Raw genomic sequence first — 72,089 nt, forward strand, 5'->3', positions numbered from 1 at the left:
TTTTTGATATTTTAAGTACAGTGTGTAATATATATTTATTGTACTTTTTGATTTTTTTACAGTATATAAAATGTAGTTGGTGTACTTTTAGTTAATATTATATGTACAATATATGAAATATATTTGCTGTACCTTTTGATATCTTATGTATAGTATATAATATATAGTTGGTGCACTTTTGATATATTATGTAAATTATATAATATATAATTGGTGTAGTTTTTGATATTTTACGTAGAGTGTGTAATATACATGTACTATCCTTTTTGATATTTTATTTACAGTATATAATATACATTTGGTGTAATTTTTGATATTTTATGTACAGTATATTAAATATAATTACTGTAGTTTTTGACAGTTTATTTACAGTATATATAACACATATTTGGTGTACTTTTTGATATTTTAAGTACAGTGTGTAATATATATTAACTGTACTTTTTGATTTTTTTACAGTATATAAAATGTATTTGGTGTACTTTTAGTTAATATTATATGTACAATATATGAAATATATTTGCTGTACTTTTTGATATCTTATGTTTAGTATATAATATATATTTGGTGTACTTTTGATATATTATGTAAATTATATAATATATAATTGGTGTAGTTTTTGATATTTTACATAGAGTGTGTAATATACATGTACTATCCTTTTTGATATTTTATTTACAGTATATAATATACATTTGGTGTAATTTTTGATATTTTATGTACAGTATATTAAATATAATTACTGTAGTTTTTGATAGTTTATTTACAGTATATATAACACATATTTGGTGTACTTTTTGATATTTTAAGTACAGTGTGTAATATATATTTAGTGTACTTTTTGATTTTTTTTACAGTATATAAAATGTATTTGGTGCACTTTTAGTTAATATTATATGTACAATATATGAAATATATTTGCTGTACTTTTTGTTATTTTATGTACAGTATATAATATATATTTGGTGTACTTTTGATATATTATGTAAATTATATAATATATAATTGGTGTAGTTTTTCATATTTTACATAGTGTGTGTAATATATATCTACTATCCTTTTTGATATTTTATTTACAGTATATAATATACATTTGGTGTAATTTTTGATATTTTATGTACAGTATATTAAATATAATTACTGTAGTTTTTGACAGTTTATTTACAGTATATATAACACATATTTGGTGTACTTTTTGATATTTTAAGTACAGTGTGTAATATATATTTACTGTACTTTTTGATTTTATTTACAGTATATAAAATGTATTTGGTGTACTTTTAGTTAATATTATATGTACAATATATGAAATGTATTTGCTGTACTTTTTGACATTTTTTGTACAGTATATAATATATATTTGGTGTACTTTCGATATATTATGTAAATTATATAATATATAATTGGTGTAGTTTTTGATATTTTACATAGAGTGTGTAATATGTATGTACTATCCTTTTTGATATTTTATTTACAGTATATAATATACATTTGGTGTAATTTTTGATATTTTATGTACAGTATATTAAATATAATTACTGAAGTTTTTAACAGTTTATTTACAGTATATATAACACATATTTGGTGTACTTTTTGATATTTTAAGTACAGTGTGTAATATATATTTACTGTACTTTTTGATGTTTTTACAGTATATAAAATGTATTTGGTGTACTTTTAGTTAATATTATATGTACAATATATGAAATATATTTGCTGTACTTTTTGATATCTTATGTATAGTATATAATATATATTTGGTGTACTTTTGATATATTATGTAAATTATATAATATATAATTGGTGTAGTTTTTGATATTTTACATAGAGTGTGTAATATACATGTACTATCCTTTTTGATATTTTATTTACAGTATATAATATACATTTGGTGTAATTTTTGATATTTTATGTACAGTATATTAAATATAATTACTGTAGTTTTTGATAGTTTATTTACAGTATATATAACACATATTTGGTGTACTTTTTGATATTTTAAGTACAGTGTGTAATATATATTTAGTGTACTTTTTGATTTTTTTTTACAGTATATAAAATGTATTTGGTGTACTTTTAGTTAATATTATATGTACAATACATGAAATATATTTGCTGTACTTTTTGTTATTTTATGTACAGTATATAATATATATTTGGTGTACTTTTGATATATTATGTAAATTATATAATATATAATTGGTGTAGTTTTTCATATTTTACATAGTGTGTGTAATATATATCTACTATACTTTTTGATATTTTATTTACAGTATATAATATACATTTGGTGTAATTTTTGATATTTTATGTACAGTATATTAAATATAATTACTGTAGTTTTTGACAGTTTATTTACAGTATATATAACACATATTTGGTGTACTTTTTGATATTTTAAGTACAGTGTGTAATATATATTTAGTGTATTTTTGATGTTTTTACAGTATATAAAATGTATTTGGTGTACTTTTAGTTAATATTATAAGTACAATATATGAAATATATTTGCTGTACTTTTTGATATCTTATGTATAGTATATAATATATATTTGGTGTACTTTTGATATATTATGTAAATTATATAATATATAATCGGTGTAGTTTTTGATATTTTACAGAGTGTGAAATATACATGTACTATCCTTTTTGATATTTTATTTACAGTATATAATATACATTTGGTGTAATTTTTGATATTTTATGTACAGTATATTAAATATAATTACTGTAGTTTTTGATAGTTTATTTACAGTATATATAACACATATTTGGTGTACTTTTTGATATTTTAAGTACAGTGTGTAATATATATTTAGTGTACTTTTTGATTTTTTTTTACAGTATATAAAATGTATTTGGTGCACTTTTAGTTAATATTATATGTACAATACATGAAATATATTTGCTGTACTTTTTGTTATTTTATGTACAGTTTATAATATATATTTGGTGTAATTTTGATATATTATGTAAATTATATAATATATAATTGGTGTAGTTTTTCATATTTTACATAGTGTGTGTAATATATATCTACTATCCTTTTTGATATTTTATTTACAGTATATAATATACATTTGGTGTAATTTTTGATATTTTATGTACAGTATATTAAATATAATTACTGTAGTTTTTGACAGTTTATTTACAGTATATATAACACATATTTGGTGTACTTTTTGATATTTTAAGTACAGTGTGTAATATAATTTACTGTACTTTTTGAATTTATTTACAGTATATAAAATGTATTTGGTGTACTTTTAGTTAATATTATATGTACAATATATGAAATGTATTTGCTGTACTTTTTGACATTTTTTGTACAGTATATAATATATATTTGGTGTACTTTTGATATATTATGTAAATTATATAATATATAATTGGTGTAGTTTTTGATATTTTACATAGAGTGTGTAATATGTATGTACTATCCTTTTTGATATTTTATTAACAGTATATAATATACATTTGGTGTAATTTTTGATATTTTATGTACAGTATATTAAATATAATTACTGTAGTTTTTGACAGTTTATTTACAGTATATATAACACATATTTGGTGTACTTTTTGATATTTTAAGTACAGTGTGTAATATATATTTACTGTACTTTTTGATTTTTTTACAGTATATAAAATGTATTTGGTGTACTTTTAGTTAATATTATATGTACAATATATGAAACATATTTGCTGTACTTTTTGATATCTTATGTATAGTATATAATATATATTTGGTGTACTTTTGATATATTATGTAAATTATATAATATATAATTGGTGTAGTTTTTGATATTTTACATAGAGTGTGTAATATACATGTACTATCCTTTTTGATATTTTATATACAGTATATAATATACATTTGGTGTAATTTTTGATATTTTATGTACAGTATATTAAATATAATTACTGTAGTTTTTGATAGTTTATTTACAGTATATATAACACATATTTGGTGTACTTTTTGATATTTTAAGTACAGTGTGTAATATATATTTAGTGTACTTTTTGATTTTTTTTTACAGTATATAAAATGTATTTGGTGCACTTTTAGTTAATATTATATGTACAATACATGAAATATATTTGCTGTACTTTTTGTTATTTTATGTACAGTATATAATATATATTTGGTGTACTTTTGATATATTATGTAAATTATATAATATATAATTGGTGTAGTTTTTCATATTTTACATAGTGTGTGTAATATATATCTACTATCCTTTTTGATATTTTATTTACAGTATATAATATACATTTGGTGTAATTTTTGATATTTTATGTACAGTATATTAAATATAATTACTGTAGTTTTTGATAGTTTATTTACAGTATATATAACACATATTTGGTGTACTTTTTGATATTTTAAGTACAGTGTGTAATATATATTTAGTGTACTTTTTGATTTTTTTTACAGTATATAAAATGTATTTGGTGCACTTTTAGTTAATATTATATGTACAATACATGAAATATATTTGCTGTACTTTTTGTTATTTTATGTACAGTTTATAATATATATTTGGTGTAATTTTGATATATTATGTAAATTATATAATATATAATTGGTGTAGTTTTTCATATTTTACATAGTGTGTGTAATATATATCTACTATCCTTTTTGATATTTTATTTACACTATATAATAAACATTTGGTGTAATTTTTGATATTTTATGTACAGTATATTAAATATAATTACTGTAGTTTTTGACAGTTTATTTACAGTATATATAACACATATTTGGTGTACTTTTTGATATTTTAAGTACAGTGTGTAATATAATTTACTGTACTTTTTGATTTTATTTACAGTATATAAAATGTATTTGGTGTACTTTTAGTTAATATTATATGTACAATATATGAAATGTATTTGCTGTACTTTTTGACATTTTTTGTACAGTATATAATATATATTTGGTGTACTTTTGATATATTATGTAAATTATATAATATATAATTGGTGTAGTTTTTGATATTTTACATAGAGTGTGTAATATGTATGTACTATCCTTTTTGATATTTTATTTACAGTATATAATATACATTTGGTGTAATTTTTGATATTTTATGTACAGTATATTAAATATAATTACTGTAGTTTTTGACAGTTTATTTACAGTATATATAACACATATTTGGTGTACTTTTTGATATTTTAAGTACAGTGTGTAATATATATTTACTGTACTTTTTGATGTTTTTACAGTATATAAAATGTATTTGGTGTACTTTTAGTTAATATTATATGTACAGTATATGAAATATATTTGCTGTACTTTTTGATATCTTATGTATAGTATATATTATATAGTTGGTGTACTTTTGATATATTATGTAAATTATATAATATATAATTGGTGTAGTTTTTGATATTTTACATAGAGTGTGTTATATACATGTACTGTCCTTTTTGATATTTTATTTACAGTATATAATATACATTTGGTGTAATTTTTGATATTTTATGTACAGTATATTAAATATAATTACTGTAGTTTTTGACAGTTTATTTACAGTATATATAACACATATTTGGTGTACTTTTTGATATTTTAAGTACAGTGTGTAATATATATTTAGTGTCCTTTTTGATTTTTTTTTACAGTATGTATAATGTATTTGGTGCACTTTTAGTTAATATTATATGTACAATACATGAAATATATTTGCTGTACTTTTTGTTATTTTATGTACAGTTTATAATATATATTTGGTGTAATTTTGATATATTATGTAAATTATATAATATATAATTGGTGTAGTTTTTCATATTTTACATAGTGTGTGTAATATATATCTACTATCCTTTTTGATATTTTATTTACAGTATATAATATACATTTGGTGTAATTTTTGATATTTTATGTACAGTATATTAAATATAATTACTGTAGTTTTTGACAGTTTACTTACAGTATATATAACACATATTTGGTGTACTTTTTGATATTTTAAGTACAGTGTGTAATATAATTTACTGTACTTTTTGATTTTATTTACAGTATATAAAATGTATTTGGTGCACTTTTAGTTAATACTATATGTACAATATATGAAATGTATTTGCTGTACTTTTTGACATTTTTTGTACAGTATATAATATATATTTGGTGTACTTTTGATATATTATGTAAATTATTTAATATATAATTGGTGTAGTTTTTGATATTTTACATAGTGTGTGTAATATACATGTACTATCCTTTTTGATATTTTATTTACAGTATATAATATACATTTGGTGTAATTTTTGATATTTTATGTACAGTATATTAAATATAATTACTGTAGTTTTTGATAGATTATTTACAGTATATATAACACATATTTGGTGTACTTTTTGATATTTTAAGTACAGTGTGTAATATATATTTACTGTACTTTTTGATTTTATTTACAGTATATAAAATGTATTTGGTGTACTTTTAGTTAATATTATATGTACAATATATGAAATGTATTTGCTGTACTTTTTGACATTTTTTGTACAGTATATAATATATATTTGGTGTACTTTTGATATATTATGTAAATTATATAATATATAATTGGTGTAGTTTTTGATATTTTACATAGAGTGTGTAATATGTATGTACTATCCTTTTTGATATTTTATTTACAGTATATAATATACATTTGGTGTAATTTTTGATATTTTATGTACAGTATATTAAATATAATTACTGTAGTTTTTGACAGTTTATTTACAGTATATATAACACATATTTGGTGTACTTTTTGACATTTTAAGTACAGTGTGTAATATATATTTACTGTACTTTTTGAGGTTTTTACAGTATATAAAATGTATTTGGTGTACTTTTAGTTAATATTATATGTACAATATATGAAATATATTTGCTGTACTTTTTGATATCTTATGTATAGTATATATTATATAGTTGGTGTACTTTTGATATATTATGTAAATTATATAATATATAATTGGTGTAGTTTTTGATATTTTACATAGAGTGTGTAATATACATGTACTATCCTTTTTGATATTTTATTTACAGTATATAATATACATTTGGTGTAATTTTTGATATTTTATGTACAGTATATTAAATATAATTACTGTAGTTTTTGACAGTTTATTTACAGTATATATAACACATATTTGGTGTACTTTTTGATATTTTAAGTACAGTGTGTAATATATATTTAGTGTCCTTTTTGATTTTTTTTTACAGTATGTATAATGTATTTGGTGCACTTTTAGTTAATATTATATGTACAATACATGAAATATATTTGCTGTACTTTTTGTTATTTTATGTACAGTTTATAATATATATTTGGTGTAATTTTGATATATTATGTAAATTATATAATATATAATTGGTGTAGTTTTTCATATTTTACATAGTGTGTGTAATATATATCTACTATCCTTTTTGATATTTTATTTACAGTATATAATATACATTTGGTGTAATTTTTGATATTTTATGTACAGTATATTAAATATAATTACTGTAGTTTTTGACAGTTTACTTACAGTATATATAACACATATTTGGTGTACTTTTTGATATTTTAAGTACAGTGTGTAATATAATTTACTGTACTTTTTGATTTTATTTACAGTATATAAAATGTATTTGGTGCACTTTTAGTTAATACTATATGTACAATATATGAAATGTATTTGCTGTACTTTTTGACATTTTTTGTACAGTATATAATATATATTTGGTGTACTTTTGATATATTATGTAAATTATTTAATATATAATTGGTGTAGTTTTTGATATTTTACATAGTGTGTGTAATATACATGTACTATTCTTTTTGATATTTTATTTACAGTATATAATATACATTTGGTGTAATTTTTGATATTTTATGTACAGTATATTAAATATAATTACTGTAGTTTTTGATAGTTTATTTACAGTATATATAACACATATTTGGTGTACTTTTTGATATTTTAAGTACAGTGTGTAATATATATTTACTGTACTTTTTGATTTTATTTACAGTATATAAAATGTATTTGGTGTACTTTTAGTTAATATTATATGTACAATATATGAAATGTATTTGCTGTACTTTTTGACATTTTTTGTACAGTATATAATATATATTTGGTGTACTTTTGATATATTATGTAAATTATATAATATATAATTGGTGTAGTTTTTGATATTTTACATAGAGTGTGTAATATGTATGTACTATCCTTTTTGATATTTTATTTACAGTATATAATATACATTTGGTGTAATTTTTGATATTTTATGTACAGTATATTAAATATAATTACTGTAGTTTTTGACAGTTTATTTACAGTATATATAACACATATTTGGTGTACTTTTTGATATTTTAAGTACAGTGTGTAATATATATTTAGTGTACTTTTTGATTTTTTTACAGTATATAAAATGTATTTGGTGTACTTTTAGTTAATATTATATGTACAATATATGAAATATATTTGCTGTACTTTTTGATATCTTATGTATAGTATATAATATATATTTGGTGTACTTTTGATATATTATGTAAATTATATAATATATAATTTGTGTAGTTTTTGATATTTTACATAGAGTGTGTAATATACATGTACTATACTTTTTGATATTTTATTTACAGTATATAATATACATTTGGTGTAATTTTTGATATTTTATGTACAGTATATTAAATATAATTACTGTAGTTTTTGACAGTTTATTTACAGTATATATAACACATATTTGGTGTACTTTTTGATATTTTAAGTACAGTGTGTAATCTATATTTAGTGTCCTTTTTGATTTTTTTTACAGTATATAAAATGTATTTGGTGCACTTTTAGTTAATATTATATGTACAATACATGAAATATATTTGCTGTACTTTTTGTTATTTTATGTACAGTATATAATATATATTTGGTGTACTTTTGATATATTATGTAAATTATATAATATATAATTGGTGTAGTTTTTCATATTTTACATAGTGTGTGTAATATATATCTACTATCGTTTTTGATATTTTATTTACAGTATATAATATACATTTGGTGTAATTTTTGATATTTTATGTACAGTATATTAAATATAATTACTGTAGTTTTTGACAGTTTATTTACAGTATATATAACACATATTTGGTGTACTTTTTGATATTTTAAGTACAGTGTGTAATATATATTTACTGTATTTTTGACGTTTTTACAGTATATAAAATGTATTTGGTGTACTTTTAGTTAATATTATAAGTACAATATATGAAATATATTTGCTGTACTTTTTGATATCTTATGTATAGTATATAATATACATTTGGTGTACTTTTGATATATTATGTAAATTATATAATATATAATTGGTGTAGTTTTTGATATTTTACATAGAGTGTGGAATATACATGTACTATCCTTTTTGATATTTTATTTACAGTATATAATATACATTTGGTGTAATTTTTGATATTTTATGTACAGTATATTAAATATAATTACTGTAGTTTTTGATAGTTCATTTACAGTATATATAACACATATTTGGTGTACTTTTTGATATTTTAAGTACAGTGTGTAATATATATTTAGTGTCCTTTTTGATTTTTTTTTACAGTATATAAAATGTATTTGGTGCACTTTTAGTTAATATTATATGTACAATACATGAAATATATTTGCTGTACTTTTTGTTATTTTATGTACAGTATATAATATATATTTGGTGTACTTTTGATATATTATGTAAATTATATAATATATAATTGGTGTAGTTTTTCATATTTTACATAGTGTGTGTAATATATATCTACTATCGTTTTTGATATTTTATTTACAGTATATAATATACATTTGGTGTAATTTTTGATATTTTATGTACAGTATATTAAATATAATTACTGTAGTTTTTGACAGTTTATTTACAGTATATATAACACATACTTGGTGTACTTTTTGATATTTTAAGTACAGTGTGTAATATATATTTAGTGTACTTTTTGATTTTTTTTTACAGTATATAAAATGTATTTGGTGCACTTTTAGTTAATATTATATGTACAATACATGAAATATATTTGCTGTACTTTTTGTTATTTTATGTACAGTATATAATATATATTTGGTGTACTTTTGATGTATTATGTAAATTATATAATATATAATTGGTGTAGTTTTTCATATTTTACATAGTGTGTGTAATATATATCTACTATCCTTTTTGATATTTTATTTACAGTATATAATATACATTTGGTGTAATTTTTGATATTTTATGTACAGTATATTAAATATAATTACTGTAGTTTTTGACAGTTTATTTACAGTATATATAACACATATTTGGTGTACTTTTTGATATTTTAAGTACAGTGTGTAATATATATTTACTGTACTTTTTGATTTTATTTACAGTATATAAAATGTATTTGGCGTACTTTTAGTTAATATTATATGTACAATATATGAAATGTATTTGCTGTACTTTTTGACATTTTTTGTACAGTATATAATATATATTTGGTGTACTTTTGGTATATTATGTAAATTATATAATATATAATTGGTGTAGTTTTTGATATTTTACATAGAGTGTGTAATATGTATGTACTATCCTTTTTGATATTTTATTTACAGTATGTAATATACATTTGGTGTAATTTTTGATATTTTATGCACAGTATATTAAATATAATTACTGTAGTTTTTGACAGTTTATTTTCAGTATACATAACACATATTTGGTGTACTTTTTGATATTTTAAGTACAGTGTGTAATATATATTTACTGTACTTTTTGATTTTTTTACAGTATATAAAATGTATTTGGTGTACTTTTAGTTAATATTATATGTACAATATATGAAATATATTTGCTGTACTTTTTGATATCTTATGTATAGTATATAATATATATTTGGTGTACTTTTGATATATTATGTAAATTATATAATATATAATTGGTGTAGTTTTTGATATTTTACATAGAGTGTGTAATATACATGTACTATCCTTTTTGATATTTTATTTACAGTATATAATATACATTTGGTGTAGTTTTTGATATTTTATGTACAGTATATTAAATATAATTACTGTAGTTTTTGATAGTTTATTTACAGTATATATAACACATATTTGGTGTACTTTTTGATATTTTAAGTACAGTGTGTAATATATATTTACTGTACTTTTTGATTTTTTTACAGTATATAAAATGTATTTGGTACACTTTTAGTTAATATTATATGTACAATACATGAAATATATTTGCTGTACTTTTTGTTATTTTATGTACAGTATATAATATATATTTGGTGTATTTTTGATATATTATGTAAATTATATAATATATAATTGGTGTAGTTTTTCATATTTTACATAGTGTGTGTAATATAAATCTACTATCCTTTTTGATATTTTATTTACAGTATATAATATGCATTTGGTGTAATTTTTGATATTTTATGTACAGTATATTAAATATAATTACTGTAGTTTTTGACAGTTTATTTACAGTATATATAACACATATTTGGTGTACTTTTTGATATTTTAAGTACAGTGTGTAATATATATTTAGTGTACTTTTTGATTTTTTTTACAGTATATAAAATGTATTTGGTGCACTTTTAGTTAATATTATATGTACAATACATGAAATATATTTGCTGCACTTTTTGTTATTTTCTGTACAGTATATAATATATATTTGGTGTACTTTTGATATATTATGTAAATTATATAATATATAATTTGTGTAGTTTTACATATTTTACATAGTGTGTGTAATATATATCTACTATCCTTTTTGATATTTTATTTACAGTATATAATATACATTTGGTGTAATTTTTGATATTTTATGTACAGTATATTAAATATAATTACTGTAGTTTTTGACAGTTTATTTACAGTATATATAACACATATTTGGTGTACTTTTTGATATTTTAAGTAAGTGTGTAATATATATTTACTGTACTTTTTGATTTTATTTACTGTATATAAAATGTATTTCGTGTACTTTTAGTTAATATTATATATACAATATATGAAATGTATTTGCTGTACTTTTTGACATTTTTTGTACTGTATATAATATATATTTGGTGTACTTTTGATATATTATGTAAATTATATAATATATAATTGGTGTAGTTTTTGATATTTTACATAGAGTGTGTAATATACATGTACTATCCTTTTTGATATTTTATTTACAGTATATAATATACATTTGGTGTAATTTTTGATATTTTATATACAGTATATTAAATATAATTACTGTAGTTTTTGATAGTTTATTTACAGTATATATAACACATATTTGGTGTACTTTTTGATATTTTAAGTACAGTGTGTAATATATATTTACTGTACTTTTTGATTTTTTTTTACAGTATATAAAATGTATTTGGTGCACTTTTAGTTAATATTATATGTACAATACATGAAATATATTTGCTGTACTTTTTGTTATTTTATGTACAGTATATAATATATATTTGGTGTACTTTTGATATATTATGTAAATTATATAATATATAATTGGTGTAGTTTTTCATATTTTACATAGTGTGTGTAATATATATCTACTATCCTTTTTGATATTTTATTTACAGTATATAATATACATTTGGTGTAATTTTTGATATTTTATGTACAGTATATTAAATATAATTACTGTAGTTTTTGATAGTTTATTTACAGTATATATAACACATATTTGGTGTACTTTTTGATATTTTAAGTACAGTGTGTAATATATATTTAGTGTACTTTTTGATTTTTTTTACAGTATATAAAATGTATTTGGTGCACTTTTAGTTAATATTATATGTACAATACATGAAATATATTTGCTGTACTTTTTGTTATTTTATGTACAGTTTATAATATATATTTGGTGTAATTTTGATATATTATGTAAATTATATAATATATAATTGGTGTAGTTTTTCATATTTTACATAGTGTGTGTAATATATATCTACTATCCTTTTTGATATTTTATTTACAGTATATAATATACATTTGGTGTAATTTTTGATATTTTATGTACAGTATATTAAATATAATTACTGTAGTTTTTGACAGTTTATTTACAGTATATATAACACATATTTGGTGTACTTTTTGATATTTTAAGTACAGTGTGTAATATAATTTACTGTACTTTTTGATTTTATTTACAGTATATAAAATGTATTTGGTGTACTTTTAGTTAATATTATATGTACAATATATGAAATGTATTTGCTGTACTTTTTGACATTTTTTGTACAGTATATAATATATATTTGGTGTACTTTTGATATATTATGTAAATTATATAATATATAATTGGTGTAGTTTTTGATATTTTACATAGAGTGTGTAATATGTATGTACTATCCTTTTTGATATTTTATTTACAGTATATAATATACATTTGGTGTAATTTTTGATATTTTATGTACAGTATATTAAATATAATTACTGTAGTTTTTGACAGTTTATTTACAGTATATATAACACATATTTGGTGTACTTTTTGATATTTTAAGTACAGTGTGTAATATATATTTACTGTACTTTTTGATGTTTTTACAGTATATAAAATGTATTTGGTGTACTTTTAGTTAATATTATATGTACAGTATATGAAATATATTTGCTGTACTTTTTGATATCTTATGTATAGTATATATTATATAGTTGGTGTACTTTTGATATATTATGTAAATTATATAATATATAATTGGTGTAGTTTTTGATATTTTACATAGAGTGTGTTATATACATGTACTATCCTTTTTGATATTTTATTTACAGTATATAATATACATTTGGTGTAATTTTTGATATTTTATGTACAGTATATTAAATATAATTACTGTAGTTTTTGACAGTTTATTTACAGTATATATAACACATATTTGGTGTACTTTTTGATATTTTAAGTACAGTGTGTAATATATATTTAGTGTCCTTTTTGATTTTTTTTTACAGTATGTATAATGTATTTGGTGCACTTTTAGTTAATATTATATGTACAATACATGAAATATATTTGCTGTACTTTTTGTTATTTTATGTACAGTTTATAATATATATTTGGTGTAATTTTGATATATTATGTAAATTATATAATATATAATTGGTGTAGTTTTTCATATTTTACATAGTGTGTGTAATATATATCTACTATCCTTTTTGATATTTTATTTACAGTATATAATATACATTTGGTGTAATTTTTGATATTTTATGTACAGTATATTAAATATAATTACTGTAGTTTTTGACAGTTTACTTACAGTATATATAACACATATTTGGTGTACTTTTTGATATTTTAAGTACAGTGTGTAATATAATTTACTGTACTTTTTGATTTTATTTACAGTATATAAAATGTATTTGGTGCACTTTTAGTTAATACTATATGTACAATATATGAAATGTATTTGCTGTACTTTTTGACATTTTTTGTACAGTATATAATATATATTTGGTGTACTTTTGATATATTATGTAAATTATTTAATATATAATTGGTGTAGTTTTTGATATTTTACATAGTGTGTGTAATATACATGTACTATCCTTTTTGATATTTTATTTACAGTATATAATATACATTTGGTGTAATTTTTGATATTTTATGTACAGTATATTAAATATAATTACTGTAGTTTTTGATAGTTTATTTACAGTATATATAACACATATTTGGTGTACTTTTTGATATTTTAAGTACAGTGTGTAATATATATTTACTGTATTTTTGATTTTATTTACAGTATATAAAATGTATTTGGTGTACTTTTAGTTAATATTATATGTACAATATATGAAATGTATTTGCTGTACTTTTTGACATTTTTTGTACAGTATATAATATATATTTGGTGTACTTTTGATATATTATGTAAATTATATAATATATAATTGGTGTAGTTTTTGATATTTTACATAGAGTGTGTAATATGTATGTACTATCCTTTTTGATATTTTATTTACAGTATATAATATACATTTGGTGTAATTTTTGATATTTTATGTACAGTATATTAAATATAATTACTGTAGTTTTTGACAGTTTATTTACAGTATATATAACACATATTTGGTGTACTTTTTGACATTTTAAGTACAGTGTGTAATATATATTTACTGTACTTTTTGATGTTTTTACAGTATATAAAATGTATTTGGTGTACTTTTAGTTAATATTATATGTACAGTATATGAAATATATTTGCTGTACTTTTTGATATCTTATGTATAGTATATATTATATAGTTGGTGTACTTTTGATATATTATGTAAATTATATAATATATAATTGGTGTATTTTTTGATATTTTACATAGAGTGTGTTATATACATGTACTATCCTTTTTGATATTTTATTTACAGTATATAATATACATTTGGTGTAATTTTTGATATTTTATGTACAGTATATTAAATATAATTACTGTAGTTTTTGACAGTTTATTTACAGGATATATAACACATATTTGGTGTACTTTTTGATATTTTAAGTACAGTGTGTAATATATATTTAGTGTCCTTTTTGATTTTTTTTTACAGTATGTATAATGTATTTGGTGCACTTTTAGTTAATATTATATGTACAATACATGAAATATATTTGCTGTACTTTTTGTTATTTTATGTACAGTTTATAATATATATTTGGTGTAATTTTGATATATTATGTAAATTATATAATATATAATTGGTGTAGTTTTTCATATTTTACATAGTGTGTGTAATATATATCTACTATCCTTTTTGATATTTTATTTACAGTATATAATATACATTTGGTGTAATTTTTGATATTTTATGTACAGTATATTAAATATAATTACTGTAGTTTTTGACAGTTTACTTACAGTATATATAACACATATTTGGTGTACTTTTTGATATTTTAAGTACAGTGTGTAATATAATTTACTGTACTTTTTGATTTTATTTACAGTATATAAAATGTATTTGGTGCACTTTTAGTTAATACTATATGTACAATATATGAAATGTATTTGCTGTACTTTTTGACATTTTTTGTACAGTATATAATATATATTTGGTGTACTTTTGATATATTATGTAAATTATTTAATATATAATTGGTGTAGTTTTTGATATTTTACATAGTGTGTGTAATATACATGTACTATCCTTTTTGATATTTTATTTACAGTATATAATATACATTTGGTGTAATTTTTGATATTTTATGTACAGTATATTAAATATAATTACTGTAGTTTTTGATAGATTATTTACAGTATATATAACACATATTTGGTGTACTTTTTGATATTTTAAGTACAGTGTGTAATATATATTTACTGTACTTTTTGATTTTATTTACAGTATATAAAATGTATTTGGTGTACTTTTAGTTAATATTATATGTACAATATATGAAATGTATTTGCTGTACTTTTTGACATTTTTTGTACAGTATATAATATATATTTGGTGTACTTTTGATATATTATGTAAATTATATAATATATAATTGGTGTAGTTTTTGGTATTTTACATAGAGTGTGTAATATGTATGTACTATCCTTTTTGATATTTTATTTACAGTATATAATATACATTTGGTGTAATTTTTGATATTTTATGTACAGTATATTAAATATAATTACTGTAGTTTTTGACAGTTTATTTACAGTATATATAACACATATTTGGTGTACTTTTTGACATTTTAAGTACAGTGTGTAATATATATTTACTGTAATTTTTGAGGTTTTTACAGTATATAAAATGTATTTGGTGTACTTTTAGTTAATATTATATGTACAATATATGAAATATATTTGCTGTACTTTTTGATATCTTATGTATAGTATATATTATATAGTTGGTGTACTTTTGATATATTATGTAAATTATATAATATATAATTGGTGTAGTTTTTGATATTTTACATAGAGTGTGTAATATACATGTACTATCCTTTTTGATATTTTATTTACAGTATATAATATACATTTGGTGTAATTTTTGATATTTTATGTACAGTATATTAAATATAATTACTGTAGTTTTTGACAGTTTATTTACAGTATATATAACACCTATTTGGTGTACTTTTTGATATTTTAAGTACAGTGTGTAATATATATTTAGTGTCGTTTTTGATTTTTTTTTACACTATGTATAATGTATTTGGTGCACTTTTAGTTAATATTATATGTACAATACATGAAATATATTTGCTGTACTTTTTGTTATTTTATGTACAGTTTATAATATATATTTGGTGTAATTTTGATATATTATGTAAATTATATAATATATAATTGGTGTAGTTTTTCATATTTTACATAGTGTGTGTAATATATATCTACTATCCTTTTTGATATTTTATTTACAGTATATAATATACATTTGGTGTAATTTTTGATATTTTATGTACAGTATATTAAATATAATTACTGTAGTTTTTGACAGTTTACTTACAGTATATATAACACATATTTGGTGTACTTTTTGATATTTTAAGTACAGTGTGTAATATAATTTACTGTACTTTTTGATTTTATTTACAGTATATAAAATGTATTTGGTGCACTTTTAGTTAATACTATATGTACAATATATGAAATGTATTTGCTGTACTTTTTGACATTTTTTGTACAGTATATAATATATATTTGGTGTACTTTTGATATATTATGTAAATTATTTAATATATAATTGGTGTAGTTTTTGATATTTTACATAGTGTGTGTAATATACATGTACTATTCTTTTTGATATTTTATTTACAGTATATAATATACATTTGGTGTAATTTTTGATATTTTATGTACAGTATATTAAATATAATTACTGTAGTTTTTGATAGTTTATTTACAGTATATATAACACATATTTGGTGTACTTTTTGATATTTTAAGTACAGTGTGTAATATATATTTACTGTACTTTTTGATTTTATTTACAGTATATAAAATGTATTTGGTGTACTTTTAGTTAATATTATATGTACAATATATGAAATGTATTTGCTGTACTTTTTGACATTTTTTGTACAGTATATAATATATATTTGGTGTACTTTTGATATATTATGTAAATTATATAATATATAATTGGTGTAGTTTTTGGTATTTTACATAGAGTGTGTAATATGTATGTACTATCCTTTTTGATATTTTATTTACAGTATATAATATACATTTGGTGTAATTTTTGATATTTTATGTACAGTATATTAAATATAATTACTGTAGTTTTTGACAGTTTATTTACAGTATATATAACACATATTTGGTGTACTTTTTGATATTTTAAGTACAGTGTGTAATATATATTTACTGTATTTTTGAAGTTTTTACAGTATATAAAATGTATTTGGTGTACTTTTAGTTAATATTATAAGTAGAATATATGAAATATATTTGCTGTACTTTTTGATATCTTATGTATAGTATATAATATATATTTGGTGTACTTTTGATATATTATGTAAATTATATAATATATAATTGGTTTATTTTTTGATATTTTACATAGAGTGTGTAATATACATGTACTATCCTTTTTGATATTTTATTTACAGTATATAATATACATTTGGTGTAATTTTTGATATTTTATGTACAGTATATTAAATATAATTACTGTAGTTTTTGATAGTTTATTTACAGTATATATAACACCTATTTGGTGTACTTTTTGATATTTTAAGTACAGTGTGTAATATATATTTAGTGTACTTTTTGATTTTTTTTTACAGTATATAAAATGTATTTGGTGCACTTTTAGTTAATATTATATGTACAATACATGAAATATATTTGCTGTACTTTTTGTTATTTTATGTACAGTATATAATATATATTTGGTGTACTTTTGATATATTATGTAAATTATATAATATATAATTGGTGTAGTTTTTCATATTTTACATAGTGTGTGTAATATATATCTACTATCCTTTTTGATATTTTATTCACAGTATATAATATACTTTTGGTGTAATTTTTGATATTTTATGTACAGTATATTAAATATAATTACTGTAGTTTTTGATAGTTTATTTACAGTTTATATAACACATATTTGGTGTACTTTTTGATATTTTATGTACAGTGTGTAATATATATTTAGTGTACTTTTTGATTTTTTTTACAGTATATAAAATGTATTTGGTGCACTTTTAGTTAATATTATATGTACAATACATGAAATATATTTGCTGTACTTTTTGTTATTTTATGTACAGTTTATAATATATATTTGGTGTAATTTTGATATATTATGTAAATTATATAATATATAATTGGTGTAGTTTTTCATATTTTACATAGTGTGTGTAATATATATCTACTATCCTTTTTGATATTTTATTTACAGTATATAATATACATTTGGTGTAATTTTTGATATTTTATGTACAGTATATTAAATATAATTACTGTAGTTTTTGACAGTTTATTTACAGTATATATAACACATATTTGGTGTACTTTTTGATATTTTAAGTACAGTGTGTAATATATATTTACTGTACTTTTTGAGGTTTTTACAGTATATAAAATGTATTTGGTGTACTTTTAGTTAATATTATATGTACAATATATGAAATATATTTGCTGTACTTTTTGATATCTTATGTATATTATATAATATATATTTGGTGTACTTTTTGATATTTTAAGTACAGTGTGTAATATATATTTACTGTACTTTTTGATTTTATTTACAGTATATAAAATGTATTTGGTGTACTTTTAGTTAATATTATATGTACAATATATGAAATGTATTTGCTGTACTTTTTGACGTTTTTTGTACAGTATATAGTATATATTTGGTGTACTTTTGATATATTATGTAAATTATATAATATATAATTGGTGTAGTTTTTGATATTTTACATAGAGTGTGTAATATGTATGTACTATCCTTTTTGATATTTTATTTGCAGTATATAATATACATTTGGTGTAATTTTTGATATTTTATGTACAGTATATTAAATATAATTACTGTAGTTTTTGACAGTTTATTTACAGTATATATAACACATATTTGGTGTACTTTTTGATATTTTAAGTACAGTGTGTAATATATATTTACTGTACTTTTTGATTTTTTTACAGTATATAAAATGTATTTGGTGTACTTTTAGTTAATATTATATGTACAATAAATGAAATATATTTGCTGTACTTTTTGATATCTTATGTATAGTATATAATATATATTTGGTGTACTTTTGATATATTATGTAAATTATATAATATATAATTGGTGTAGTTTTTGATATTTTACATAGAGTGTGTAATATACATGTACTATCCTTTTTGATATTTTATTTACAGTATATAATATACATTTGGTGTAGTTTTTGATATTTTATGTACAGTATATTAAATATAATTACTGTAGTTTCTGATAGTTTATTTACAGTATATATAACACATATTTGGTGTACTTTTTGATATTTTAAGCACAGTGTGTAATATATATTTAGTGTACTTTTTGATTTTTTTTTACAGTATATAAAATGTATTTGGTGCACTTTTAGTTAATATTATATGTACAATACATGAAATATATTTGCTGTACTTTTTGTTATTTTATGTACAGTATATAATATATATTTGGTGTACTTTTGATATATTATGTAAATTATATAATATATAATTGGTGTAGTTTTTCATATTTTACATAGTGCGTGTAATATATATCTACTATGCTTTTTGATATTTTATTTACAGTATATAATATACATTTGGTGTAATTTTTGATATTTTATGTACAGTATATTAAATATAATTACTGTAGTTTTTGACAGTTTATTTTCAGTATATATAACACATATTTGGTGTACTTTTTGATATTTTAAGTACAGTGTGTAATATATATTTACTGTACTTTTTGATTTCTTTACAGTATAAAATGTATTTGGTGTACTTTTAGTTAATATTATATGTACAATATATGAAATGTATTTGCTGCACTTTTTGACATTTTTTGTACAGTATATAATATATATTTGGTGTACTTTTGATATATTATGTAAATTATATAATATATAATTGGTGTAGTTTTTGATATTTTACGTAGAGTGTGTAATATGTATGTACTATCCTTTTTGATATTTTATTTACAGTATATAATATACATTTGGTGTAATTTTTGATATTGTATGTACAGTATATTAAATATAATTACTGTAGATTTGGTAGTTTATTTACAGTATATATAACACATATTTGGTGTACTTTTTGATATTTTAAGTACAGTGTGTAATATATATTTAGTGTACTTTTTGATTTTTTTTTACAGTATATAAAATGTATTTGGTGCACTTTTAGTTAATATTATATGTACAATACATGAAATATATTTGCTGTACTTTTTGTTATTTTATGTACAGTATATAATATATATTTGGTGTACTTTTGATATATTATGTAAATTATATAATATATAATTGGTGTAGTTTTTCATATTTTACATAGTGTGTGTAATATATATCTACTATCCTTTTTGATATTTTATTTACAGTATATAATATACATTTGGTGTAATTTTTGATATTTTATGTACAGTATATTAAATATTATTACTGTAGTTTTTGACAGTTTATTTACAGTATATATAACACATATTTGCTGTACTTTTTGATATTTTAAGTACAGTGTGTAATATATATTTACTGTACTTTTTGATTTTATTTACAGTATATAAAATGTATTTGGTGTACTTTTAGTTAATATTATATGTACAATATATGAAATGTATTTGCTGTACTTTTTGACATTTTTTGTACAGTATATAATATATATTTGGTGTACTTTCGATATATTATGTAAATTATATAATATATAATTGGTGTAGTTTTTGATATTTTACATAGAGTGTGTAATATGTATGTACTATCCTTTTTGATGTTTTATTTACAGTATATAATATACATTTGGTGTAATTTTTGATATTTTATGTACAGTATATTAAATATAATTACTGTAGTTTTTGACAGTTTATTTACAGTATATATAACACATATTTGGTGTACTTTTTGATATTTTAAGTACAGTGTGTAATATATATTTACTGTACTTTTTGATTTTTTTACAGTATATAAAATGTATTTGGTGTACTTTTAGTTAATATTATATGTACAATATATGAAATATATTTGCTGTACTTTTTGATATCTTATGTATAGTATATAATATATATTTGGTGTACTTTTGATATATTATGTAAATTATATAATATATAATTGGTGTAGTTTTTGATATTTTACATAGAGTGTGTAATATACATGTACTATCCTTTTTGATATTTTATTTACAGTATATAATATACATTTGGTGTAATTTTTGATATTTTATGTACAGTATATTAAATATAATTACTGTAGTTTTTGATAGTTTATTTACAGTATATATAACACATATTTGGTGTACTTTTTGATATTTTAAGTACAGTGTGTAATATATATTTAGTGTACTTTTTGATTTTTTTTTACAGTATATAAAATGTATTTGGTGCACTTTTAGTTAATATTATATGTACAATACATGAAATATATTTGCTGTACTTTTTGTTATTTTATGTACAGTATATAATATATATTTGGTGTACTTTTGATATATTATGTAAATTATATAATATATAATTGGTGTAGTTTTTCATATTTTACATAGTGTGTGTAATATATATCTACTATCCTTTTTGATATTTTATTTACAGTATATAATATACATTTGGTGTAATTTTTGATATTTTATGTACAGTATATTAAATATAATTACTGTAGTTTTTGACAGTTTATTTACAGTATATATAACACATATTTGGTGTACTTTTTGATATTTTAAGTACAGTGTGTAATATATATTTAGTGTACTTTTTGATTTTTTTTACAGTATATAAAATGTATTTGGTGCTCTTTTAGTTAATATTATATGTACAATACATGAAATATATTTGCTGTACTTTTTGTTATTTTATGTACAGTTTATAATATATATTTGGTGTAATTTTGATATATTATGTAAATTATATAATATATAATTGGTGTAGTTTTTCATATTTTACATAGTGTGTGTAATATATATCTACTATCCTTTTTGATATTTTATTTACAGTATATAATAAACATTTGGTGTAATTTTTGATATTTTATGTACAGTATATTAAATATAATTACTGTAGTTTTTGACAGTTTATTTACAGTATATATAACACATATTTGGTGTACTTTTTGATATTTTAAGTACAGTGTGTAATATAATTTACTGTACTTTTTGATTTTATTTACAGTATATAAAATGTATTTGGTGTACTTTTAGTTAATATTATATGTACAATATATGAAATGTATTTGCTGTACATTTTGACATTTTTTGTACAGTATATAATATATATTTGGTGTACTTTTGATATATTATGTAAATTATATAATATATAATTGGTGTAGTTTTTGATATTTTACATAGAGTGTGTAATATGTATGTACTATCCTTTTTGATATTTTATTTACAGTATATAATATACATTTGGTGTAATTTTTGATATTTTATGTACAGTATATTAAATATAATTACTGTAGTTTTTGACAGTTTATTTACAGTATATATAACACATATTTGGTGTACTTTTTGATATTTTAAGTACAGTGTGTAATATATATTTACTGTACTTTTTGATGTTTTTACAGTATATAAAATGTATTTGGTGTACTTTTAGTTAATATTATATGTACAGTATATGAAATATATTTGCTGTACTTTTTGATATCTTATGTATAGTATATATTATATAGTTGGTGTACTTTTGATATATTATGTAAATTATATAATATATAATTGGTGTAGTTTTTGATATTTTACATAGAGTGTGTTATATACATGTACTATCCTTTTTGATATTTTATTTACAGTATATAATATACATTTGGTGTAATTTTTGATATTTTATGTACAGTATATTAAATATAATTACTGTAGTTTTTGACAGTTTATTTACAGTATATATAACACATATTTGGTGTACTTTTTGATATTTTAAGTACAGTGTGTAATATATATTTAGTGTCCTTTTTGATTTTTTTTTACAGTATGTATAATGTATTTGGTGCACTTTTAGTTAATATTATATGTACAATACATGAAATATATTTGCTGTACTTTTTGTTATTTTATGTACAGTTTATAATATATATTTGGTGTAATTTTGATATATTATGTAAATTATATAATATATAATTGGTGTAGTTTTTCATATTTTACATAGTGTGTGTAATATATATCTACTATCCTTTTTGATATTTTATTTACAGTATATAATATACATTTGGTGTAATTTTTGATATTTTATGTACAGTATATTAAATATAATTACTGTAGTTTTTGACAGTTTATTTACAGTATATATAACACATATTTGGTGTACTTTTTGATATTTTAAGTACAGTGTGTAATATATATTTACTGTACTTTTTGATGTTTTTACAGTATATAAAATGTATTTGGTGTACTTTTAGTTAATATTATATGTACAATATATGAAATATATTTGCTGTACTTTTTGATATCTTATGTATAGTATATAATATATATTTGGTGTACTTTTGATATCTTATGTAAATTATATAATATATAATTGGTGTAGTTTTTGATATTTTACATAGAGTGTGTAATATACATGTACTATCCTTTTTGATATTTTATTTACAGTATATAATATACATTTGGTGTAATTTTTGATATTTTATGTACAGTATATTAAATATAATTACTGTAGTTTTGGATAGTTTATTTACAGTATATATAACACATATTTGGTGTACTTTTTGATATTTTAAGTACAGTGTGTAATATATATTTAGTGTACTTTTTGATTTTTTTTTACAGTATATAAAATGTATTTGGTGTACTTTTAGTTAATATTATATGTACAATACATGAAATATATTTGCTGTACTTTTTGTTATTTTATGTACAGTATATAATATATATTTGGTGTACTTTTGATATATTATGTAAATTATATAATATATAATTGGTGTAGTTTTTCATATTTTACATAGTGTGTGTAATATATATCTACTATCCTTTTTGATATTTTATTTACAGTATATAATATACATTTGGTGTAATTTTTGATATTTTATGTACAGTTTATTAAATATAATTACTGTAGTTTTTGACAGTTTATTTACAGTATATATAACACATATTTGGTGTACTTTTTGATATTTTAAGTACAGTGTGTAATATATATTTAGTGTATTTTTGATGTTTTTACAGTATATAAAATGTATTTGGTGTACTTTTAGTTAATATTATAAGTACAATATATGAAATATATTTGCTGTACTTTTTGATATCTTATGTATAGTATATAATATATATTTGGTGTACTTTTGATATATTATGTAAATTATATAATATATAATCGGTGTAGTTTTTGATATTTTACAGAGTGTGAAATATACATGTACTATCCTTTTTGATATTTTATTTACAGTATATAATATACATTTGGTGTAATTTTTGATATTTTATGTACAGTATATTAAATATAATTACTGTAGTTTTTGATAGTTTATTTACAGTATATATAACACATATTTGGTGTACTTTTTGATATTTTAAGTACAGTGTGTAATATATATTTAGTGTACTTTTTGATTTTTTTTTACAGTATATAAAATGTATTTGGTGCACTTTTAGTTAATATTATATGTACAATACATGAAATATATTTGCTGTACTTTTTGTTATTTTATGTACAGTTTATAATATATATTTGGTGTAATTTTGATATATTATGTAAATTATATAATATATAATTGGTGTAGTTTTTCATATTTTACATAGTGTGTGTAATATATATCTACTATCCTTTTTGATATTTTATTTACAGTATATAATATACATTTGGTGTAATTTTTGATATTTTATGTACAGTATATTAAATATAATTACTGTAGTTTTTGACAGTTTATTTACAGTATATATAACACATATTTGGTGTACTTTTTGATATTTTAAGTACAGTGTGTAATATAATTTACTGTACTTTTTGAATTTATTTACAGTATATAAAATGTATTTGGTGTACTTTTAGTTAATATTATATGTACAATATATGAAATGTATTTGCTGTACTTTTTGACATTTTTTGTACAGTATATAATATATATTTGGTGTACTTTTGATATATTATGTAAATTATATAATATATAATTGGTGTAGTTTTTGATATTTTACATAGAGTGTGTAATATGTATGTACTATCCTTTTTGATATTTTATTAACAGTATATAATATACATTTGGTGTAATTTTTGATATTTTATGTACAGTATATTAAATATAATTACTGTAGTTTTTGACAGTTTATTTACAGTATATATAACACATATTTGGTGTACTTTTTGATATTTTAAGTACAGTGTGTAATATATATTTAGTGTACTTTTTGATTTTTTTTTACAGTATATAAAATGTATTTGGTGCACTTTTAGTTAATATTATATGTACAATACATGAAATATATTTGCTGTACTTTTTGTTATTTTATGTACAGTATATAATATATATTTGGTGTACTTTTGATATATTATGTAAATTATATAATATATAATTGGTGTAGTTTTTCATATTTTACATAGTGTGTGTAATATATATCTACTATCCTTTTTGATATTTTATTTACAGTACATAATATACATTTGGTGTAATTTTTGATATTTTATGTACAGTATATTAAATATAATTACTGTAGTTTTTGATAGTTTATTTACAGTATATATAACACATATTTGGTGTACTTTTTGATATTTTAAGTACAGTGTGTCATATATATTTAGTGTACTTTTTGATTTTTTTTTACAGTATATAAAATGTATTTGGTGCACTTTTAGTTAATATTATATGTACAATACATGAAATATATTTGCTGTACTTTTTGTTATTTTATGTACAGTATATAATATATATTTGGTGTACTTTTGATATATGATGTAAATTATATAATATATAATTTGTGTAGTTTTTCATATTTTACATAGTGTGTGTAACATATATCTACTATCCTTTTTGATATTTTATTTACAGTATATAATATACATTTGGTGTAATTTTTGATATTTTATGTACAGTATATTAAATATAATTACTGTAGTTTTTGACAGTTTATTTACAGTATATATAACACATATTTGGTGTCCTTTTTGATATTTTAAGTACAGTGTGTAATATATTTACTGTACTTTTTGATTTTATTTACAGTATATAAAATGTATTTGGTGTATTTTTAGTTAATATCATATGTACAATATATGAAATGTATTTGCTGTACTTTTTGACATTTTTTGTACAGTATATAATATATATTTGGTGTACTTTTGATATATTATGTAAGTTATATAATATATAATTGGTTTAGTTTTTGATATTTTACATAGAGTGTGTAATATGTATGTACTATCCTTTTTGATATTTTATTTACAGTATATAATATACATTTGGTGTAATTTTTGATATTTTATGTACAGTATATTAAATATAATTACTGTAGTTTTTGACAGTTTATTTACAGTATATATAACACATATTTGGTGTACTTTTTGATATTTTAAGTACAGTGTGTAATATATATTTACTGTACTTTTTGATGTTTTTACAGTATATAAAATGTATTTGGTGTACTTTTAGTTAATATTATATGTACAATATATGAAATATATTTGCTGTACTTTTTGATATCTTATGTATAGTATATAATATATATTTGGTGTACTTTTGATATATTATGTAAATTATATAATATATAATTGGTGTAGTTTTTGATATTTTACATAGAGTGTGTAATATACATGTACTATCCTTTTTGATATATTATTTACAGTATATAATATACATTTGGTGTAATTTTTGATATTTTATGTACAGTATATTAAATATAATTACTGTAGTTTTTGATAGTTTATTTACAGTATATATAACACATATTTGGTGTACTTTTTGATATTTTAAGTACAGTGTGTAATATATATTTAGTGTACTTTTTGATTTTTTTTACAGTATATAAAATGTATTTGGTGCACTTTTAGTTAATATTATATGTACAATACATGAAATATATTTGCTGTACTTTTTGTTATTTTATGTACACTATATAATATATATTTGGTGTACTTTTGATATATTATGTAAATTATATAATATATAATAGGTGTAGTTTTTCATATTTTACATAGTGTGTGTAATATATATCTACTATCCTTTTTGATATTTTATTTACAGTATATAATATACATTTGGTGTAATTTTTGATATTTTATGTACAGTATATTAAATATAATTACTGTAGTTTTTGACAGTTTGTTTACAGTATATATAACACATATTTGGTGTACTTTTTGATATTTTAAGTACAGTGTGTAATATATATTTACTGTACTTTTTGATTTTTTTACAGTATATAAAATGTATTTGCTGTACTTTTAGTTAATATTATATGTACAATATATGAAATGTATTGCTGTACGTTTTGACATTTTTTGTACAGTATATAATATATATTTGGTGTACTTTTGATATATTATGTAAATTATATAATATATAATTGGTGTAGTTTTTGATATTTTACATAGAGTGTGTAATATACATGTACTATCCTTTTTGATATTTTATTTACAGTATATAATATACATTTGGTGTAATTTTTGATATTTTATGTACAGTATATTAAATATAATTACTGTAGTTTTTGATAGTTTATTTACAGTATATATAACACATATTTGGTGTACTTTTTGATATTTTATGTACAGTGTGTAATATATATTTAGTGTACTTTTTGATTTTTTTTTACAGTATATAAAATGTATTTGGTGCACTTTTAGTTAATATTATATGTACAATACATGAAATATATTTGCTGTACTTTTTGTTATTTTATGTACAGTATATAATATATATTTGGTGTACTTTTGATATATTATGTAAATTATATAATATATAATTGGTGTAGTTTTTCATATTTTACATAGTGTGTGTAATATATATCTACTATACTTTTTGATATTTTATTTACAGTACATAATATACATTTGGTGTAATTTTTGATATTTTAGGTACAGTATATTAAATATAATTACTGTAGTTTTTGATAGTTTATTTACAGTATATATAACACATATTTGGTGTACTTTTTGATATTTTAAGTACAGTGTGTCATATATATTTAGTGTACTTTTTGATTTTTTTTTACAGTATATAAAATGTATTTGGGGCACTTTTAGTTAATATTATATGTACAATACATGAAATATATTTGCTGTACTTTTTGTTATTTTATGTACAGTATATAATATATATTTGGTGTACTTTTGATATATGATGTAAATTATATAATATATAATTGGTGTAGTTTTTCATATTTTACATAGTGTGTGTAATATATATCTACTATCCTTTTTGATATTTTATTTACAGTATATAATATACATTTGGTGTAATTTTTGATATTTTATGTACAGTATATTAAATATAATTACTGTAGTTTTTGACAGTTTATTTACAGTATATATAACACATATTTGGTGTACTTTTTGATATTTTAAGTACAGTGTGTAATATATATTTACTGTACTTTTTGATGTTTTTACAGTATATAAAATGTATTTGGTGTACTTTTAGTTAATATTATATGTACAATATATGAAATATATTTGCTGTACTTTTTGATATCTTATGTATAGCATATAATATATATTTGGTGTACTTTTGATATATTATGTAAATTATATAATATATAATTGGTGTAGTTTTTGATATTTTACATAGAGTGTGTAATATACATGTACTATCCTTTTTGATATTTTATTTACAGTATATAATATACATTTGGTGTAATTTTTGATATTTTATGTACAGTATATTAAATATAATTACTGTAGTTTTTGATAGTTTATTTACAATATATATAACACATATTTGGTGTACTTTTTGATATTTTAAGTACAGTGTGTAATATATATTTAGTGTACATTTTGATTTTTTTTACAGTATATAAAATGTATTTGGTGCACTTTTAGTTAATATTATATGTACAATACATGAAATATATTTGCTGTACTTTTTGTTATTTTATGTACACTATATAATATATATTTGGTGTACTTTTGATATATTATGTAAATTATATAATATATAATTGGTGTAGTTTTCGATATTTTACATAGGGTGTGTAACATACATGTACTATCCTTTTTGATATTTTATTTACAGTATATAATATACATTTGGTGTAATTTTTGATATTTTATGTACAGTATATTAAATATAATTACTGTAGTTTTTGATAGTTTATTTACAGTATATATAACACATATTTGGTGTACTTTTTGATATTTTAATTACAGTGTGTAATATATATTTAGTGTACATTTTGATTTTTTTTACAGTATATAAAATGTATTTGGTGCACTTTTAGTTAATATTATATGTACAATACATGAAATATATTTGCTGTACTTTTTGTTATTTTATGTACAGTATATAATATATATTTGGTGTACTTTTGATATATTATGTAAATTATATAATATATAATTGGTGTAGTTTTTCATATTTTACATAGGGTGTGTAACATACATGTACTATCCTTTTTGATATTTTATTTACAGTATATAATATACATTTGGTGTAATTTTTGATATTTTATGTACAGTATATTAAATATAATTACTGTAGTTTTTGATAGTTTATTTACAGTATATATAACACATATTTGGTGTACTTTTTGATATTTTAAGTACAGTGTGTAATATATATTTAGTGTCCTTTTTGATTTTTTTTACAGTATATAAAATGTATTTGGTGCACTTTTAGTTAATATTATATGTACAATACATGAAATATATTTGCTGTACTTTTTGTTATTTTATGTACAGTATATAATATATATTTGGTGTACTTTTGCTATATTATGTAAATTATATAATATATAATTGGTGTAGTTTTTCATATTTTACATAGTGTGTATAATATATATCTACTATCCTTTTTGATATTTTATTTACAGTATATAATATACATTTGGTGTAAATTTTGATATTTTATGTACAGTATATTAAATATAATTACTGTAGTTTTTGATAGTTTATTTACAGTATATATAACACATATTTGTTGTACTTTTTGATATTTTAAGTACAGTGTGTAATATATATTTAGTGACTTTTTGATTTTTTTTTACACTATATAAAATGTATTTGGTGCACTTTTAGTTAATATTATATGTACAATACATGAAATATATTTGCTGTACTTTTTGTTATTTTATGTACACTATATAATATATATTTGGTGTACTTTTGATATATTATGTAAATTATATGATATATAATAGGTGTAGTTTTTCATATTTTACATAGTGTGTGTAATATATATCTACAATCCTTTTTGATATTTTATTTGCAGTATATAATATACATTTGGTGTAATTTTTGATATTTTATATACAGTATATTAAATATAATTACTGTAGTTTTTGACAGTTTGTTTACAGTATATATAACACATATTTGGTGTACTTTTTGATATTTTAAGTACAGTGTGTAATATATATTTACTGTACTTTTTGATTTTTTTACAGTATATAAAATGTATTTGGTGTACTTTTAGTTAATATTATATATACAATATATGAAATGTATTTGCTGTACGTTTTGACATTTTTTGTACAGTATATAATATATATTTGGTGTACTTTTGATATATTATGTAAATTATATAATATATAATTGGTGTAGTTTTTGATATTTTACATAGAGTGTGTAATATACATGTACTATCCTTTTTGATATTTTATTTACAGTATATAATATACATTTGGTGTAATTTTTGATATTTTATGTACAGTATATTAAATATAATTACTGTAGTTTTTGATAGTTTATTTACAGTATATATAACACATATTTGGTGTACTTTTTGATATTTTAAGTACAGTGTGTAATATATATTTAGTGTACTTTTTGATTTTTTTTTACAGTATATAAAATGTATTTGGTGCACTTTTAGTTAATATTATATGTACAATACATGAAATATATTTGCTGTACTTTTTGTTATTTTATGTACAGTATATAATATATATTTGGTGTACTTTTGATATATTATGTAAATTATATAATATATAATTGGTGTAGTTTTTCATATTTTACATAGTGTGTGTAATATATATCTACTATCCTTTTTGATATTTTATTTACAGTACATAATATACATTTGGTGTAATTTTTGATATTTTATGTACAGTATATTAAATATAATTACTGTAGTTTTTGATAGTTTATTTACAGTATATATAACACATATTTGGTGTACTTTTTGATATTTTAAGTACAGTGTGTCATATATATTTAGTGTACTTTTTGATTTTTTTTTACAGTATATAAAATGTATTTGGTGCACTTTTAGTTAATATTATATGTACAATACATGAAATATATTTGCTGTACTTTTTGTTATTTTATGTACAGTATATAATATATATTTGGTGTACTTTTGATATATGATGTAAATTATATAATATATAATTTGTGTAGTTTTTCATATTTTACATAGTGTGTGTAACATATATCTACTATCCTTTTTGATATTTTATTTACAGTATATAATATACATTTGGTGTAATTTTTGATATTTTATGTACAGTATATTAAATATAATTACTGTAGTTTTTGACAGTTTATTTACAGTATATATAACACATATTTGGTGTCCTTTTTGATATTTTAAGTACAGTGTGTAATATATTTACTGTACTTTTTGATTTTATTTACAGTATATAAAATGTATTTGGTGTATTTTTAGTTAATATCATATGTACAATATATGAAATGTATTTGCTGTACTTTTTGACATTTTTTGTACAGTATATAATATATATTTGGTGTACTTTTGATATATTATGTAAGTTATATAATATATAATTGGTTTAGTTTTTGATATTTTACATAGAGTGTGTAATATGTATGTACTATCCTTTTTGATATTTTATTTACAGTATATAATATACATTTGGTGTAATTTTTGATATTTTATGTACAGTATATTAAATATAATTACTGTAGTTTTTGACAGTTTATTTACAGTATATATAACACATATTTGGTGTACTTTTTGATATTTTAAGTACAGTGTGTAATATATATTTACTGTACTTTTTGATGTTTTTACAGTATATAAAATGTATTTGGTGTACTTTTAGTTAATATTATATGTACAATATATGAAATATATTTGCTGTACTTTTTGATATCTTATGTATAGTATATAATATATATTTGGTGTACTTTTGATATATTATGTAAATTATATAATATATAATTGGTGTAGTTTTTGATATTTTACATAGAATGTGTAATATACATGTACTATCCTTTTTGATATTTTATTTACAGTATATAATATACATTTGGTGTAATTTTTGATATTTTATGTACAGTATATTAAATATAATTACTGTAGTTTTTGATAGTTTATTTACAGTATATATAACACATATTTGGTGTACTTTTTGATATTTTAAGTACAGTGTGTAATATATATTTAGTGTAATTTTTGATATTTTTTTACAGTATATAAAATGTATATGGTGCACTTTTAGTTAATATTATATGTACAATACATGAAATATATTTGCTGTACTTTTTGTTATTTTATGTACAGTATATAATATATATTTGGTGTACTTTTCATATATTATGTAAATTATATAATATATAATTGGTGTAGTTTTTCATATTTTACATAGTGTGTGTAATATATATCTACTATCCTTTTTGATATTTTATTTACAGTACATAATATACATTTGGTGTAATTTTTGATATTTCATGTACAGTATATTAAATATAATTACTGTAGTTTTTGATAGTTTATTTACAGTATATATAACAAATATTTGGTGTACTTTTTGATATTTTAAGTACAGTGTGTAATATATATTTAGTGTAGTTTTTGATTTTTTTTTAAAGTATATAAAATGTATTTGGTGCACTTTTAGTTAACATTATATGGACAATACATGAAATATATTTGCTGTACTTTTTGTTATTTTATGTACAGTATATAATATATATTTGGTGTACTTTTGATATATGATTTAAATTATATAATATATAATTGGTGTAGTTTTTGATATTTTACATAGAGTGTTTAATATGTATGTACTATCCTTTTTGATATTTTATTTACAGTATATAATATACATTTGGTGTAATTTTTGATATTTTATGTACAGTATATTAAATATAATTACTGTAGTTTTTGACAGTTTATTTACAGTATATATAACACATATTTGGTGTACTTTTTGATATTTTAAGTACAGTGTGTAATATATATTTACTGTACTTTTTGATTTTTTTACAGTATATAAACTGTATTTGGTGTACTTTTAGTTAATATTATATGTACAATATATGAAATGTATTTGCTGTACATTTTGACATTTTTTGTACAGTATATAATACATATTTGGTGTACTTTTGATATATTATGTAAGTTATATAATATATAATTGGTGTAGTTTTTGATATTTTACATAGAGTGTGTAATATACATGTACTATCCTTTTTGATATATTATTTACAGTATATAATATACATTTGGTGTAATTTTTGATATTTTATGTACAGTATATTAAATATAATTACTGTAGTTTTTGATAGTTTATTTACAGTATATATAACACATATTTGGTGTACTTTTTGATATTTTAAGTACAGTGTGTAATATATATTTAGTGTACTTTTTGATTTTTTTTTACAGTTTATAAAATGTATTTGGTGCACTTTTAGTTAATATTATATGTACAATACATGAAATATATTTGCTGTACTTTTTGTTATTTTATGTACAGTATAGAATATATATTTGGTGTACTTTTGATATATTATGTAAATTATATAATATATAATAGGTGTAGTTTTTCATATTTTACATAGTGTGTGTAATATATATCTACTATCCTTTTTGATATTTTATTTACAGTATATAATATACATTTGGTGTAATTTTTGATATTTTATGTACAGTATATTAAATATAATTACTGTAGTTTTTGACAGTTTGTTTACAGTATATATAACACATATTTGGTGTACTTTTTGATATTTTAAGTACAGTGTGTAATATATATTTACTGTACTTTTTGATTTTTTTACAGTATATAAAATGTATTTGCTGTACTTTTAGTTAATATTATATGTACAATATATGAAATGTATTGCTGTACGTTTTGACATTTTTTGTACAGTATATAATATATATTTGGTGTACTTTTGATATATTATGTAAATTATATAATATATAATTGGTGTAGTTTTTGATATTTTACATAGAGTGTGTAATATACATGTACTATCCTTTTTGATATTTTATTTACAGTATATAATATACATTTGGTGTAATTTTTGATATTTTATGTACAGTATATTAAATATAATTACTGTAGTTTTTGATAGTTTATTTACAGTATATATAACACATATTTGGTGTACTTTTTGATATTTTATGTACAGTGTGTAATATATATTTAGTGTACTTTTTGATTTTTTTTTACAGTATATAAAATGTATTTGGTGCACTTTTAGTTAATATTATATGTACAATACATGAAATATATTTGCTGTACTTTTTGTTATTTTATGTACAGTATATAATATATATTTGGTGTACTTTTGATATATTATGTAAATTATATAATATATAATTGGTGTAGTTTTTCATATTTTACATAGTGTGTGTAATATATATCTACTATACTTTTTGATATTTTATTTACAGTACATAATATACATTTGGTGTAATTTTTGATATTTTATGTACAGTATATTAAATATAATTACTGTAGTTTTTGATAGTTTATTTACAGTATATATAACACATATTTGGTGTACTTTTTGATATTTTAAGTACAGTGTGTCATATATATTTAGTGTACTTTTTGATTTTTTTTTACAGTATATAAAATGTATTTGGGGCACTTTTAGTTAATATTATATGTACAATACATGAAATATATTTGCTGTACTTTTTGTTATTTTATGTACAGTATATAATATATATTTGGTGTACTTTTGATATATGATGTAAATTATATAATATATAATTGGTGTAGTTTTTCATATTTTACATAGTGTGTGTAATATATATCTACTATCCTTTTTGATATTTTATTTACAGTATATAATATACATTTGGTGTAATTTTTGATATTTTATGTACAGTATATTAAATATAATTACTGTAGTTTTTGACAGTTTATTTACAGTATATATAACACATATTTGGTGTACTTTTTGATATTTTAAGTACAGTGTGTAATATATATTTACTGTACTTTTTGATGTTTTTACAGTATATAAAATGTATTTGGTGTACTTTTAGTTAATATTATATGTACAATATATGAAATATATTTGCTGTACTTTTTGATATCTTATGTATAGCATATAATATATATTTGGTGTACTTTTGATATATTATGTAAATTATATAATATATAATTGGTGTAGTTTTTGATATTTTACATAGAGTGTGTAATATACATGTACTATCCTTTTTGATATTTTATTTACAGTATATAATATACATTTGGTGTAATTTTTGATATTTTATGTACAGTATATTAAATATAATTACTGTAGTTTTTGATAGTTTATTTACAATATATATAACACATATTTGGTGTACTTTTTGATATTTTAAGTACAGTGTGTAATATATATTTAGTGTACATTTTGATTTTTTTTACAGTATATAAAATGTATTTGGTGCACTTTTAGTTAATATTATATGTACAATACATGAAATATATTTGCTGTACTTTTTGTTATTTTATGTACACTATATAATATATATTTGGTGTACTTTTGATATATTATGTAAATTATATAATATATAATTGGTGTAGTTTTCGATATTTTACATAGGGTGTGTAACATACATGTACTATCCTTCTTGATATTTTATTTACAGTATATAATATACATTTGGTGTAATTTTTGATATTTTATGTACAGTATATTAAATATAATTACTGTAGTTTTTGATAGTTTATTTACAGTATATATAACACATATTTGGTGTACTTTTTGATATTTTAATTACAGTGTGTAATATATATTTAGTGTACATTTTGATTTTTTTTACAGTATATAAAATGTATTTGGTGCACTTTTAGTTAATATTATATGTACAATACATGAAATATATTTGCTGTACTTTTTGTTATTTTATGTACAGTATATAATATATATTTGGTGTACTTTTGATATATTATGTAAATTATATAATATATAATTGGTGTAGTTTTTCATATTTTACATAGGGTGTGTAACATACATGTACTATCCTTTTTGATATTTTATTTACAGTATATAATATACATTTGGTGTAATTTTTGATATTTTATGTACAGTATATTAAATATAATTACTGTAGTTTTTGATAGTTTATTTACAGTATATATAACACATATTTGGTGTACTTTTTGATATTTAAGTACAGTGTGTAATATATATTTAGTGTACTTTTTGATTTTTTTTTACAGTATATAAAATGTATTTGGTGCACTTTTAGTTAATATTATATGTACAATATATGAAATATATTTGCTGTACTTTTGTTATTTTATGTACAGTATATAAGATATATTTGGTGTACTTTTGATATACTATGTAAATTATATAATATATAATTGGTGTAGTTTTTCATATTTTACATAGTGTGTGTAATATATATCTACTATCCTTTTTGATATTTAATTTACAGTATATAATATACATTTGGTGTAATTTTTGATATTTTATGTACAGTATATTAAATATAATTACTGTAGTTTTTGACAGTTTATTTACAGTATATATAACACATATTTGGTGTACTTTTTGATATTTTAAGTACAGTGTGTAATATATATTTACTGTACTTTTTGATTTTATTTACAGTATATAAAATGTATTTGGTGTACTTTTAGTTAATATTATATGTACAATATATGAAATGTGTTTCCTGTACTTTTTGACATTTTTTGTACAGTATATAATATATATTTGGTGTACTTTCGATATATTATGTAAATTATATAATATATAATTGGTGTAGTTTTTGATATTTTACATAGAGTGTGTAATATGTATGTACTATCCTTTTTGATATTTTATTTACAGTATATAATATACATTTGGTGTAATTTTTGATATTTTATGTACAGTATATTAAATATAATTACTGTAGTTTTTGACAGTTTATTTACAGTATATATAACACATATTTGGTGTACTTTTTGATATTTTAAGTACAGTGTGTAATATATATTTACTGTACTTTTTGATGTTTTTACAGTATATAAAATGTATTTGGTGTACTTTTAGTTAATATTATATGTACAATATATGAAATATATTTGCTGTACTTTTTGATATCTTATGTATAGTATATAATATATATTTGGTGTACTTTTGATATATTATGTAAATTATATAATATATAATTGGTGTAGTTTTTGATATTTTACATAGAGTGTGTAATATACATGTACTATCTTTTTGATATTTTATTTACAGTATATAATATACATTTGGTGTAATTTTTGATATTTTATGTACAGTATATTAAATATAATTACTGTAGTTTTTGATAGTTTATTTACAGTATATATAACACATATTTGGTGTACTTTTTGATATTTTAAGTACAGTGTGTAATATATATTTAGTGTCCTTTTTGATTTTTTTTACAGTATATAAAATGTATTTGGTGCACTTTTAGTTAATATATGTACAATACATGAAATATATTTGCTGTACTTTTTGTTATTTTATGTACAGTATATAATATATATTTGGTGTACTTTTGCTATATTATGTAAATTATATAATATATAATTGGTGTAGTTTTTCATATTTTACATAGTGTGTATAATATATATCTACTATCCTTTTTGATATTTTATTTACAGTATATAATATACATTTGGTGTAAATTTTGATATTTTATGTACAGTATATTAAATATAATTACTGTAGTTTTTGATAGTTTATTTACAGTATATATAACACATATTTGTTGTACTTTTTGATATTTTAAGTACAGTGTGTAATATATATTTAGTGACTTTTTGATTTTTTTTTACACTATATAAAATGTATTTGGTGCACTTTTAGTTAATATTATATGTACAATACATGAAATATATTTGCTGTACTTTTTGTTATTTTATGTACACTATATAATATATATTTGGTGTACTTTTGATATATTATGTAAATTATATGATATATAATAGGTGTAGTTTTTCATATTTTACATAGTGTGTGTAATATATATCTACAATCCTTTTTGATATTTTATTTGCAGTATATAATATACATTTGGTGTAATTTTTGATATTTTATATACAGTATATTAAATATAATTACTGTAGTTTTTGACAGTTTGTTTACAGTATATATAACACATATTTGGTGTACTTTTTGATATTTTAAGTACAGTGTGTAATATATATTTACTGTACTTTTTGATTTTTTTACAGTATATAAAATGTATTTGGTGTACTTTTAGTTAATATTATATATACAATATATGAAATGTATTTGCTGTACGTTTTGACATTTTTTGTACAGTATATAATATATATTTGGTGTACTTTTGATATATTATGTAAATTATATAATATATAATTGGTGTAGTTTTTGATATTTTACATAGAGTGTGTAATATACATGTACTATCCTTTTTGATATTTTATTTACAGTATATAATATACATTTGGTGTAATTTTTGATATTTTATGTACAGTATATTAAATATAATTACTGTAGTTTTTGATAGTTTATTTACAGTATATATAACACATATTTGGTGTACTTTTTGATATTTTAAGTACAGTGTGTAATATATATTTAGTGTACTTTTTGATTTTTTTTTACAGTATATAAAATGTATTTGGTGCACTTTTAGTTAATATTATATGTACAATACATGAAATATATTTGCTGTACTTTTTGTTATTTTATGTACAGTATATAATATATATTTGGTGTACTTTTGATATATTATGTAAATTATATAATATATAATTGGTGTAGTTTTTCATATTTTACATAGTGTGTGTAATATATATCTACTATCCTTTTTGATATTTTATTTACAGTACATAATATACATTTGGTGTAATTTTTGATATTTTATGTACAGTATATTAAATATAATTACTGTAGTTTTTGATAGTTTATTTACAGTATATATAACACATATTTGGTGTACTTTTTGATATTTTAAGTACAGTGTGTCATATATATTTAGTGTACTTTTTGATTTTTTTTTACAGTATATAAAATGTATTTGGTGCACTTTTAGTTAATATTATATGTACAATACATGAAATATATTTGCTGTACTTTTTGTTATTTTATGTACAGTATATAATATATATTTGGTGTACTTTTGATATATGATGTAAATTATATAATATATAATTTGTGTAGTTTTTCATATTTTACATAGTGTGTGTAACATATATCTACTATCCTTTTTGATATTTTATTTACAGTATATAATATACATTTGGTGTAATTTTTGATATTTTATGTACAGTATATTAAATATAATTACTGTAGTTTTTGACAGTTTATTTACAGTATATATAACACATATTTGGTGTCCTTTTTGATATTTTAAGTACAGTGTGTAATATATTTACTGTACTTTTTGATTTTATTTACAGTATATAAAATGTATTTGGTGTATTTTTAGTTAATATCATATGTACAATATATGAAATGTATTTGCTGTACTTTTTGACATTTTTTGTACAGTATATAATATATATTTGGTGTACTTTTGATATATTATGTAAGTTATATAATATATAATTGGTTTAGTTTTTGATATTTTACATAGAGTGTGTAATATGTATGTACTATCCTTTTTGATATTTTATTTACAGTATATAATATACATTTGGTGTAATTTTTGATATTTTATGTACAGTATATTAAATATAATTACTGTAGTTTTTGACAGTTTATTTACAGTATATATAACACATATTTGGTGTACTTTTTGATATTTTAAGTACAGTGTGTAATATATATTTACTGTACTTTTTGATGTTTTTACAGTATATAAAATGTATTTGGTGTACTTTTAGTTAATATTATATGTACAATATATGAAATATATTTGCTGTACTTTTTGATATCTTATGTATAGTATATAATATATATTTGGTGTACTTTTGATATATTATGTAAATTATATAATATATAATTGGTGTAGTTTTTGATATTTTAAATAGAGTGTGTAATATACATGTACTATCCTTTTTGATATTTTATTTACAGTATATAATATACATTTGGTGTAATTTTTGATATTTTATGTACAGTATATTAAATATAATTACTGTAGTTTTTGATTGTTTATTTACAGTATATATAACACATATTTGGTGTACTTTTTGATATTTTAAGTACAGTGTGTAATATATATTTAGTGTACATTTTGATTTTTTTTTACAGTATATAAAATGTATTTGGTGCACTTTTAGTTAATATTATATGTACAATACATGAAATATATTTGCTGTACTTTTTGTTATTTTATGTACAGTATATAAGATATATTTGGTGTACTTTTGATATATTATGTAAATTATATAATATATAATTGGTGTAGTTTTTGATATTTTACATAGGGTGTGTAACATACATGTACTATCTTTTTTGATATTTTATTTACAGTATATAATTTACATTTGGTGTAATTTTTGATATTTTATGTACAGTATATTATATAATTACTGTAGTTTTTGACAGTTTATTTACAGTATATATAACACATATTTGGTGTACTTTTTGATATTTTAAGTACAGTGTGTAATATATATTTACTGTACTTTTTGATTTTATTTACAGTATATAAAATGTATTTGGTGTACTTTTAGTTAATATCATATGTACAATATATGAAATGTATTTGCTGTACTTTTTGACATTTTTTGTACAGTATATAATATATATTTGGTGTACTTTTGATATATTATGTAAGTTATATAATATATAATTGGTTTAGTTTTTGATATTTTACATAGAGTGTGTAATATGTATGTACTATCATTTTTGATATTTTATTTACAGTATATAATATACATTTGGTGTAATTTTTGATATTTTATGTACAGTATATTAAATATAATTACTGTAGTTTTTGACAGTTTATTTACAGTATATATAACACATATTTGGTGTACTTTTTGATATTTTAAGTACAGTGTGTAATATATATTTACTGTACTTTTTGATGTTTTTACAGTATATAAAATGTATTTGGTGTACTTTTAGTTAATATTATATGTACAATATATGAAATATATTTGCTGTACTTTTTGATATCTTATGTATAGTATATAATATATATTTGGTGTACTTTTGATATATTATGTAAATTATATAATATATAATTGGTGTAGTTTTTGATATTTTACATAGAGTGTGTAATATACATGTACTATCCTTTTTGATATTTTATTTACAGTATATAATATACATTTGGTGTAATTTTTGATATTTTATGTACAGTATATTAAATATAATTACTGTAGTTTTTGATAGTTTATTTACAGTATATATAACACATATTTGGTGTACTTTTTGATATTTTAAGTACAGTGTGTAATATATATTTAGTGTACTTTTTGATTTTTTTTACAGTATATAAAATGTATTTGGTGCACTTTTAGTTAATATTATATGTACAATACATGAAATATATTTGCTGTACTTTTTGTTATTTTATGTACACTATATAATATATATTTGGTGTACTTTTGATATATTATGTAAATTATATAATATATAATTGGTGTAGTTTTTCATATTTTACATAGGGTGTGTAATATATATCTACTATCCTTTTTGATATTTTATTTACAGTATATAATATACATTTGGTGTAATTTTTGATATTTTATGTACAGTATATTAAATATAATTACTGCAGTTTTTGACAGTTTATTTACAGTATATATAACACATATTTGGTGTACTTTTTGATATTTTAAGTACAGTGTGTAATATATATTTACTGTACTTTTTGATTTTATTTACAGTATATAAAATGTATTTGGTGTACTTTTAGTTATTATTATATGTACAATATATGAAATGTATTTGCTGTACTTTTTGATATTTTATGTACAGTATATAATATATATCTGGTGTACTTTAGACATATTATGTAAATTATATAATATTTAATTGGTGTAGTTTTTGAAATTTTACATAGTGTGTGTAATATATATGTGCTATCTTTTTGATATTTTATTTACAGTATATAATATACATTTGGTGTAATTTTTGATATTTTATGTACAGTACATTAAATATAATTACTGTAGTTTTTGATAGTTTACTTACAGTATATACAACACATATTTGGTGTACTTTTTGATATTTTAAGTACAGTGTGTAATATACATTTACTGTACTTTTTGATTTTTTTTACAGTATATAAAATGTATTTGGTGTACTTTTAGTTAATATTATATGTACAATATATGAAATATATTTGCTGTACTTTTTGATATATTATGTACAGTATATAATATATACTTGGTGTACTTTTGATATATTATGTAAATTATATAATATATAATTGGTGTAGTTTTTGATATTTTACATAGAGTGTGTAATATATATGTACTATCCTTTTTGATATATTATTTACAGTATATAATATACATTTGGTGTGATTTTTGATATTTTATGTACAGTATATTAAATATAATTACTGTAGTTTTTGATAGTTTATTTACAGTATATATAACACATATTTGGTGTACTTTTTGATGTTTTAAGTACAGTGTGTAATATATATTTACTGTACTTTTTGATTTTTTTTTACAGTATATAAAATGTATTTGGTGTACTTTTAGTTAATATTATATGTACAATATATGTAATATATTTGCAGTACTTTTTGATATTTTATGTACAGTATATAATATATATTTGGTGTACTTTTGATATATTATGAAAATTATATAATACATAATTTGTGAAGTTTTTCATATTTTACCTAGTGTTTGAAATATATATCTACTATCCTTTTTGATATTTTATTTACAGTATATAATATACATTTGGTGTAATTTTTGATATTTTATGTACAGTATATTATATATAATTACTGTAGTTTTTGACAGTTTATTTACAGTATATATAACACATATTTGGTGTACTTTTTGATATTTTAAGTACAGTGTGTAATATATATTTACTGTACTTTTCGATTTTATTTACAGTATATAAAATGTATTTGGTGTACTTTTAGTTAATATTATGTGTACAATATATGAAATGTATTTGCTGTACTTTTTGATATTTTATGTACAGTATATAATATATATCTGGTGTACTTTTGATATATTATGTAAATTATATAATATATAATTGGTGTAGTTTTTGATATTTTACAGAGTGTGTAATATGTATGTACTATCCTTTTTGATATTTTATTTACAGTATATAATATACATTTGGTGTAATTTTTGATATTTTATGTACAGTATATTAAATATAATTACTGTAGTTTTTGATAGTTTATTTACAGTATATATAACACATATTTGGTGTACTTTTTGATATTTTAAGTACAGTGTGTAATATATATTTACTGTACTTTTTGATTTTTTTACAGTATATAAAATGTATTTGCTGTACTTTTAGTTAATATTATATGTACAATATATGAAATATATTTGCTGTACTTTTTGATATCTGATGTACAGTATATAATATGTATTTGGTGTACTTTTGATATATTATGTAAATTATATAATATATAATTGATGTAGTTTTTGATATTTTACATAGAGTGTGTAATATATATGTACTTTCCTTTTTCATATTTTATTTACAGTATATAATATACATTTGGTGTAATTTTTGATATTTTATGTATAGTATATTAATTATAATTACTGTAGTTTTTGATAGTTTATTTACAGTATATGTAACACATATTTGGTGTACTTTTTGATATTTTAAGTACAGTGTGTAATATATATTTAGTGTACTTTTTGATTTTTTTTTACAGTATATAAAATGTATTTGGTGCACTTTTAGTTAATATTATATGTACAATACATGAAATATATTTGCTGTACTTTTTGTTATTTTATGTACAGTATATAATATATATTTGTGCACTTTTGATATATTATGTAAATTATATAATATATAACTGGTGTAGTTTTTCATATCTTACATAGTGTGTGTAATATATATCTACTATCCTTTTTGATATTTTATTTACAGTATATAATATACATTTGGTGTAATTTTTGATATTTTATGTACACTATATTAAATATAATTACTGTAGTTTTTGACAGTTTATTTACAGTATATATAACACATATTTGGTGTACTTTTTGATTTTATTTACAGTATATAAAATGTATTTGGTGTACTTTTAGTTAATATTATATGTACAATATATGAAATGTATTTGCTGTACTTTTTGATATTTTATGTACAGTATATAAGATATATTTGGTGTACTTTAGATATATTATGTAAATTATATCATATATAATTGGTGTAGTTTTTCATATTTTACATAGTGTGTGTAATATATATCTACTATCCTTTTTGATATTTTATTTACAGTATATAATATACATTTGGTGTAATTTTGGTATTTTATATACAGTATATTAAATATAATTACTGTAGTTTTTGACAGTTTATTTACAGTATATATAACACATATTTGGTGTACTTTTTGATATTTTAAGTACAGTGTGTAATATATATTTACTGTACTTTTTGATTTTATTTACAGTATATAAAATGTATTTGGTGTACTTTTAGTTAATATTATATGTACAATATATGAAATGTATTTGCTGTACTTTTTGACATTTTTTGTACAGTATACAATATATATTTGGTGTACTTTCGATATATTATGTAAATTATATAATATATAATTGGTGTAGTTTTTGATATTTTACATAGAGTGTGTAATATGTATGTACTATCCTTTTTGATATTTTATTTACAGTATATAATATACATTTGGTGTAATTTTTGATATTTTATGTACAGTATATTAAATATAATTACTGTAGTTTTTGACAGTTTATTTACAGTATATATAACACATATTTGGTGTACTTTTTGATATTTTAAGTACAGTGTGTAATATATATTTAGTGTACTTTTTGATTTTTTTTTACAGTATATAAAATGTATTTGGTGCACTTTTAGTTAATATTATATGTACAATACATGAAATATATTTGCTGTACTTTTTGTTATTTTATGTACAGTATATAAGATATCTTTGGTGTACTTTTGATATATTATGTAAATTATATAATATATAATTGGTGTAGTTTTTGATATTTTACATAGGGTGTGTAACATACATGTACTATCTTTTTTGATATTTTATTTACAGTATATAATTTACATTTGGTGTAATTTTTGATATTTTATGTACAGTATATTATATAATTACTGTAGTTTTTGACAGTTTATTTACAGTATATATAACACATATTTGGTGTACTTTTTGATATTTTAAGTACAGTGTGTAATATATATTTACTGTACTTTTTGATTTTATTTACAGTATATAAAATGTATTTGGTGTACTTTTAGTTAATATCATATGTACAATATATGAAATGTATTTGCTGTACTTTTTGACATTTTTTGTACAGTATATAATATATATTTGGTGTACTTTTGATATATTATGTAAGTTATATAATATATAATTGGTTTAGTTTTTGATATTTTACATAGAGTGTGTAATATGTATGTACTATCATTTTTGATATTTTATTTACAGTATATAATATACATTTGGTGTAATTTTTGATATTTTATGTACAGTATATTAAATATAATTACTGTAGTTTTTGACAGTTTATTTACAGTATATATAACACATATTTGGTGTACTTTTTGATATTTTAAGTACAGTGTGTAATATATATTTACTGTACTTTTTGATGTTTTTACAGTATATAAAATGTATTTGGTGTACTTTTAGTTAATATTATATGTACAATATATGAAATATATTTGCTGTACTTTTTGATATCTTATGTATAGTATATAATATATATTTGGTGTACTTTTGATATATTATGTAAATTATATAATATATAATTGGTGTAGTTTTTGATATTTTACATAGAGTGTGTAATATACATGTACTATCCTTTTTGATATTTTATTTACAGTATATAATATACATTTGGTGTAATTTTTGATATTTTATGTACAGTATATTAAATATAATTACTGTAGTTTTTGATAGTTTATTTACAGTATATATAACACATATTTGGTGTACTTTTTGATATTTTAAGTACAGTGTGTAATATATATTTAGTGTACTTTTTGATTTTTTTTACAGTATATAAAATGTATTTGGTGCACTTTTAGTTAATATTATATGTACAATACATGAAATATATTTGCTGTACTTTTTGTTATTTTATGTACACTATATAATATATATTTGGTGTACTTTTGATATATTATGTAAATTATATAATATATAATTGGTGTAGTTTTTCATATTTTACATAGGGTGTGTAATATATATCTACTATCCTTTTTGATATTTTATTTACAGTATATAATATACATTTGGTGTAATTTTTGATATTTTATGTACAGTATATTAAATATAATTACTGCAGTTTTTGACAGTTTATTTACAGTATATATAACACATATTTGGTGTACTTTTTGATATTTTAAGTACAGTGTGTAATATATATTTACTGTACTTTTTGATTTTATTTACAGTATATAAAATGTATTTGGTGTACTTTTAGTTATTATTATATGTACAATATATGAAATGTATTTGCTGTACTTTTTGATATTTTATGTACAGTATATAATATATATCTGGTGTACTTTAGACATATTATGTAAATTATATAATATTTAATTGGTGTAGTTTTTGAAATTTTACATAGTGTGTGTAATATATATGTGCTTTTTTTTTGATATTTTATTTACAGTATATAATATACATTTGGTGTAATTTTTGATATTTTATGTACAGTACATTAAATATAATTACTGTAGTTTTTGATAGTTTACTTACAGTATATACAACACATATTTGGTGTACTTTTTGATATTTTAAGTACAGTGTGTAATATACATTTACTGTACTTTTTGATTTTTTTTACAGTATATAAAATGTATTTGGTGTACTTTTAGTTAATATTATATGTACAATATATGAAATATATTTGCTGTACTTTTTGATATATTATGTACAGTATATAATATATACTTGGTGTACTTTTGATATATTATGTAAATTATATAATATATAATTGGTGTAGTTTTTGATATTTTACATAGAGTGTGTAATATATATGTACTATCCTTTTTGATATATTATTTACAGTATATAATATACATTTGGTGTGATTTTTGATATTTTATGTACAGTATATTAAATATAATTACTGTAGTTTTTGATAGTTTATTTACAGTATATATAACACATATTTGGTGTACTTTTTGATGTTTTAAGTACAGTGTGTAATATATATTTACTGTACTTTTTGATTTTTTTTTACAGTATATAAAATGTATTTGGTGTACTTTTAGTTAATATTATATGTACAATATATGTAATATATTTGCAGTACTTTTTGATATTTTATGTACAGTATATAATATATATTTGGTGTACTTTTGATATATTATGAAAATTATATAATACATAATTTGTGAAGTTTTTCATATTTTACCTAGTGTTTGAAATATATATCTACTATCCTTTTTGATATTTTATTTACAGTATATAATATACATTTGGTGTAATTTTTGATATTTTATGTACAGTATATTATATATAATTACTGTAGTTTTTGACAGTTTATTTACAGTATATATAACACATATTTGGTGTACTTTTTGATATTTTAAGTACAGTGTGTAATATATATTTACTGTACTTTTCGATTTTATTTACAGTATATAAAATGTATTTGGTGTACTTTTAGTTAATATTATGTGTACAATATATGAAATGTATTTGCTGTACTTTTTGATATTTTATGTACAGTATATAATATATATCTGGTGTACTTTGGATATATTATGTAAATTATATAATATATAATTGGTGTAGTTTTTGATATTTTACAGAGTGTGTAATATGTATGTACTATCCTTTTTGATATTTTATTTACAGTATATAATATACATTTGGTGTAATTTTTGATATTTTATGTACAGTATATTAAATATAATTACTGTAGTTTTTGATAGTTTATTTACAGTATATATAACACATATTTGGTGTACTTTTTGATATTTTAAGTACAGTGTGTAATATATATTTACTGTACTTTTTGATTTTTTTACAGTATATAAAATGTATTTGCTGTACTTTTAGTTAATATTATATGTACAATATATGAAATATATTTGCTGTACTTTTTGATATCTGATGTACAGTATATAATATGTATTTGGTGTACTTTTGATATATTATGTAAATTATATAATATATAATTGATGTAGTTTTTGATATTTTACATAGAGTGTGTAATATATATGTACTTTCCTTTTTCATATTTTATTTACAGTATATAATATACATTTGGTGTAATTTTTGATATTTTATGTATAGTATATTAATTATAATTACTGTAGTTTTTGATAGTTTATTTACAGTATATGTAACACATATTTGGTGTACTTTTTGATATTTTAAGTACAGTGTGTAATATATATTTAGTGTACTTTTTGATTTTTTTTTACAGTATATAAAATGTATTTGGTGCACTTTTAGTTAATATTATATGTACAATACATGAAATATATTTGCTGTACTTTTTGTTATTTTATGTACAGTATATAATATATATTTGTGCACTTTTGATATATTATGTAAATTATATAATATATAACTGGTGTAGTTTTTCATATTTTACATAGTGTGTGTAATATATATCTACTATCCTTTTTGATATTTTATTTACAGTATATAATATACATTTGGTGTAATTTTTGATATTTTATGTACACTATATTAAATATAATTACTGTAGTTTTTGACAGTTTATTTACAGTATATATAACACATATTTGGTGTACTTTTTGATTTTATTTACAGTATATAAAATGTATTTGGTGTACTTTTAGTTAATATTATATGTACAATATATGAAATGTATTTGCTGTACTTTTTGATATTTTATGTACAGTATATAAGATATATTTGGTGTACTTTAGATATATTATGTAAATTATATCATATATAATTGGTGTAGTTTTTCATATTTTACATAGTGTGTGTAATATATATCTACTATCCTTTTTGATATTTTATTTACAGTATATAATATACATTTGGTGTAATTTTTGATATTTTATGTACAGTATATTAAATATAATTACTGTAGTTTTTGATAGTTTATTTACAGTATATATAACACATATTTGGTGTACTTTTTGATATTTTAAGTACAGTGTGTAATATATATTTAGTGTACTTTTTGATTTTTTTTTACACTATATAAAATGTATTTGGTGCACTTTTAGTTAATATTATATGTACAATACATGAAATATATTTGCTGTACTTTTTGTTATTTTATGTACACTATATAATATATATTTGGTGTACTTTTGATATATTATGTATATTATATAATATATAATTGTTGTAGTTTTTCATATTTTACATAGTGTGTGTAATATATATCTACTATCCTTTTTGATACTTTATTTACAGTCTATAATATACATTTGGTGTAATTTTTGATATTTTATGTACAGTATATTAAATATAATTACTGTAGTTTTTGACAGTTTATTTACAGTATATATAACACATATTTGGTGTACTTTGTGATATTTTAAGTACAGTGTGTAATATTTATTTATTGTACTTTTTGATTTTATTTACAGTATATAAACTGTATTTGGTGTACTTTTAGTTAATATTATATGTACAATATATGAAATGTATTTGCTGTACTTTTTGACATTTTTTGTACAGTATATAATATATATTTGGTGTACTTTTGATATATTATGTAAATTATATAATATATAATTGGTGTAGTTTTTGATATTTTACATAGAGTGTGTAATATGTATGTATTATATTTTTTATATTTTATTTACATTATATAATATACATTTGGTGTAATTTTTGATATTTTATGTACAGTATATTAAATATAATTACTGTAGTTTTTGACAGTTTATTTACAGTATATATAACACATATTTGGTGTACTTTTTGATATTTTAAGTACAGTGTGTAATATATATTTACTGTACTTTTTGATGTTTTTACAGTATATAAAATGTATTTGGTGAACTTTTAGTTAATAGTATATGTACAATATATGAAATATATTTGCTGTAGTTTTGATATGTTATGTATAGTATATAATATATATTTGGTGTACTTTTGATATATTATGTAAATTATATAATATATAATTGGTGTAGTTTTTGATATTTTACATAGAGTGTGTAATATACATGTACTATCGTTTTTGATATTTTATTTACAGTATATAATATACATTTGGTGTAATTTTTGATATTTTATGTACAGTATATTAAATATAATTACTGTAGTTTTTGATAGTTTATTTACAGTATATATAACACATATTTGGTGTACTTTTTGATATTTTAAGTACAGTGTGTAATATATATTTAGTGTACATTTTGATTTTTTTTACACTATATAAAATGTATTTGGTGCACTTTTAGTTAATATTATATGTACATGAAATATATTTGCTGTACTTTTTGTTATTTTATGTACAGTATATAATATATATTTGGTGTACTTTTGCTATATTATGTAAATTATATAATATATAATTGGTGTAGTTTTTCATATTTTACATAGTGTGTATAATATATATCTACTATCCTTTTTGATATTTTATTTACAGTATATAATATACATTTGGTGTAATTTTTGATATTTTATGTACAGTATATTAAATATAATTACTGTAGTTTTTGATAGTTTATTTACAGTATATATAACACATATTTGGTGTACTTTTTGATATTTTAAGTACAGTGTGTAATATATATTTAGTGACTTTTTGATTTTTTTTTACACTATATAAAATGTATTTGGTGCACTTTTAGTTAATATTATATGTACAATACATGAAATATATTTGCTGTACTTTTTGTTATTTTATGTACACTATATAATATATATTTGGTGTACTTTTGATATATTATGTAAATTATATAATATATAATCGGTGTAGTTTTTCATATTTTACATAGTGTGTGTAATATATATCTACTATCCTTTTTGATATTTTATTTGCAGTATATAATATACATTTGGTGTAATTTTTGATATTTTATGTACAGTATATTAAATATAATTACTGTAGTTTTTGACAGTTTATTTACAGTATATATAACACATATTTGGTGTACTTTTTGATATTTTAAGTACAGTGTGTAATATATATTTATTGTACTTTTTGATTTTATTTACAGTATATAAACTGTATTTGGTGTACTTTTAGTTAATATTATATGTACAATATATGGAATGTATTTGCTGTACTTTTTGACATTTTTTGTACAGTATATAATATATATTTGGTGTACTTTTGATATATTATGTAAATTATATAATATATAATTGGTGTAGTTTTTGATATTTTACATAGAGTGTGTAATATACATGTACTATCGTTTTTGATATTTTATTTACAGTATATAATATACATTTGGTGTAATTTTTGATATTTTATGTACAGTATATTAAATATAATTACTGTAGTTTTTGATAGTTTATTTACAGTATATATAACACATATTTGGTGTACTTTTTGATATTTTAAGTACAGTGTGTAATATATATTTAGTGTACATTTTGATTTTTTTTACACTATATAAAATGTATTTGGTGCACTTTTAGTTAATATTATATGTACATGAAATATATTTGCTGTACTTTTTGTTATTTTATGTACAGTATATAATATATATTTGGTGTACTTTTGCTATATTATGTAAATTATATAATATATAATTGGTGTAGTTTTTCATATTTTACATAGTGTGTATAATATATATCTACTATCCTTTTTGATATTTTATTTACAGTATATAATATACATTTGGTGTAATTTTTGATATTTTATGTACAGTATATTAAATATAATTACTGTAGTTTTTGATAGTTTATTTACAGTATATATAACACATATTTGGTGTACTTTTTGATATTTTAAGTACAGTGTGTAATATATATTTAGTGACTTTTTGATTTTTTTTTACACTATATAAAATGTATTTGGTGCACTTTTAGTTAATATTATATGTACAATACATGAAATATATTTGCTGTACTTTTTGTTATTTTATGTACACTATATAATATATATTTGGTGTACTTTTGATATATTATGTAAATTATATAATATATAATCGGTGTAGTTTTTCATATTTTACATAGTGTGTGTAATATATATCTACTATCCTTTTTGATATTTTATTTGCAGTATATAATATACATTTGGTGTAATTTTTGATATTTTATGTACAGTATATTAAATATAATTACTGTAGTTTTTGACAGTTTATTTACAGTATATATAACACATATTTGGTGTACTTTTTGATATTTTAAGTACAGTGTGTAATATATATTTATTGTACTTTTTGATTTTATTTACAGTATATAAACTGTATTTGGTGTACTTTTAGTTAATATTATATGTACAATATATGGAATGTATTTGCTGTACTTTTTGACATTTTTTGTACAGTATATAATATATATTTGGTGTACTTTTGATATATTATGTAAATTATATAATATATAATTGGTGTAGTTTTTGATATTTTACAAAGAGTGTGTAATATGTATGTATTATCTTTTTGATATTTTATTTACAGTATATAATATACATTTGGTGTAATTTTTGATATTTTATGTACAGTATATTAAATATAATTACTGTAGTTTTTGACAGTTTATTTACAGTATATATAACACATATTTGGTGTACTTTTTGATATTTTAAGTACAGTGTGTAATATATATTTACTGTACTTTTTGATTTTATTTACAGTATATAAAATGTATTTGGTGTACTTTTAGTTAATATTATATGTACAATATATGAAATGTATTTGCTGTACTTTTTGACATTTTTTGTACAGTATATAATATATATTTGGTGTACTTTCGATATATTATGTAAATTATATAATATATAATTGGTGTAGTTTTTGATATTTTTCATAGAGTGTGTAATATGTATGTACTATCCTTTTTGTTATTTTATTTACAGTATATAATATACATTTGGTGTAATTTTTGATATTATATGTACAGTATATTAAATATAATTACTGTAGTTTTTGACAGTTTATGTACAGTATATATAACACATATTTGGTGTACTTTTTGATATTTTAAGTAAAGTGTGTAATATATATTTACTGTACTTTTTGATGTTTTTACAGTATATAAAATGTATTTAGTGTACTTTTAGTTAATATTATATGTACAATATATGAAATATATTTGCTGTACTTTTTGATATCTTATGTACAGTATATAATATATATTTGGTGTACTTTTGATATATTATGTAAATTATATAATATATAATTGGTGTAGTTTTTCACATTTTACATAGTGTGTGTAATATATATCTACTATCCTTTTTGATATTTTATTTACAGTATATAATATACATTTGGTGTAATTTTTGATATTTTATGTACTGTATATTAAATATAATTACTGTAGTTTTTGACAGTTTATTTACAGTATATATAACACATATTTGGTGTACTTTTTGATATTTTAAGTACAGTGTGTAATATATATTTAGTGTACTTTTTGATTTTTTTTTACACTATATAAAATGTATTTGGTGCACTTTTAGTTAATCTTATATGTACAATACATGAAATATATTTGCTGTACTTTTTGTTATTTTATGTACACTATATAATATATATTTGGTGTACTTTTGATATATTATGTAAATTATATAATATATAATTGGTGTAGTTTGTCATATTTTACATAGTGTGTGTAATATATATGTACTATCCTTTTTGATATTTTATTTACAGTATATAATATACATTTGGTGTAATTTTTGATATTTTATGTACAGTATATTAAATATAATTACTGTAGTTTTTGACAGTTTATTTACAGTATATATAACACATATTTGGTGTACTTTTTGATATTTTAAGTACAGTGTGTAATATATATTTATTGTACTTTTTGATTTTATTTACAGTATATAAACTGTATTTGGTGTACTTTTAGTTAATATTATATGTACAATATATGAAATGTCTTTGCTGTACTTTTTGACATTTTTTGTACAGTACATAATATATATTTGGTGTACTTTTGATATATTATGTAAATTATATAATATATAATTGGTGTAGTTTTTGATATTTTACATAGAGTGTGTAATATGTATGTATTATCTATTTGATATTTTATTTACAGTATATAATATACATTTGGTGTAATTTTTGATATTTTATGTACAGTATATTAAATATAATTACTGTAGTTTTTGACAGTTTATTTACAGTATATATAACACATATTTGCTGTACTTTTTGATATTTTAAGTACAGTGTGTAATATATATTTACTGTACTTTTTGATTTTTTTACAGTATATAAAATGTATTTGGTGTACTTTTAGTTAATATTATATGTACAATATATGAAATATATTTGCTGTACTTTTTGATATCTTATGTATAGTATATAATACATATTTGGTGTACTTTTGATATATTATGTAAATTAAATAATATATAATTGGTGTAGTTTTTGATATTTTACATAGAGTGTGTAATATACATGTACTATCTTTTTGATATTTTATTTACAGTATATAATATACATTTGGTGTAATTTTTGATATTTTATGTACAGTATATTAAATATAATTACTGTAGTTTTTGATAGTTTATTTACAGTATATATAACACATATTTGGTGTACTTTTTGATATTTTAAGTACAGTGTGTAATATATATCTACTGTACTTTTTGATGTTTTTACAGTATATAAAATGTATTTGGTGTACTTTTAGTTAATATTATATGTACAATATATGAAATATATTTGCTGTACTTTTTGATACCTTATGTATATTATATAATATATATTTGGTGTTCTTTTGATATATTATGTAAATTATATAATATATAATTGGTGTAGTTTTTGATATTTTACATAGAGTGTGTAATATACATGTACTATACTTTTTGATATTTTATTTACAGTATATAATATACATTTGGTGTAATTTTTGATATTTTATGTACAGTATATGAAATATAATTACTGTAGTTTTTGACAGTTTATTTACAGTATATATAACACATATTTGGTGTACTTTTTGATATTTTAAGTACAGTGTGTAATATATATTTATTGTACTTTTTGATTTTATTTACAGTATATAAACTGTATTTGGTGTACTTTTAGTTAATATTATATGTACAATATATGAAATGTATTTGCTGTACTTTTTGACATTTTTTGTACAGTATATAATATATATTTGGTGTACTTTTGATATATTATGTAAATTATATAATATATAATTGGTGTAGTTTTTGATATTTTACATAGAGTGTGTAATATGTATGTATTATCTTTTTGATATTTTATTTACAGTATATAATATACATTTGGTGTAATTTTTGATATTTTATGTACAGTATATTAAATATAATTACTGTAGTTTTTGACAGTTTATTTACAGTATATATAACACATATTTGGTGTACTTTTTGATATTTTAAGTACAGTGTGTAATATATATTTACTGTACTTTTTGATTTTATTTACAGTATATAAAATGTATTTGGTGTACTTTTAGTTAATATTATATGTACAATATATGAAATGTATTTGCTGTACTTTTTGACATTTTTTGTACAGTATATAATATATATTTGGTGTACTTTCGATATATTATGTAAATTATATAATATATAATTGGTGTAGTTTTTGATATTTTACATAGAGTGTGTAATATGTATGTACTATCTTTTTGATATTTTATTTACAGTATATAATATACATTTGGTGTAATTTTTGATATTTTATGTACAGTATATTAAATATAATTACTGTAGTTTATGACAGTTTATTTACAGTATATATAACACATATTTGGTGTACTTTTTGATATTTTAAGTACAGTGTGTAATATATATCTACTGTACTTTTTGATGTTTTTACAGTATATAAAATGTATTTGGTGTACTTTTAGTTAATATTATATGTACAATATATGAAATATATTTGCTGTACTTTTTGATATCTTATGTAGAGTATATAATATATATTTGGTGTACTTTTGATATATTATGTAAATTATATAATATATAATTGGTGTAGTTTTTGATATTTTACATAGAGTGTGTAATATACATGTACTATCCTTTTTGATATTTTATTTACAGTATATAATATACATTTGGTGTAATTTTTGATATTTTATGTACAGTATATTAAATATAATTACTGTAGTTTTTGATAGTTTATTTACAGTATATATAACACATATTTGGTGTACTTTTTGATATTTTAAGTACAGTGTGTAATATATATTTAGTGTACTTTTTGATTTTTTTTTACAGTATATAAAATGTATTTGGTGCACTTTTAGTTAATATTATATGTACAATACATGAAATATATTTGCTGTACTTTTTGTTATTTTATGTACAGTATATAATATATATTTGGTGTACTTTTGATATATTATGTAAACTATATAATATATAATTGGTGTAGTTTTTCATATTTTACATAGTGTGTGTAATATATATCTACTATCCTTTTTGATATTTTATTTACAGTATATAATATACATTTGGTGTAATTTTTGATATTTTATGTACAGTATATTAAATATAATTACTGTAGTTTTTGACAGTTTATTTACACTATATATATCACTTATTTGGTGTACTTTTTGATATTTTAAGTACAGTGTGTAATATATATTTACTGTATTTTTGATTTTATTTACAGTATATAAAATTTATTTGGTGTACTTTTAGTTAATATTATATGTACAATACATGAAATATATTTGCTGTACTTTTTGTTATTTTATGTACAGTATATAATATATATTTGGTGTACTTTTGATATATTATGTAAATTATATAATATATAATTGTTGTAGTTTTTCATATTTTACATAGTGTGTGTAATATATATCTACTATCCTTTTTGATATTTTATTTACAGTATATAATATACATTTGGTGTAATTTTTGATATTTTACGTACAGTATATTAAATATAATTACTGTAGTTTTTGGCAGTTTATTTACAGTATATATAACACATATTTGGTGTACTTTTTGATATTTTAAGTACAGTGTGTAATATAATTTACTGTACTTTTTGATTTTAATTACAGTATATAAAATGTATTTGGTGTACTTTTAGTTAATATTATATGTACAATATATGAAATGTATTTGCTGTACTTTTTGACATTTTTTGTACAGTATATAATATATATTTGGTGTACTTTTGATATATTATGTAGATTATATAATATATAATTGGTGTAGTTTTTGATATTTTACATAGAGTGTGTAATATGTATGTACTATCCTTTTTGATATTTATTTACAGTATATAATATACATTTGGTGTAATTTTTGATATTTTATGTACAGTATATTAAATATAATTACTGTAGTTTTTGTCAGTTTATTTACAGTATATATAACACATATTTGGTGTACTTTTTGATATTTTAACTACAGTGTGTAATATATATTTACTGTACTTTTTGATTTTTTTACAGTATATAAAATGTATTTGGTGTACTTTTAGTTAATATTTTAAGTACAATATATGAAATATATTTGCTGTACTTTTTGATATCTTATGTATAGTATATAATATATATTTGGTGTACTTTTGATATATTATGTAAATTATATAATATATAATTGGTGTAGTTTTTGATATTTTACATAGAGTGTGTAATATACATGTACTATCATTTTGATATTTTATTTACAGTATATAATATACATTTGGTGTAATTTTTGATATTTTATGTACAGTATATTAAATATAATTACTGTAGTTTTTGATAGTTTATTTACAATATATTTAAAACAAATTTGGTGTACTTTTTGATATTTTAAGTACAGTGTGTAATACATATTTACTGTAATTTTTGAGTTATTTTACAGTATATAAAATGTATTTGGTGTACTTTTAGTTAATATTATATGTACAATATATGAAATATATTTGCTATACTTTTTGATATCTTACGTACAGTATATAATATATATTTGGTGTACTTTTGATATATTATGTAAATTATATAATACATAATTGGTGTAGTTTTTGATATTTTACATAGAGTGTGTAATATATATGTACCATCGTTTTTGATATTTTATTTACAGTATATAATATACATTTGGTGTAATTTTTGATATTTTATGTACAGTATATTAAATATAATTACTGTAGTTTTTGATAGTTTATTTACAGTATATATAACACATATTTGGTGTACTTTTTGATATTTTAAGTACAGTGTGTAATATATATTTACTGTACTTTTTGATTTTTTTTACAGTATATAAAATGTATTTGGTGTACTTTTAGTTAATAGTATATGTACAATATATGAAATATATTTGCTGTACTTTTTGATATTTTATATACAGTATATAATATTTATTTGGTGTACTTTTGATATATTAGGTAAATTATATAATATATAATTGGTGTAGTTTTTGATATTTTACATAGAGTGTTTAATATATATGTACTATCCCTTTTGATATTTTATTTACAGTATATAATATACATTTGGTGTAATTTTTGATATTTTATGTACAGTATATTAAATATAATTACTGTAGTTTTTGATAGTTTATTTACAGTATATATAACACATATTTGGTGTACTTTTTGATATTTTAAGTACAGTGGGTAATATATATTTACTGTACTTTTTGATTATTTTTTACAGTATATAAAATGTATTTGGTGTACTTTTAGTTAATATTATATGTACAATATATGAAATGTATTTGCTGTACTTTTTGACATTTTTTGTACAGTATATAATATATATTTGGTGTACTTTTGATATATTATGTAAATTATATAATATATAATTGGTGTAGTTTTTGATATTTTACATAAAGTGTATAATATGTATGTACTATCCTTTTTGATATTTTATTTACAGTATATAATATACATTTGGTGTAATTTTTGATATTTTATGTACAGTATATTAAATATAATTACTGTAGTTTTTGACAGTTTATTTACAGTATATATAACACATATTTGGTGTACTTTTTGATATTTTAAGTAGAGTGTGTAATATATATTTACTGAAATTTTTGATTTTTTTACAGTATATAAAATGTATTTGGTGTACTTTTAGTTAATATTATATGTACAATATATGAAATATATTTGCTGTACTTTTTGATATCTTATGTATAGTATATAATATATATTTGGTGTACTTTTGATATATTATGTAAATTATAATATATATAATTGGTGTAGTTTTTGATATTTTACATAGAGTGTGTAATATACATGTACTATCCTTTTTGATATTTTATTCACAGTATATAATATACATTTGGTGTAATTTTTGATATTTTATGTACAGTATATTAAATATAATTACTGTAGTTTTTGACAGTTTATTTACACTATATATATCACTTATTTGGTGTACTTTTTGATATTTTAAGTACAGTGTGTAATATATATTTACTGTATTTTTGATTTTATTTACAGTATATAAAATTTATTTGGTGTACTTTTAGTTAATATTATATGTACAATACATGAAATATATTTGCTGTACTTTTTGTTATTTTATGTACAGTATATAATATATATTTGGTGTACTTTTGATATATTATGTAAATTATATAATATATAATTGTTGTAGTTTTTCATATTTTACATAGTGTGTGTAATATATATCTACTATCCTTTTTGATATTTTATTTACAGTATATAATATACATTTGGTGTAATTTTTGATATTTTACGTACAGTATATTAAATATAATTACTGTAGTTTTTGGCAGTTTATTTACAGTATATATAACACATATTTGGTGTACTTTTTGATATTTTAAGTACAGTGTGTAATATAATTTACTGTACTTTTTGATTTTAATTACAGTATATAAAATGTATTTGGTGTACTTTTAGTTAATATTATATGTACAATATATGAAATGTATTTGCTGTACTTTTTGACATTTTTTGTACAGTATATAATATATATTTGGTGTACTTTTGATATATTATGTAGATTATATAATATATAATTGGTGTAGTTTTTGATATTTTACATAGAGTGTGTAATATGTATGTACTATCCTTTTTGATATTTATTTACAGTATATAATATACATTTGGTGTAATTTTTGATATTTTATGTACAGTATATTAAATATAATTACTGTAGTTTTTGTCAGTTTATTTACAGTATATATAACACATATTTGGTGTACTTTTTGATATTTTAAGTACAGTGTGTAATATATATTTACTGTACTTTTTGATTTTTTTACAGTATATGAAATGTATTTGGTGTACTTTTAGTTAATATAATAAGTACAATATATGAAATATATTTGCTGTACTTTTTGATATCTTATGTATAGTATATAATATATATTTGGTGTACTTTTGATATATTATGTAAATTATATAATATATAATTGGTGTAGTTTTTGATATTTTACATAGAGTGTGTAATATACATGTACTATCCTTTTTGATATTTTATTTACAGTATATAATATACATTTGGTGTAATTTTTGATATTTTAGGTACAGTATATTAAATATAATTACTGTAGTTTTTGATAGTTTATTTACAGTATATATAACACATATTTGGTGTACTTTTTGATATTTTAAGTACAGTGTGTAATATATATTTAGTGTACTTTTTGATTTTTTTTTACAGTATATAAAATGTATTTGGTGCACTTTTATTTAATATTACATGTACAATACATGAAATATATTTGCTGTACTTTTTGTTATTTTATGTACAGTATATAATATATATATGGTGTACTTTTGATATATTATGTAAATTATATAATATATAATTGGTGTAGTTTTTCATATTTTACATAGTGTGTGTAATATATATCTACTATCCTTTTTGATATTTTATTTACAGTATATAATATACATTTGGTGTAATTTTTGATATTTTATGTACAGTATATTAAATATAATTACTGTAGTTTTTGACAGTTTATTTACAGTATATATAACACATATTTGGTGTACTTTTTGATATTTTAAGTACAGTGTGTAATATAATTTACTGTACTTTTTGATTTTATTTACAGTATATAAAATGTATTTGGTGTACTTTTAGTTAATATTATATGTACAATATATGAAATGTATTTGCTGTACTTTTTGACATTTTTTGTACAGTATATAATATATATTTGGTGTACTTTTGATATATAATGTAGATTATATAATATATAATTGGTGTAGTTTTTGATATTTTACATAGAGTGTGTAATATGAATGTACTATCCTTTTTGATATTTATTTACAGTATATAATATACATTTGGTGTAATTTTTTGATATTTAATGTACAGTATATTAAATATAATTACTGTAGTTTTTGTCAGTTTATTTACAGTATATATAACACATATTTGGTGTACTTTTTGATATTTTAAGTACAGTGTGTAATATATATTTACTGTATGTTTTGATTTTTTTACAGTATATAAAATATATTTGGTGTACTTTTAGTAAATATTATAAGTACAATATATGAAATATATTTGCTGTACTTTTTGATATCTTATGTATAGTATATAATATATATTTGGTGTACTTTTGATACATTATGTAAATTATATAATATATAATTGGTGTAGTTTTTGATATTTTACATAGAGTGTGTAATATACATGTACTATCCTTTTTGATATTTTATTTACAGTATATAATATACATTTGGTGTAATTTTTGATATTTTATGTACAGTATATTAAATATAATTACTGTAGTTTTTGATAGTTTATTTACAGTATATATAACACATATTTGGTGTGCTTTTTGATATTTTAAGTACAGTGTGTAATATATATTTAGTGTACTTTTTGATTTTTTTTACAGTATATAAAATGTATTTGGTGCACTTTTAGTTAATATTATATGTACAATACATGAAGTATATTTGCTGTACTTTTTGTTATTTTATGTACAGTATATAATATATATTTGGTGTACTTTTGATATATTATGTAAATTATATAATATATAATTGGTGTAGTTTTTCATATTTTACATAGTGTGTGTAATATATATCTACTATCCTTTTTGATATTTTATTTACAGTATATAATATACATTTGGTGTAATTTTTGATATTTTATGTACTGTATATTAAATATAATTACTGTAGTTTTTGACAGTTTATTTACAGTATATATAACCCATATTTGGTGTACTTTTTGATATTTTAAGTACAGTGTGTAATATATATTTACTGTACTTTTTGATTTTATTTACAGTATATAAAATGTATTTGGTGTACTTTTAGTTAATATTATATGTACAATATATGAAATGTATTTGCTGTACTTTTTGACATTTTTTGTACAGTATATAATATATATTTGGTGTACTTTTGATATATTATGTAAATTATATAATATATAATTGTTGTAGTTTTTGATATTTTACATAGAGTGTGTAATATGTATGTACTATCTTTTTTGATATTTTATTTACAGTATATAATATACATTTGGTGTAATTTTTGATATTTTATGTACAGTATATTAAATATAATTACTGTAGTTTTTGACAGTTTATTTACAGTATATATAACACATATTTGGTGTACTTTTTGATATTTTAAGTACAGTGTGTAATATATATTTACTGTACTTTTTGATGTTTTTACAGTATATAAAATGTATTTGGTGTACTTTTAGTTAATATTATATGTACAATATATGAAATATATTTGCTGTACTTTTTGATATCTTATGTATATTATATAATATATATTTGGTGTACTTTTGATATATTATGTAAATTATATAATATATAATTGGTGTAGTTTTTGATATTTTACATAGAGTGTGTAATATACATGTACTATCCTTTTTGATATTTTATTTACAGTATATAATATACATTTGGTGTAATTTTTGATATTTTATGTACAGTATATTAAATATAATTACTGTAGTTTTCGATAGTTTATTTACAGTATATATAACACCTATTTGGTGTACTTTTTGATATTTTAAGTACAGTGTGTAATATATATTTAGTGTACTTTTTGATTTTTTTTTACAGTATATAAAATGTATTTGGTGCACTTTTAGTTAATATTATATGTACAATACATGAAATATATTTGCTGTACTTTTTGTTATTTTATGTACAGTATATAATATATATTTGGTGTACTTTTGATATATTATGTAAATTATATAATATATAATTGGTGTAGTTTTTCATATTTTACATAGTGTGTGTAATATATATCTACTATCCTTTTTGATATTTTATTTACAGTATATAATACACATTTGGTGTAATTTTTGATATTTTATGTACAGTATATTAAATATAATTACTGTAGTTTTTGATAGTTTATTTATAGTATATATAACACCTATTTGGTGTACTTTTTGATATTTTAAGTACAGTGTGTAATATATATTTAGTGTACTTTTTGATTTTTTTTACAGTATATAAAATGTATTTGGTGCACTTTTAGTTAATATTATATGTACAATACATGAAATATATTTGCTGTACTTTTTGTTATTTTATGTACAGTATATAATATATATTTCGTGTACTTTTGATATATTATGTAAATTATATAATATATAATTGGTGTAGTTTTTCATATTTTACATAGTGTGTGTAATATATATCTACTATCCTTTTTGATATTTTATTCACAGTATATAATATACATTTGGTGTAATTTTTGATATTTTATGTACAGTGTATTAAATATAATTACTGTAGTTTTTGATAGTTTATTTACAGTATATATAACACATATTTGGTGTACTTTTTGATATTTTATGTACAGTGTGTAATATATATTTAGTGTACTTTTTGATTTTTTTTACAGTATATAAAATGTATTTGGTGCACTTTTAGTTAATATTATATGTACAATACATGAAATATATTTGCTGTACTTTTTGTTATTTTATGTACAGTTTATAATATATATTTGGTGTAATTTTGATATATTATGTAAATTATATAATATATAATTGGTGTAGTTTTTCATATTTTACATAGTGTGTGTAATATATATCTACTATCCTTTTTGATATTTTATTTACAGTATATAATATACATTTGGTGTAATTTTTGATATTTTATGTACAGTATATTAAATATAATTACTGTAGTTTTTGACAGTTTATTTACAGTATATATAACACATATTTGGTGTACTTTTTGATATTTTAAGTACAGTGTGTAATATATATTTACTGTACTTTTTGAGGTTTTTACAGTATATAAAATGTATTTGGTGTACTTTTAGTTAATATTATATGTACAATATATGAAATATATTTGCTGTACTTTTTGATATCTTATGTATATTATATAATATATATTTGGTGTACTTTTTGATATTTTAAGTACAGTGTGTAATATATATTTACTGTACTTTTTGATTTTATTTACAGTATATAAAATGTATTTGGTGTACTTTTAGTTAATATTATATGTACAATATATGAAATGTATTTGCTGTACTTTTTGACGTTTTTTGTACAGTATATAATATATATTTGGTGTACTTTTGATATATTATGTAAATTATATAATATATAATTGGTGTAGTTTTTGATATTTTACGTAGAGTGTGTAATATGTATGTACTATCCTTTTTGATATTTTATTTACAGTATATAATATACATTTGGTGTAATTTTTGATATTTTATGTACAGTATATTAAATATAATTACTGTAGATTTGATAGTTTATTTACAGTATATATAACACATATTTGGTGTACTTTTTGATATTTTAAGTACAGTGTGTAATATATATTTAGTGTACTTTTTGATTTTTTTTACAGTATATAAAATGTATTTGGTGCACTTTTAGTTAATATTATATGTACAATACATGAAATATATTTGCTGTACTTTTTGTTATTTTATGTACAGTATATAATATATATTTGGTGTACTTTTGATATATTATGTAAATTATATAATATATAATTGGTGTAGTTTTTCATATTTTACATAGTGTGTGTAATATATATCTACTATCCTTTTTGATATTTTATTTACAGTATATAATATACATTTGGTGTAATTTTTGATATTTTATGTACAGTATATTAAATATAATTACTGTAGTTTTTGACAGTTTATTTACAGTATATATAACACATATTTGGTGTACTTTTTGATATTTTAAGTACAGTGTGTAACATATATTTACTGTACTTTTTGATTTTATTTACTGTATATAAAATGTATTTGGTGTACTTTTAGTTAATATTATATGTACAATATATGAAATGTATTTGCTGTACTTTTTGACATTTTTTGTACAGTATATAATATATATTTGGTGTACTTTTGATATATTATGTAAATTATATAATATATAATTGGTGTAGTTTTTGATATTTTACATAGAGTGTGTAATATACATGTACTATCCTTTTTGATATTTTATTTACAGTATATAATATACATTTGTTGTAATTTTTGATATTTTATGTACAGTATATTAAATATAATTACTGTAGTTTTTGATAGTTTATTTACAGTATATATAACACATATTTGGTGTACTTTTAGATATTTTAAGTACAGTGTGAAATATATACTTACTGTACTTTTTGATTTTTTTTACAGTATATAAAATGTATTTGGTGCACTTTTAGTTAATATTATATGTACAATACATGAAATATATTTGCTGTACTTTTTGTTATTTTATGTACAGTATATAATATATATTTGGTGTACTTTTGATATATTATGTAAATTATATAATATATAATTGGTGTAGTTTTTCATATTTTACATAGTGTGTGTAATATATATCTACTATCCTTTTTGATATTTTATTTACAGTATATAATATACATTTGGTGTAATTTTTGATATTTTATGTACAGTATATTAAATATTATTACTGTAGTTTTTGACAGTTTATTTACAGTATATATAACACATATTTGGTGTACTTTTTGATATTTTAAGTACAGTGTGTAATATATATTTACTGTACTTTTTGATTTTATTTACAGTATATAAAATGTATTTGGTGTACTTTTAGTTAATATTATATGTACAATATATGAAATGTATTTGCTGTACTTTTTGACATTTTTTGTACAGTATATAATATATATTTGGTGTACTTTCGATATATTATGTAAATTATATAATATATAATTGGTGTAGTTTTTGATATTTTACATAGAGTGTGTAATATGTATGTACTATCCTTTTTGATATTTTATTTACAGTATATAATATACATTTGGTGTAATTTTTGATATTTTATGTACAGTATATTAAATATAATTACTGAAGTTTTTAACAGTTTATTTACAGTATATATAACACATATTTGGTGTACTTTTTGATATTTTAAGTACAGTGTGTAATATATATTTACTGTACTTTTTGATGTTTTTACAGTATATAAAATGTATTTGGTGTACTTTTAGTTAATATTATATGTACAATATGTGAAATATATTTGCTGTACTTTTTGATATCTTATGTATAGTATATAATATATATTTGGTGTACTTTTGATATATTATGTAAATTATATAATATATAATTGGTGTAGTTTTTGATATTTTACATAGAGTGTGTAATATACATGTACTATCCTTTTTGACATTTTATTTACAGTATATAATATACATTTGGTGTAATTTTTGATATTTTATGTACAGTATATTAAATATAATTACTGTAGTTTTTGATAGTTTATTTACAGTATATATAACACATATTTGGTGTACTTTTTGATATTTTAAGTACAGTGTGTAATATATATTTAGTGTACTTTTTGATTTTTTTTTACAGTATATAAAATGTATTTGGTGCACTTTTAGTTAATATTATATGTACAATACATGAAATATATTTGCTGTACTTTTTGTTATTTTATGTACAGTATATAATATATATTTGGTGTACTTTTGATATATTATGTAAATTATATAATATATAATTGGTGTAGTTTTTCATATTTTACATAGTGTGTGTAATATATATCTACTATCCTTTTTGATATTTCATTTACAGTATATAATATACATTTGGTGTAATTTTTGATATTTTATGTACAGTATATTAAATATAATTACTGTAGTTTTTGACAGTTTATTTACAGTATATATAACACATATTTGGTGTACTTTTTGATATTTTAAGTACAGTGTGTAATATATATTTACTGTATTTTTGATGTTTTTACAGTATATAAAATGTATTTGGTGTACTTTTAGTTAATATTATAAGTACAATATATGAAATTTATTTGCTGTACTTTTTGATATCTTATGTATAGTATATAATATATATTTGGTGTACTTTTGATATATTATGTAAATTATATAATATATAATTGGTGTAGTTTTTGATATTTTACATAGAGTGTGTAATATACATGTACTGTCCTTTTTGATATTTTATTTACAGTATATAATATACATTTGGTGTAATTTTTGATATTTTATGTACTGTATATTAAATATAATTACTGTAGTTTTTGATAGTTTATTTACAGTATATATAACACATATTTGGTGTACTTTTTGATATTTTAAGTACAGTGTGTAATATATATTTAGTGTACTTTTTGACTTTTTTTTACAGTATATAAAATGTATTTGGTGCACTTTTAGTTAATATTATATGTACAATACATGAAATATATTTGCTGTACTTTTTGTTATTTTATGTACAGTATATAATATATATTTGGTGTACTTTTGATATATTATGTAAATTATATAATATATAATTGGTGTAGTTTTTCATATTTTACATAGTGTGTGTAATATATATCTACTATCCTTTTTGATATTTTATTTACAGTATATAATATACATTTGGTGTAATGTTTGATATTTTATGTACAGTATATTAAATATAATTACTGTAGTTTTTGACAGTTTATTTACAGTATATATAACACATATTTGGTGTACTTTTTGATATTTTAAGTACAGTGTGTAATATATATATACTGTACTTTTTGATTTTATTTACAGTATATAAAATGTATTTGGTGTACTTTTAGTTAATATTATACGTACAATATATGAAATGTATTTGCTGTACTTTTTGACATTTTTTGTACAGTATATAATATATATTTGGTGTACTTTTGATATATTATGTAAATTATATAATATATAATTGGTGTAGTTTTTGATATTTTACATAGAGTGTGTAATATGTATGTACTATCCTTTTTGATATTTTATTTACAGTATATAATATACATTTGGTGTAATTTTTGATATTTTATGTACAGTATATTAAATATAATTACTGTAGTTTTTGACAGTTTATTTACAGTATATATAACACATATTTGGTGTACTTTTTGATATTTTAAGTACAGTGTGTAATATATATTTATTGTACTTTTTGATTTTTTTACAGTATATAAAATGTAGTTGGTGTACTTTTAGTTAATATTATATGTACAATATATGAAATATATTTGCTGTACTTTTTGATATCTTATGTATAGTATATAATATATAGTTGGTGCACTTTTGATATATTATGTAAATTATATAATATATAATTGGTGTAGTTTTTGATATTTTACGTAGAGTGTGTAATATACATGTACTATCCTTTTTGATATTTTATTTACAGTATATAATATACATTTGGTGTAATTTTTGATATTTTATGTACAGTATATTAAATATAATTACTGTAGTTTTTGACAGTTTATTTACAGTATATATAACACATATTTGGTGTACTTTTTGATATTTTAAGTACAGTGTGTAATATATATTAACTGTACTTTTTGATTTTTTTACAGTATATAAAATGTATTTGGTGTACTTTTAGTTAATATTATATGTACAATATATGAAATATATTTGCTGTACTTTTTGATATCTTATGTTTAGTATATAATATATATTTGGTGTACTTTTGATATATTATGTAAATTATATAATATATAATTGGTGTAGTTTTTGATATTTTACATAGAGTGTGTAATATACATGTACTATCCTTTTTGATATTTTATTTACAGTATATAATATACATTTGGTGTAATTTTTGATATTTTATGTACAGTATATTAAATATAATTACTGTAGTTTTTGATAGTTTATTTACAGTATATATAACACATATTTGGTGTACTTTTTGATATTTTAAGTACAGTGTGTAATATATATTTAGTGTACTTTTTGATTTTTTTTACAGTATATAAAATGTATTTGGTGCACTTTTAGTTAATATTATATGTACAATATATGAAATATATTTGCTGTACTTTTTGTTATTTTATGTACAGTATATAATATATATTTGGTGTACTTTTGATATATTATGTAAATTATATAATATATAATTGGTGTAGTTTTTCATATTTTACATAGTGTGTGTAATATATATCTACTATCCTTTTTGATATTTTATTTACAGTATATAATATACATTTGGTGTAATTTTTGATATTTTATGTACAGTATATTAAATATAATTACTGTAGTTTTTGACAGTTTATTTACAGTATATATAACACATATTTGGTGTACTTTTTGATATTTTAAGTACAGTGTGTAATATATATTTACTGTACTTTTTGATTTTATTTACAGTATATAAAATGTATTTGGTGTACTTTTAGTTAATATTATATGTACAATATATGAAATGTATTTGCTGTACTTTTTGACATTTTTTGTACAGTATATAATATATATTTGGTGTACTTTCGATATATTATGTAAATTATATAATATATAATTGGTGTAGTTTTTGATATTTTACATAGAGTGTGTAATATGTATGTACTATCCTTTTTGATATTTTATTTACAGTATATAATATACATTTGGTGTAATTTTTGATATTTTATGTACAGTATATTAAATATAATTACTGAAGTTTTTAACAGTTTATTTACAGTATATATAACACATATTTGGTGTACTTTTTGATATTTTAAGTACAGTGTGTAATATATATTTACTGTACTTTTTGATGTTTTTACAGTATATAAAATGTATTTGGTGTACTTTTAGTTAATATTATATGTACAATATATGAAATATATTTGCTGTACTTTTTGATATCTTATGTATAGTATATAATATATATTTGGTGTACTTTTGATATATTATGTAAATTATATAATATATAATTGGTGTAGTTTTTGATATTTTACATAGAGTGTGTAATATACATGTACTATCCTTTTTGATATTTTATTTACAGTATATAATATACATTTGGTGTAATTTTTGATATTTTATGTACAGTATATTAAATATAATTACTGTAGTTTTTGATAGTTTATTTACAGTATATATAACACATATTTGGTGTACTTTTTGATATTTTAAGTACAGTGTGTAATATATATTTAGTGTACTTTTTGATTTTTTTTTACAGTATATAAAATGTATTTGGTGTACTTTTAGTTAATATTATATGTACAATACATGAAATATATTTGCTGTACTTTTTGTTATTTTATGTACAGTATATAATATATATTTGGTGTACTTTTGATATATTATGTAAATTATATAATATATAATTGGTGTAGTTTTTGATATTTTACATAGAGTGTGTAATATGTATGTACTATCCTT

Source organism: Pan troglodytes, chromosome 15, assembly GCF_028858775.2.
Source record: "Pan troglodytes isolate AG18354 chromosome 15, NHGRI_mPanTro3-v2.0_pri, whole genome shotgun sequence".
NCBI lineage: Eukaryota > Metazoa > Chordata > Mammalia > Primates > Hominidae > Pan > Pan troglodytes.